The sequence below is a fragment of the Hordeum vulgare genome, chromosome 7H, assembly GCF_904849725.1.
Source record: "Hordeum vulgare subsp. vulgare chromosome 7H, MorexV3_pseudomolecules_assembly, whole genome shotgun sequence".
NCBI classification, from domain to species: Eukaryota; Viridiplantae; Streptophyta; class Magnoliopsida; order Poales; family Poaceae; genus Hordeum; species Hordeum vulgare.
This window is the reverse complement of record NC_058524.1, coordinates 369,780,207-369,852,295: the sequence shown is the minus strand read 5'-3', so window position 1 is coordinate 369,852,295 and position 72,089 is coordinate 369,780,207. Positions and strand designations below refer to the sequence as shown.

Below are 72,089 nucleotides of genomic sequence, written 5' to 3'. Positions count from 1 at the left end.
CATTGCATATTGAACTTCACTTAATGTGCAGTATTTACTGTTGTGATTGCCATGCGTTGCATATTAAACCACACATGGATCATATGTGTTTGTACATCAAGTCATGCATATGTTGTGGTGTTTATCGTGTGTTGATTGTTGTTTCCGGATTGTTTCTTCTCGATAGAGTTCCGAACCGCTTCGGAGTGTGAGTATCCGTTCGACTACGTTGGTTTGTCTACTTCACACATTCGTCCTTCCTCCAAGCAGGATCACAGGCAAGTTAATCATTTCCCTGGATACCACTACGATGATTGATATGATAGTTGTTTCGTTTCTATCGCTATGTCTCCCTACCTACCACATGTTAATGTCAGCCTCCCAACATTGCCATGAAAAGCTTCTAACCCGCCCACATCATAGAAAACCACTGTTTGGCTAAGTTACCGCTTGCTCAACCTTCTTATAGAGTTACTAGTTGTAGGTGTAGTTTCTTCCATGTGAAAACATGGGTTCCTTGGTATATCACCATATTATTGCTATTTAATTTAATGCACCTATATGCTTGGTAACAGATGGATGGCTTAGCGTTCTAGCTTAGTGTTTTATTCCACCTTTGCTGTCCTAGTTACTTGTGTACCCGTGTTATGCTCCATAATTGAGCGCTCTTAACATGCTTGGGGTTGTTATTAGGACCCCCTTGACTTTCGTTTTGGGATAAAACTCTTCTGGCAAGGCCCAACATTGGTAATACATTTGCCTAATAACTAATAAACTTGCATAAGGACCCGTGAACCCCCATGGATAATTAATCAACCCCCCGGGCGAGTGCTCCTCATGATTGTTGGTCCAACCCACAACACCTTATTAACGATACTGGGGGCAACTCGGTGTTTGGCGTGGTAACCATAGCTCATCCGTCGTGTCCTGAGAATGAGATACACGACTCCCATTGAGATCATCGAAACGTCACGCAGCCTTGCTGGATTTGTTATACCTTTCTTTAAGGTATTGTGCGAGGATTCCGAGGATACTTTGGGATATCTCGAGGTTGAGATATTCCATGAGGAATCCGAGGAGATCATGGGTTTGCCGTGGTTGAGGATTTCGATGCAGCTTGTGGTTGTTTGGGATGGACTAGTTGGTGCACCCCTACATTGTTAAATCTTTTTTAGAGCCGTGCCCATGGTTATGTGGAAACTTGGAAACTTTGTTTAACACCGGTCATAGCAAACTTGAAGTAAACTTAATTAAAATATGCCAACTGTGTGCGTAACCATGAGTGTCTCTTCTCGTGAGTTCTGCATTTGAAATAGGACAAAGTGGGGTTACCTCTAACGTAATTAGGTGTTCAGGATCATTCATTTGATCATCATTAGTTCACGCCCGATTATGCGTAGATCACCCCCTTTTATTCTTCTACTCGTAAGTTAGCCACTTAAATAATAGCTTTGCACTTGCTGCAGCCTCACCATCTTAACCATACCTCACCCATTAAGCTTTGCTAGTCTTGTTATCTTTGGAAATGAGATTGCTAAGTACCTGTGGCTCACAGATTACTACAATAATAGTTGCAAGTGCAGGTCAAACGATACTTTGACGTGAGCGCGATGATTTTTCTATTTGGAGTTTCTTCTTCTTATTCATCGATCTAGGATAGGTTCCAGGCCGACACTATGGGATAGCAAGGATGGACGTCATTCTTTTATCCTTTGATTTTGTCCGTAGTCAGATCCTGCTCTTGTACATGATGTTTGGATGTATTGTTGTATTGAGATGCTCATGCTATAGCTGGTGGCGAGTGTAAGCCAATTCCATATACTCATCTCTTCTCTACGTGTACTTGTAACGATATCCATTCTTGCAAAATGAGGATATGCGCTTCTATCCTCGTCGATGCTCTCGAGCCAAAATAAGGATAGGATCGCATCTTTGGTGTTACAATATGATATATTACTTATCTAAAAAATATTTTCCTGCTCATAAAAATAAGCCGCTTTAAAGGAAATATTTAACTTTGTGCAAATTGAAGAAGAGAATCTCCCTCGAGCTTGGGGGAAGCTTCTCCAGCTACTAAGAGCTTTGCTTGGCCATCCTCTTAAGAAAAAGGAAATACTTATTATCTTTTATAATGGACTAACTGATGCTTCTAGGGACTACCTAGATAGTTGTGATGGTTGTGTTTTCAGCGAATGAGCTATTGGACAAGCTAAAGAATTATTGAATAACATATTGCAAAATACTAACAATTGGACACTTCCTGAACCATCGCGAGAACCTGTTCAAAATAAGAGAGGTATTCTATTCCTTAGTCGAGAAAATATGCAAGAAACCAAGCGGACTATGAAAGAAAAAAGTATTAAAGCTGAATATGTCAACAATTTGCCACCTATCAAAGAAATGCATGGATTTAATATCCCTACACGGGTAGTAGAGTTAAATTTTCTCCGTAGATTTGATGCAAGTGATATAGCTTATACCAAAACTCCTAGTCAATGAATGGATGAATTTTAGATTTACATGGTTAAGAAAGATCACTTTAATAGTTATCTTAAAGACCAATTACAACCTAATTCTATGATGATAGATCACTTGAGTGACTTGATGTTTAGAATTGCTAATGATGTTAATGATCTAGGTAAAATGCTTCCATGGTTCATAGTCAACTATATCAGGTTGCTAAGTTACAAAACTATTTGCTTGTTGAACTAAATGAAAACATGAATGGCCATGCTGTTAGAGTAATGACTAGAGACGGAAGAATGACTCAGGAACATTTTTGTCCTGAAGATCCTCATAACAAAATTGAAAAGACCCTCAAAGCATTAACGATGATGCACCTAGCCCTTATAAAAAGATAAGGAAAAGGAAACATGGTAGAACATTGCATGCTTCTAGTGAACCTGTTATACAAAACCTGGTGAGAAACATAATGATGTTTCTATTTCTGATGCTAAGACACAATTTGGTAGTGAACATGCACCTCTCATAATGAGAATGAGAATTATAACGAAGATGTTCAGGTAGATAATAAACCAGATAATAATAAAGAACCTGATAATGATGTGGAAATAGAACCCGATGAAGATATTGATAGCCCAATTCCAAAAAATAAACATTATGAGAAGAAAGAGTTTGTGGCTAGAAAACATGGTGAGGAAAGAGAGCCGTGTGTTCAAAAACCCATGCTATTCTCTCGTAAGACTTCTAAGAGTAAGGACAAGGAGGAGTTTGAACGCTTTGTTGGAATGATTAGGCATGTATTTTTACGCACTCTCTTGACTGATATTTTGAAAATGCATCTGTATGCTAAGTATATGAAGGACATTATCACCAACAAAACAAAGATACCTCAAAATTGAAATGGCAATCATGCTTCCTAATTACTCTTTTGATGGTGGTGTGCCTAAGAAATTGGGATCTCTAGGTATGCCCACAATACCTTGCTCCATTAAAGAAATTATGTTGAAACTGCTTTACGAGATTTAGGAGCTGGTGTTAGTGTTATGCCTTTTTATGTACATGAAAGACTTGATTTGAGTAAGCTTAAATCTACCGAGATATCCTTGCAAATGGATGTTAAACCGACTGCTATACCTATTGGGATTTGTGAGGATGTTCCTGTTATGGTTGCAAATGTTATTATCTTAACATACTTTGTTATTCTTGAGATGCCCAAGGACGACAACAAGTCGATTATCCTTGATAGACCCTTTTTCCATTCTGCATCGGCTCTTATTGATTGCAACAAAAGCAAGCTTACTTTTCATGTCAATGGCAATCAAGGTTGTAAGAAAAGAAATTATGATATACGATTATATGACTTTACGAGCCAAACTAACCCCTCTAATTGCACACTTTTAGTTCCAGAATCTATGTTTCTACGATCCTGATAGTGAAGATTCTACGATTTGTGATCCTACCATCAGAGCTCTGATCTAATTCAAAGTCACAATTTTGACAACCTTGATGGCAAGCACCATAGAATGCATTTTACAAAGAAGAAAGATTAAGCGAATAATATTTACACTACTTCATGATGCTGCTAACATGACAATACAATTAGAGGCCGTTCGATGATGTTGCGTGCAATCTACCAATTGGAAATGGTATAGTTCAAGCTCCGTCGCCAGTGACACGAACTATGTGCGATGGCGGATCCATCAAACATGATCCAGAAAATAGTTACGTGTGCGATGTATGGCAGACAGTTGACCCGCACAAACTGTTTGTGACATACCAAAATAATGCAAACGGTTAAAAAAATACAAGTGTGTGCGATGTACGACATACAGTTCATCCGGACGAACTATTTGCGATGAGGAAAACTAAAACAATCGGTTGGCGTATGAAGTAGTGTGTGATACCATGCAAACAAGTCGCTTGGAGGAACTGTTTGCGATGACAAAGTAACGAAAATGATTCATCATAACAAGATGTGTGTCATACCCGGCAAATAGGTCAATAATTGGAATTGTGTGGGAAGATATATAAAAGGATAGAAGATTCCTGATAATAAGTTGTGTGTGTTGTGGGAAAACACTTGGTCGCACCCAATTGTGTGCGATTGTTGAAACCATCACCGACGTGTTCCTTTGGTTAATCATAAGCAATGTGATTTTCTCGGTCTGCATACCATCTATGCTCTGTCTACAGAACAACAACATGATTGGAAAATAATCTAAATAAACATTGAATTACATTACTGACTGTAAATAGCATTTACACACCTCAATTTACAAGTACATACATACTAAACTAGTAGCAAGAAACATCAAATCATATATACTTATTGTGATGACGGGTGCTGGTCAGCGCAGGACAGAGGCACTTCCTCATGTCAATGATCCACATGCACATATCTTAGCTTACGCGTGTGTCATTGGTTGCGTACTTGACGTGATCTTCATCCAGTCTTCTCACCCAGTCGCGATGCTAGGCAACCTTCTTCTTCTTGCATACATCCTTCATGCCTCTGTAGTAGGGGTCGATAATGGCCATGGCAAGGTGAACCATGGATTCCCTATGCTTCTGGTTGCCGCGCAAGATCTTGTACTGGCATTGGATGCCCAAACGACTCCAACAGGGCAAGCCCATGGTCTTGAGCACCTTTTAATTATTGGTGATGTCCACCATACTAAATATGTAGTCGGGGCAGTTGACAAACCCGGAGTAACGCTTAGAAGGCCTTGTGGCCACGCAGTAGTGGTAGACGATGAAGTAATGGCCCACACATAGCTGGGGCACTAACAACCTTGTAATCATGGCCGACACGACTGCCGATGTACTTGAGTTCAAAGCCAACCACTTTGTACTTGTCATCGGCAAGTAACTGTTCCATGGTGTGGATGGAGTTCTCCACCCAGATCGGGTCATTGGTGTACACCACCGTGAGGTCCTTGAACCTTACGTGGGTGTCCACGTAGGCACGAATGGTGAATTGCCGCTTGTTGTTGGCAGCCGCTGGGAGCGCCACCAGTGAAGCCGAGCATTATATCCTCTCTGTATTTGGAGTCGTGGGTGTGCTTCTTGCATTGTGGGGAAAGCTTGAAGACGGACAAGATGTTAAATGAATGGTGGAGTAAATGGGGGCTAGACGGGCTGTAGTTGACATGTCTTGTCAGCGTGTTCCCGGTGGAGGATTGCTATGCAATCTTGACCATTGCGAAAACACACAGTTCGTTTGGCACGCGGCAGCTCGAAGTGCCACCAACGTATCGCGTTCCCGCGCAACCATGCAGGTTCCCACGTGCAACCGCGCAAAGCTTCCCTGCCCGTCTCGGTTGGGCATGCGTCGGCTAGAAGAATCTCCAAGTATTGTGGGTGTTAGATGGCAAACAGTTTGCAAAAACAAAGTGCTTTCAATGACTTAAACCAGCGCACACGTTCAACACTAAGAAGCGGGTGTGACAATGCTAATGATCATTGCCGGTTTCAAAATATATTTTGTTTCGGATGAGATCGGGAAGGGAAACACAAGCCAGAATGGAGAATGGTAATTAAATCAAGTCGGTTAGATGTTAAGTTGTATATATCAATCATCCATTGCATATTTAAGTAAAAATGGTACTGCCAAAACAATGTTTACAAAACAGTGTGCGGTAAGTGCCACTCTCGTGCAATATGGATTGTTATGATCTTTGTAAATCCTACAGTTGTAGACTTGTGATCGACGGGAATGCGTTCTGAACAATCAGGACACGAATGTCGTGGCACAATGTTAGTCATCACAGATGGTCTCAATCAGGGAAAGTAACCAAATTTGTAAATCAGTTCCAAAATTTATTTTTCATGTGACACCTCGTTTATTTACCATGGTCAACAAGTTTCACGATAAGTCTAGTATTTTTTACCGTCGTATGCATAGCGTTTAAAAAATGCTAACACTGACACGTAGATGTGCGTGTTGTGGGCCAATGGTTGCTAGTATATTAATATGCCATCAACGAAACTAACTGCAACTGAAGACTGCAATTACATTGTCTACTTACTACTAGTTAATAAAACAAAGTCTCACCAACATCTAGTTCAACACACATTAAACATACTGAAGCATACATATAATGCACACAAATCAGATATCTTGGGCAGTGATGAACATGTATATATAACTCAATCCTGATCCTACCCACCAAAAATGTATACTTTCTCCATGTACTCTGCGTATGCAGCATGCGCCACCCTACGAGAATATTTCTGCCTAAATGAGCCAATGCCTCGTCCTCTAGCATGCACCAACACACTTGCAAATGTGGGGTTAAGCCATTAGGCACATAAGGGATTTGAAGCCCCCATTTCGGGTCCTGATATGACGATTATGCTTTCCAACATAGAGCTCCCCGAGCTTTTGTTTCTTGTACCCAAGGATGTCCGAATCTTGACTTTGGATCGAATCGGAGCTCACATGGTACGATCGCAAATCGTAGAATGTTCACTATCTGGAATGTAGAATTATAGATTCTATGAACTAAATTCATAGATTCATATGCGTTAGTTTGATTCGTGAAGTCCTAGAATTCTATAACATAATCACGATTGTGACAGCCTTGCTTATACCTCTTCTAGTTATATTTATCGCTATAAATGTCGTCAGATAGCACCTATACATACAATAAAAATAATCATGACATTGCTAAATTAAATGCACAAAATGATATCACAAAAACTTATAGTGCAACAAAATTATTAACTAATGACTAGAAATGCATGAAGTGATTATTCTCAAATAAACTAGGAGTAGTAACTTTGAAGTACTACTCCCTCTATCACTAAAGTAGTGATCTAAATGCTCTTATACTTATTTGTTTACACAGGGGGTACATGTATACTACCTCCGGTCCGATGTATAGGGCTCACAACCAAAATATAGTTGTTCCAAAAATATTCCATCTTTAGGCTCGGTTAGTAGTTAATGGCTTGATTAATTGGCATTATTGATTAGCATGCTAACAATGCATGTGCTAGTTTCTCGGGTGTGGTTGGGCAGTTCCGTTAACATCTAGATCCATGGAAATGGACCACGATGATTGATGCGAGTGATTGGCTATTGTTTCCAGTCCCAGTAATAACTACAAAAATTATGGATGATTACACGTGATTTTAGGGGCTCTTTGATTTGCAAGATTTTAAAGACGCAGGAATAGAAAAAGTAGAGGGTTGGAGTGGCATGTCCATTTGAACCTTACATGATTAGCAAGGAGTGTTTGATCCCACAGGAAAAACAAAGGAATTGTAAATAGAGGTTGGAGTGGATGTTAGATTACCTATGAAATGTAGTGCAAAATATTCCATAGGAAAAATTCCTATGGGATCCAATCCAATGAATTAAGAAACCAATGTAGGAAAAATTCCTAAGGATTTTAATCCTCCAAAAATCCTATCGAATTCCTTTGAGTCAAAGGAGCCCTTAAGCGGGCGTATTGGCTGGAACAAATCGCTTGATCTTTTCTCTCGCCCTATCATCATATGCCTAGGTCACATTGCTCCTTGTAGCGAACCTAATAGAAGGGACCGAAGGGTGTAATAATCTATGTAGGCTATTCATATCAATTCTAAAATCTGTCTATGAGTAATTAGCGCAATCAGTAATCCTAGAAAGATTATTAGCAACATGATCATTTGTACAGAGAAACTATTAAATCACTATAACCCAAGACAGATTATTAGCATGCTTAACTAGTTCTCTGTAGTTGTCAGAGTTTTCACCGTTGGAGTTGTCGGAGTCATCGTCGTTGGAGTGGTCATCAGAGAGGTCGTAGTAGTCTCTGTGTAGCACCGCCTCCTGCTGGGGAGGCATGACGGGGTTTGCTACATCCTGGCGAGACTTCTTTCCGCCGAGACCTCATCGGCAGGCAGGACAATCTCGTATGAGAACCCCGCGAAATCACTCCCTCTGACGGTGCGCTTGGTCGCCATGTGATACTCTTTCGAGAGTGTTTACGAGTGGGAATGCCGACGAGGATGAAGGCAGTGTGCAAAGAGAGTGGGGAATGCAGCCACTTGTGATAACTAGTGGCACAAGCGCGATTAATATGAAGTGACTAGGAGCTAGGAGAGAGGTGGTTAAACAGCTCGCCTCCCGGTGAGCCTGCGCAGCGGTCTTCTCGCATGCCTCCCGTCAATTTACACATCTTCTCACATGTCTCCAGGTGAGCGTGCAAAGAGGACCTCTTGCACGTGTGCCATCAATTCACACACCTGCTTGCACGTCTCCCGGTGATCCAGTCCAGCGCCCTACACGCACGCGCGCCGTCAATTTACACACTTGCTCGCACGCTTCCCTGTCAGCCTGAGCAGTGGACTGCTTGCATGCGTCCCATCAACTCACGTCCGCTGGCATGGCACGCCGGGCTCGTGGTGGTACATAATAAATTGTTGGGCTAACACACATAGCATGAATACTTTAATCGTTTGCGATCGTAACATGACAACTGTGTGTCACAACCTTTAATAAGGCCACGTTTGTAAGAAAAGTATATGTGAAACTTGTCTCCAATTTGGTCAAACAATATCACAACATATTTGTGCCCAAAAGTGAAAAAATGCTAAGTTTCATGAATTTCAGCTGAGTTTTGGATTTAAATTTATTTAAAAATGAATATTTTGAATGTGTGATCACGAGATGTCTAAAACCTAAGATTTTCAATGTTTTTCGCATAGCCAAGATGTTTGAGATTTCTTACCACTTATTGCACGGGGACTAATCGTGAACCCCATTTATGGCACATATGATTTTCCCTATGAATCCCTAGGTACTCAATTGATGTACAATTTTTTCGAATCATATAGAAACTGTTATAATTTTAGCACAGACTCATACCTCCCGTGGTTACTGCATAAAAATAGTTTGACGCGCCTCAAAGTTGTGGTTTGGGTGGTGGTCGGGTGGGGGGGCGTTATGGCACACTTCATGGCACGAGCCTGTGTGTGTGGGATTGCCAGTTTGGTGAGGCAGTTGCCACACTAAAGTATCAAAGTCATGCATTGAATATTTAAAACAAGACACAACACTAATGGCATATATATTTTTGGGATACATATGCACGTAGTGGTGGTATCCCTCGGACAATCCCTCATGTGTTATTAATGATGCGCACATTGGTGGGCCCATGTGGTGTATCACTTTGAACCTCTCTGGGAGGGGTTTAACGAAGATGGTTTCATTTTGGTCGGTGTTGCGGTGGATTGTGATGAGATTCCACACCAAAGTTTGACGCGCGTGTACTCATGACTCCTCGTGCTGCTCAAAGTTAAGGGTTGGGAGGAGACATGTTGCATGTAGTTAACTTTAGTGTGGGGACTTTCCAATTTGTGAAGCAGGCATCGCACCAAAGTCATGTAGTGAGAATTTTGACACAAAAAAACACACTCATACATATGCTTTGGTCACATATAACTGGTGGTGGTCCTCAGCGGATGCCTCACATGCATGGTCATCGGTGACGTACACGTCCATCTATGTGGCCCATGTAGTCAATCACTTGTGACCTATTATGGTTTTCACCAAAGTGGATCCTGTTTGGTATGCTTTACGATATGCCAAGACAATTGTTTGACCACATGCATACCCATAAACCCATGAACACCCATCCCACCATCTCGAAACGGGGAGGGGGTATATATATACTATATGCGTTGTGTGATCCTTCATAAGCAGGTTACATTTAAGTTGTCAATTGGGTACGAATTAAACAATCACTTAATTACATGTATACATATTTATGTCTTTGGCTCATGCATTCATTGTTTTTTGTCAAATACCCTCTCACGTGGTTATCTGCGTCATTCCCATGCATCCTCAAGTGGGCCGTCACTTTGACCGGCATCAGTAGAGAGATATTAATTTGACCAAGGTGGATACTTCATGTTGGTATGTTAATGTAAGTAGGTGACACACATTGAGATTCCTGAAAAAAAATTGGACGCATACGTACACACTAAATCGCTCCCATTGGCTCGAAGTGTGTGGGTTAGAGCATACTATTGGTCGAGAACCTCTGTACGCTGGATATTCTTGTTTGTAAGACACATGTGACAAAAGTCGTGCGTTTGGTATTTGAAAACATCGCACAATTCTTTCATACATATGCATATGTGTGTTTGGTTCCACATGCATGCGTTGATGTTGTCTCTCCATCGTGTGGTTATAGACGACATGCCATTTTTTTAGCCCGCGTGGTCTGTCACTTAAACCGGCGCATATATATTATGAGTTAATTTAACCAAGGTGGATATAGTCTTCTTAGTATGTGTTACGATATATTCATATGGTTAGATTCTAGACCAAAGTTTGAGTGCAGACACACACATACACAACTACACACACACACACACACAAACACACACACACACACACACACACACACACATATATATACATGTGTGTCACATCAAAGTTGTGTACATTAGGTATTTAAACATCCCACACCACATTCATAAATACGCCCTCTGGATATTTTGAAGTGGAAATGATGTGTTGTTATGGACCACAAACCATTTGTGTACCCACGTGGCATCTAACTTTGGTTGTCATCGAGGGTAGTATACTATATATACATCACATATATGTGGCCTCTCGATCGATGGCTCGAAGTCGGTGGGGAGGGTGCAATTTGATCAAGCTATCTAGGTCTTGGTATGTGCTAGGATATAGCTAGGTCAGGCTGATATATATATATATATATATATATATATATATATATATATATATATATATATATATATAGTTACTCTATTAAACACCCAGGGTGAGGAATAAGTTATTCCTCATCCTGGTGAGGATGTAATTTTTTCACATGCATGAGGTACTTTTATGGCTGTCATTTCCTTCACGGAAGAGAGGATTTCCTTTTTTAAGGCCGTAATCTTACCTTTCCTTTTTATCATGTCGTAATCTTACCTCACTTAGTTTTCTTTCTTACCCTTTGACCGTGGGAGATGCGGTGGGGTGAGGAATAACTATTCCTCACCCAGGGTGACGAATAGCGCGGCCCTATATGCCCTCCCGACGTCTCAAAGTGTGTGTGCATGGGGAGGCAGTGGGGGCCGGATGGGACAAAACCTTCACGAGGTGAGGTGATGTCTGAGTTGTGAGAGAGGCATGTGACACATCAAAAATTTATGCATATGGTATTGAAATATCACACCACATTAATTACTTGGGCCATGCGCATGTGGTTGTAGTACCAACCATCTCGTGAAGTTTTCGAGACGCGCCCATCCATGGACCCACATAGTCTATACCTCCCTCATAAATCATAAGGGGGGTGATAATGATGTATTGCTTCTATTGGTTTTGTGTTACGGTTGGGTGAGATTGGAGACCTATTTTGCATACGTTCTTATATTGTACCTACTATTCCATCCCCAACGACTCGAAGTGGGGGGCGCACAGACCACCAATAGAGTGTGTTCTGCGAGACATGTGTGTCACATGGAAATTGTGCATTCCGTATTTGAACATCACAACAACCTTTCCATACATACATTTGGTCTACATGTAGCTGTGTGTGTGTTCTAACCCTAGCTTTCTAGCGTTTATTTCCCAATTTTGCTATATAAATGGCAGACAAGTCTTTTTTTGAAACTTAAATAGTACACGAGTCGAACGAGACAACTGTCTCGATTGTGCAGCGAGTAGACACGGTTCTTGTGTTCTAACTATGTGCCATACACCAACCCCGCCGAGAGAAATCTTAAAAATAGCTACCCGCCTTAATGAATTTAAAAAGGTTGTTTCGCGGGATTTTCTCTTTAAATTGCACACAAGTATTATGTTTGGGTTGTGTGCGCTGAATGTTCCTCCCAAGCCACTTCAAACCTTTCATATAAATTTTAGTTTTCCTAGCTTTTCACTCCCTCAAAGTAAAATTTACTAGTGGTCACAGCATTTACCCAAACACCACCTAGGCCCCTCCTAAACCCCCACCCCCACACAAGTCCTCCATCACTCGAACCGTAACTAGCTCGCCGCTGCCGCCACGTTTCCATAGGCAACCTCTCCTGCTCTCCTCATGCAGGTTACGAACTCACCTTCGTACGCTCACTGCCCTGAATTTCTTAGATGGCACCCGCTAAACACCCCATTACTCACACATGCCCATCCCCCATTGCAGACCATCGTAGCCTAATCCCAGTTATGCTTCCAGGGGAGCTTGAGCACCGAATGGCCTAAAGGAGGTATATCGCGGCCTGGTCGCCACACGATGACGAGGTGGCCGCCAAGATCACTGGGGAAGCTGACTAAAATGATGAGGTGACCGCCGAGGCTTCTAGGTAAGTTACCTACGGTGAAGAGGTGGCCTCCGACACTAAAAGAAATATGCTCATACATGACGTTTTTTAAGATGTCGTTGATGAATTCGTCATAAATCTATGACGATTTCATCCAAAATCATCATAAACCGTTTCTGGGGATCAAATATAAATATAAATTACGACGATGTGAGTCAAAATCGCCGTAACCGCATAAGATGAGATCGTCATAACTTTTACGACGATTACAAAAATGTCGTAACATATTCTAACCAATCAGAACTCTTCCCATGGATCAATGTGTCACACCCCGAATTTTGGCTTTCCTGACTAAGTAACTTGTTTCAAAATTTAGGACCAATTAAATTTTTTGTGAATGTTTGAGATGCTTGGAGTGACTATTGTCTGTCTATTTGATTTGCATGTGATTGATCCCCATTAATTCTTGCCACTCTCCTAATCATCTTCTCATTCCATGATCTCCTGCCTAATGATCATGCCATGTGTTTAGGAAAGATATCTGTTTTACCAAATACTCTTTTCACCCAAAAGCTTTTCTTTGAATTAAACTTTCAAACCCCTGAGATGAGTTTTGTACTACAAGTCCTCAAATTAGGGAGTTTCTTTTGCACCAATTGTTTTATTCAAAACTCATTATCACAATGACCTTCAAAAACAACCATATTATTATCTTAAAAGTTATTTTATTATTTTATTTAAAAGCCTTTCAGTGAGGCTAGAAATGGTCTCCTATGAAGGAAAGTTATTTTTATTGCTTTCAAAATATTTAAGAAAATTTAGGGAAACTGAGTGGATATATTTGTTCCATATTTATGAGTTTCAACACATGGTCATGTTCAAAATATTGGGCAAACCCCTCCAAAACCATTCCTGCCTATTTCAAGTTTTTGGAATATTTCTATAAGAAATATTCTCAATAAATTGTAGTAAAATTCTAGCAAGTCATCTATGATATTATTGATGATCTTGCTAAGTTTCATTTCAATCCAAGTTGATTTGACTCCCCTAATCACTCTAAAACCCTGATTGTCCAGAATCAAATTTGAGGAACTCTACGTTGTGAAGTGTCTCCAATTGTGCTCAAATTTGGTGGACATGTTCCAGTAGTCCAATGAGGCATCCACACCAAGTGGTACACCAAGGAGAATAGAAGAACTTGTCCTAAAACCCTCCAAACCCTCTTTGTTGATTTATGACTTTGACAAACTTTACATTATAAAGTTTGTCCAATTGACCTCAATCTTTTTGTGCATGCCTTAATGCTCAAATAATGCCCCTACACCAAATATTGGATTTGTGGGAATTTATTTGAATAAGGATCTAAGCAGAAACCCATTTCTGCCCCTTTCTAGGGTTTTTCAAGTCTACATTGGAAAACTTGTCCACCAAATCCCAAATTTGGTGTCCAAGCCTATTTTCATCTATTATTTGATCCTGTTAAGTTTCATACCCATTGGAATCCATCTGATAATCTAACCACAGATCAAACACCTTGTGTGCACTCACTAATTTGACTTGTGTTGCCCCTTCTACTTTATTCCTTGAGCTCAATTTTCTACCACAGCCTCACCTAGTTACATTTCACCTCCAATAACTTTCCCATGGCCACTGGTCAATTATTGGGGAAAGACTCTTTGTAACTTTCTATCATTTTCACCCTTGGCAACACTGTTTTACCCTTCTTCCCAATCTTCTGCTTAGGCCATCACCCCCAATTCTTTCCAGAGCCTCTCTAGTGTCTCAATGCATCATTTCAAATCAATTAATGGCATGCTCATGTAGGAATAATGAGCAGCACCTCCTCAAGTTGATTTCTGGCTTAAACATAGGATTGCACTACAAGTACTAGCTAGGCTCACTCTCCTGAGCTGAAATTTGGCAGGCTAGTAGTCCTTCCTTTAACAAGAGTGCTGGACATGGTTTACCTCCAGTTAACTACCTGGGCAAACTAGTTTCGCTAGCACTAAGTTTGCTGCTGCAAACTAAATCAAAGTCAGTAGCCATTCAAACCACCTTAACTAGTTGCCAAACTTCAGAGTTACCTTCCTGCATGTGTGCCTTGCGTGCTGGACATCTTTTGCTGGTCTTTGCAAACCTGTGGGCGTGAGTGACCCTGGTGACCACCTTCTGGACATGCAGAACTGGTGCTCTGCACCTTGTCTTCCTCCTACAGGCTGTGTGGCCACTACAACATGTCTCAGCACGCCACATACTTCCATTTGACCAGTCCAGCAGCTCCCCGACGCCAGCTAGCCTCCAAGACGTCCCTGGGACACATGTCTACCCCGTGCTCTCAGAGCTCCAGAGAGTCCCGAGCTCTCTCGGCCTCTCCCTTCCTATCTCCCTCCTCCTCTATCATTGCCTCCTCCTCCCCTGGACCATTCAAAGCCTCTCCACCCACGGGCTAGCTTCTAAAGTACCTCTGGGACGAGTGGCACCATGCCCACGGGTGCACCCGAGAGCTTCCAAGCTCTCCTCCCTCCTCCTCATCTCTTATCTCTTCCTTCCATAGCCTCTCGGGCTCCCCAAGACCCTCCTCGTCTCCTCCCAGGGAGCCCCTCGCGCCTCCTCTTCCTCATACCCCGCCATGGCCGAAGCCCACCGGAGGTCGCCGCTCGAGCATGGCCACCCAGGGGATCCCCCCTCGCCTCCTTCCTCCCCAGTGCGCCTCCCCAGGCGGCCGCCGCCCCTCCCAGCGGAGCCGTGCCCTCAAGCCCTCCGGTTCCCTCCCCTCGCTGCTGGTGCCGAGGGCACAGGAGCCGTCGGCCCTCCCACGGCGACCACCGTCGGCCTCCCCTACGGACCTCCCCTGCGGGCACCCTGTTTGGGGATGGGGGCGGCGAGGTGCAACAAGCTCGTCGGCGCTTCACCTCGGGCAAGGAACGGCCGGAGACGCGGCACCGCGCAGCCTCCTCTTCCTCCCGCGGCCGGTCTACCCCTGCCTCCCCTGCATGCGAGCAGGAGAAGACCCGACAGGCGGGGCCCCCTGTCAACGACTAGAGGGATGGGTCCAGCTGCCTTAAGTGGAGGCGGGTTCCCTGGAGCCGTCTCCCTCTGATCGAAGGCGTACTCCAGCAAATACGCCTTCCGCGTAGCACCTCGCTGGTGGCCCGAGCCACTGGGCCGGCCCGAAGGCCTAATCAGCGCCTTGAGCATTAGATAACCTGAGGCTAAGCCTTTCCCTTTTTCTATCTGTTTCAACTTATAAATTCCATCCAAAAATCATACTAACTCCAGTTTGCGTGATTCAAATTCCTGCAGGTTTCTAAATTCAAGCTCTATCCACCCATGTGCTTTGCACATTTTGCCAAGACATTTTTCTGTGGTGTGATAATGAAAATCCACCTCTGGATATTATTAGCCCACCTTTCAAAAATCCTATAGGGTTCATTTCAACTCCAAATGGAGTGATTCAAATTTCCAGAACCTTATTAAATCACTCTCCATTTTTACAACCATGGTCAACATTTTTGTGTGCCTTCTTTCTGTTGCAATAAATAAATAGTTTCTATTGCTATTTAATCCTCATTGTTAAATCCCTAGAATATTCATTTGAACTCCAAATCCAGTGAAACAACTTCCTAAATACTTCTAAAATCCTTCTATGTTAAATAGGTGCCTCCACTCATTTTTGACAGAAAGATTTCTGTTGGCTTATTCAATGGCCACCTATTGCTCCTTTCACCTATTCAAAAATCCTTGATGATTCAAATCTCCTGTGAGGATCTTCGGGTATTTTCCTTATGACCAGCGAGGTCCAAGAAAAATATAACTTCTATTTATAGAACACTTTTATTCTGCTGGATATGTGGCTTACTATGGTTATTTCCGACGTAGTTGACGGTAGACGGAGTACTCGGGAACGGAGCGGAAGACCTCAAAGACCCCGAGGACTTACGTGAGCAAGGCAAGCATGCCCTTTGACCATGACTTGAGCATATGAAATGATGCATGCTAGAGTAGCAAGTACCTTTTCCGTTGCATGTGATCACAGTGCCGGTTCATCATTGATGTGATGGTAGCGAAGGCTTCTTCGAAGCACTTGCATTAATAGTAGTGATATTCACATGGCTCCTCGGAGCACAAATATGATGAGCTGACCCTACCATCTACGAGGATCATGCTACTATCATGTTGACTAGTAAAGTAGAATCACTGCATTGAACTTGACCCTACCCCGTGAGGGTCATGTCATACCATGTTGACAAGTAATAATAGAGCATATTATCACAAGCATGTTGATGAGTTAAATAAAGAGTTTATGAAAACCCCGTCGGGTGCCACTAATGCATGAGGGTGATGATGAGTTGGTGATCACTTTTGGTGAAGTGATGCACCGGTGATTTTGGTGGTGTGAGTATGGTTTTGGAAATGGATTAGATTTATGATTTGTCGACCGTCCCAACCTTACCAGTACGACCACGATACCCCTTTATGGGATGGGGCTTTGTTGATTACTCTGGTCCGTACTAGCAAAGAGCCACATTACTAGTGGCGGGAGTGATCAGTGTCACTCTCGTGATGGGGTCGTGCCAGGTAGGACGACTATGCCATTATTATGAGTTCCATGCACACCGTTTGTCCCAGCATGGTTGATACAGTCCAAAGACGGTGCTCGTAAGACCTACAACATGTGGGCTGGGTACCAATCGAGTGGATCTCTTTGTCTAGTATCGTCAGGGGAAAGATGATGATCGGGTACTTACCTCGGGTATATGTGATATACCGCGAGTCATGGATGACACAAAAGTTTCCCGTTTCTCGTGGGTCCAGCGTACTACCTCTGCAGAGTGAAACTATTCGAATAGCCGTGTCCACGGTCAAGGACAGTTGGGTGGTGGTGCTTAAACTACGTCCTGAGTTTCCACATAAACCAAGTGTGTGTGCGTGGTGTTAAAAGGTGTTATTATAATCATGATAATCACAATAATATGATCAAGTTCGGTTACTTGACATATAGGGTAAACCCGGATGGTTTAGCCCTCATTAATACATTGAGGTTATGACAAGTCCGATGACTTGGCATTTAGGGTGAACCCGGTGTGTTCAACCCTTAGCAGATATGATGATATCTGTAACCTGTTCTTCAAAAGTAATTCTTTAACCTGATGCATATACCTGATCATTCCACTCAGATGAGTTACACTAAAGATGCATGTTACTATTATTCTTCGCTATAAATGTTCATATCAAGGACTATTTGCGAGTACATTCAAAGTACTCACTGGCTTGCCACTGGTTATTTCATTGACCAGGTATGAAAGTCAGGATATGGTGAAGATTAACTCGGTGACGTTCTTACGAGCTAGGATGCTTCCCAGTCAGAATGCCTGTAGGTTAAGGGTGATGGCATGGGTTCATGCTTTCAACCAATAATTCCGCTATTGGTCTTGTTTGGTGCTTTGGCCTTTAAGGCCCTATGTATGTAAGACTCGATCGAAGTGGTCATTTATTGTATCAAACGGTATGTATGGACGTAAGACTCTATTATTCAGTATCTGTGTTCAGTGAGCATTGATCCTTGGGATCACTAGGCACGGTGATCTCGACTTACCCGTCGGGGTCACCACAGAACTGGTATCAGAGCCATCCTGACTATAGGAAGCCCTTAGTTACCATGGACGTTAGTTAGGATAAAACTGCTTTCCAAATCCTTCAAAATACTTACAAAACATATATATTTTCTCAACTCTCCCAAAACTTCAAAGAATTTGAAGGTTATGCTCTAGCCTTCCACTCTTATTTTCTTGACACTCCTCGTCTACCTTTTCAAAACTTGCTAATGGTCGCTAGGACCTTATGCCCTTCTGACCAAGGGATAAGTTGAAATCCTCGTGGGCAGCTCGGAAGGAAGTAACCTTTCCATGCAAACACCTGTGCTGAAGGACAGAGAAGACAACTCTACGACCAGACGACACCAACAGTAATACCTCTAAGAGGAACGAGGACATCGAGGCTTAGAAGATGGTGAAACCCTGGGCACTGTTCCAGAGTGATGCCACTTTCGCCTTCGATAATCTGGACATAATATATGCAAACCTTGATCTGCATCACTAATAGAGCGACCGTGTCAGCTATAAATAATTGTGTCGACCACCACCGGTGGATGAGAATCTTGACATTTGGTCCGCCTCACCTTAGTGAGCAGGAAAACGGTTCTCTTCATCCCCCGCTCTAGGTGTCGATATCGCAATTAGTATGATTGACAGATCACAACTCTATCATGTCTTGCAAATATCGGTGCATGAAGGTGTCCACTTGAGACCCTCGAAGCCTCTGAAGACAAGAAGACGATGATAAGATCACGAAGACAAGGAAGACTCTGTCAGTAACAGCTATGAAGAACCACCTTCGTCAGCAACTTCCGACACGAGAAGACAACCAGAGTTCCTTACCACTCAAGCGAATTGCTTCAGCAAGCAACAAAAAGAGGTGTGACAACACCATGAGAAGGTCCAGAAGACTTAGCGGACTCCTCTCCGGAGCAAGAAGCAAGCACGACTGTCGAGTCCCTGAGCCTAGGATAGGATGAGTCGTGAATCCCCTATGGGAAGTCGAGTCCGTGAAATGGTTCGGATGGACCATGTTGTGTGATGGTTGCTTTCGTTGTTTGTGCTTTGATATAAGTCGCCCTTTTGCTTAGGCAACAAGCATGCGGTTATATCACTTTTTGCACTTGTTTGAGGTGATTTTTCAACGCTTGTTTGATTGCGCTGAGACCCTTACACCCTCCCCTCTGTGCTCTCTCTCTCTTTCTCTCACCCCTCTCGACAACTGAAGACGACAAGAAAGATGCGCCAAGGATCCACTTCGGAGGACGGCTGACGTTGAAGACACTGACTGTGCTACGCTTAACCACACGCAACCCGTAGGAGTGTGTTTTCCCTCGAGCTTGGAAAACCACACTAGACCAGACTAACCTCCACAAGCCTTTTTGGCTCAAATTTTCTGGTCACGTGTCTACTACATGTACTTGCCAGAACACGTGTAGGTCCCCGATAAACCCCGCTGAGCATCGGGTTCTTAATGAAACAAGTGATCACCGTGAACAAGTATCCTTCCATCTCAATATAACACTGTAACCTTGATGCCATAAGAGGACCGATCTCCGATATGAGAGCATTAGACTAAGATTGTTGCGAGGATAATAGTTGTCTTGAGGATATAGCTAGACTATTTTGGTGGATGGCGTGACCCTTATAAAGGCAGGTGAACTTGGTAGAACGAGTTGATACAATAGTATAACCTGCATAATCTGGAGTAAGATTGGATTTAGTAGGATGATTATGATCGTGTACATTATTCTTGGTGGTATGCATGACTTTAGCTAGTAGTTGGCATCATTTGATGCGTTTGCCAAAGTAACTTGGACTATCAAGTAGACTTCTTATTCGATTCTAATAGGTAATCTTAATAGCATATTGAGGATGACAAACACCACATGGTTCGGAGTAAATTGGATTTAGCTCGTTAATCTCGATCATGATACCATGTTTTCTCGGTGGATATAGAGTGTGTATACTTGAAGTTGTGAGTTGAATTACAACCTATGTGGTTTGGCCCTGGAGATTAGATGGCCATGATTATTGAAGTTGGTGGATATACTATGACGTAGCTCTTGTAGAAATATGTGAGTTATGAAGACTCTAAGAGGCTATGTAGAACCTCATCAATGTTGGATTCGTAGGAGTGGTGAGTCTAGTCATGGTTGGTCGGATTGATGGATCACATGATCGGATTCATAGGAAGGAAACACAATATTGGATTGGTCTACTACGTGTTTCCTTAGTATAGTAGTGTAGTACCCTGTCCGTTGGATGACTTAGGTGGACAATTGGATTTGTTGTGCCTCAGATTCAGTCGTGGTAGCTGTATGTCTCCCCAAGGTCCTTGCATAGTGATGTATGTACAGTTGGGGCTACACCATACTTGTAAGTGTTTGGGTTTAGTTCTTCCCTCAACCCGGAGTTGACTAGCATGAGCGGTGTGGAGTTGACCCACGTAGGATGATACCCTTGATGAGATGAGATGATGTCGTCTCAAGTTAGCGGTCGAACTATTGGCATCTAAGGAATGTTCTTAGAGATAAGATGATAACCGTTCGCACACATCCTATGTTCCTTAAGACCCTAAAGCTTCGCTGAGCCACAAGATGGACGGACTACGACCATAGAAGACGACTCTAAGTCATTGAAATGTGGCCAGTACCCGCCCATAGCAAGTCCCGTTCTCCTCACCTGACTTTGAGCTCTATTCTTATGTCGTGTTTGGGAAGGTAGGTTGTCATCCTCACCGATGACATACTTACTCAACCAGTAAGAGGAAGAACACCTTAGTTGTGTTGGGTCGACCCCAGGAACACCGATTGTTATTCCTCTCGAGGGTACAGTGATATCTCGAGATGGTGGACTTCTCGAAGCAATCCCAAGACGACGGAAGACTAACCTACGCAAGTCAAGACGAAGAACCTCCGTGACGAGGAAGCCACGACAACGACAATGAAGCAACAAGAAGTCAACCACCGACCGCACACCGACTACATCAACGACGTCAAGAAGCCTCGACGATTCAAGATGACGAAGACCTTGGACAAGCGATAGAATCCGACGACCTCTCCTTGGTCCAAATCAAGGACGCAAATACTAGTAGGTCGTGGTGGAAACCTGCTAAAGGTGATTTCCACTTGCCGAGTCGCAGACCTTGGGAATGGATGACTGGTCTATACTCTTGGGTAGCCAACTTATCCAGAAACCCTCACAACTCCCAATATGGCAGGACCTGTTCGGGACCTGAGCCTCCGAGCTTAGACTCATAGGTGAGACCCAGCCCGGACCCTTCCACGAGAAGCCTGCGGAGACTATTTGCGACCATAGCTTGACTGCCGAAAGGAAGTCAAGGAGTTCCCCGTAAGCGGGAAGCCATGCGAAGACGTTGGTAGTGCGTTCTAATACGAGACATCTTGATGTCACTAACCGGTATGCGAAACCCCAGGACCAGATCTTAGACACACTATCTTGCCACGTATTCTCACTTGAAATACACTCGCAAGCCAGAACCTTGCACCGACTTAGCTTACCAAGCCCTTGACCTCGGTCAAGCATAACTTATTGCCAGATTCCGCTCACGATCAGTCGAGGACTTGTGAACAATCGAAGTTGTATCATCAAGCACCTCAAGACCACCACAACAACAGGAGGACATGAAGACTACCTCCAACTCAAGATTTTGTATCTCTCCAACCCCTAGCCCGGGTATCTCGGGGACGAGATTCTCTTAAGGGGGTAAGGTCTGTCACACCCCAAATTTTGGCTTTCCGGACTAAGTAACTTGTTTCAAAATTTAGGACCAATTAAAATTTTTGTGAATGTTTGAGATGCTTGGAGTGACTATTGTCTGTTTGTTTGATTTGCATGTGATTGATCCCCATTAATTCTTGCCACTCTCCTAATCATCTTCTCATTCCATGATCTCGTGCCTAATGATCATGCCATGTGTTTAGGAAAGATATCTGTTTTACCAAATACTATTTTCACCCAAAAACTTTTCTTTGAATTAAAGTTTCAAACCCGTGAGATGAGGTTTGTACTACAAGTCCTCAAATTAGGGAGTTTCTTTTGCACCAATTGTTTTATTTAAAACTCATTATCAAAATGACCTTCAAAAACCACCACATTATTATTTTAAAAGTTATTTTATTATTTTATTTAAAAGCCTTTCTGTGAGGCCAGAAATGGTCTCCTATGAAGGAAAGTTATTTTTATTGCTTTCAAAATATTTAAGAAAATTTAGGGAAACTCAGTGGATATATGTATTCCATATTTATGAGTTTCAACACATGGTCATGTTCAAAATATTGGGCAAACCCCTCCAAAACCATTCCTGCCTATTTCAAGCTTTTGGAATATTTCTATAAGAAATATTCTCAATAAATTCCAGTAAAATTCTAGCAAGTAATCTATGATATTATTGCTGATCTTGCTAAGTTTCATTTCAATCCAAGCTGATTTGACTCCCCTAATCACTCGAAAACCCTGACTGTCCAGAATCAAATTTGAGCAACTCTACGTTGTGAAGTGTCTCCAATTGTGCTCAAATTTGGTGGACATGTTCCAGTAGTCCAATGAGGCATCCACACCAAGTGGTACACCAAGGAGAATAAAAGAACTTGTCCCAAAACCCTCAAAACCCTCTCTGTTGATTTCTGACTTTGACAAACTTTACATTATAAAGTTTGTCCAATTGACCTCAAACTTTTTGTGCATGCCTTAATGCTCAAATAATGCCCCTACACCAAATATTGGATTTGTGGGAATTTATTTGAATAGGGATCTAAGCAGAAACCCATTTCTGCCCCTTTCTAGGGTTTTTCAAGTCTACATTGGAAAACTTGTCCAGCAAATCCCAAATTTGGTGTGCAAGCCTATTTTCATCTATTATTTGATCCTGTTAAGTTTCATAGCCATTGGAATCCATCTGATAGCCTAACCACAGATCAAACACCTTGAGTGCACTCACTAATTTGACTTGTGTTGCCCCTTCTACTTTATTCCTTGAGCTCAATTTTCTACCACAGCCTCACCTAGTTACATTTCACCTCCACTAACTTTCCCATGGCCACTGGTCAATTATTGGGGAAGGACCCTTTGTAACTTTCTCTCATTTTCACCCTTGGCAACACTGTTTTACCCTTCTTCCCAATCTTCTGCTTAGGCCATCACCCCCAATTCTTTCCAAAGCCTCTCTAGTGTCTCAATGCATCATTTCAAATCAATTAATGGCATGCTCATGTAGGAAAAATGAACAGCACCTCCTCAAGTTGATTTCTGGCTTAAACATAGGATTGCACTACAAGTACTAGCTAGGCTCACTCTCCTGAGCTGATATTTGGCAGGCTAGTAGTCCTTCCTTAAACAAGAGTGCTAGACATGGTTTACCACCAGTTAACTACCTGGGCAAACTAGTTTTGCTAGCACTAAGTTTGCTGCTACGAACTAAGTCAAAGTCAGCAGCCATTCAAACCACCTTAACTAGTTGCCACACTCCAGAGTTACCTTCCTGCATGTGTGCCTTGCGTGCTGGACATCTTTTGCTAGTCTTTGCAAACCTGTGGGCGTGAGTGACCCTGGTGACCACCTTCTGGACATGCAGAACTGGCGCTCTGCACCTTGTCTTCCTCCTATAGGCTGTGTGTGGCCACTACAACATGTCTCAGCACGCCACATACTTCCATGTGACCAGTCCAGCAGCTCCCCGACGCCAGCAAGCCTCCAAGACGTCCCTGGGACACATGTCTACCCCGTCCTCTCAGAGCTCCAGAGAGTCCCGAGCTCTCTCGGCCTCTCCCTTCCTATCTCCCTCCTCCTTTATCATTGCCTCCTCCTCCCCTTGACCATTCAAAGCCTCTCCACCCATGGGCTAGCTTCTAAAGTCCCTCTGGGACGAGTGGCACCATGCCCACGGGTGCACCCGAGAGCTTCCAAGCTCTCCTCCCTCCTCCTCCTCTCTTATCTCTTCCTTCCAGAGCCTCTCGGGCTCCCCAAGACCCTCCTCGTCTCCTCCCAGGGAGCCCCTCACGCCTCCTCTTCCTCATACCCCGCCATGGCCGAAGCCCACCGGAGGTCGCCGCTCGAGCATGGCCACCCAGGGGATCCCCCCTCGCCTCCTTCCTCCCCAGTGCGCCTCCCCAGGCGGCCGCCGCCCCTCCCAGCGGAGCCGTGCCCTCAAGCCCTCCGGTTCCCTCCCCTCGCTGCTGGTGCCGAGGGCACAGGAGCCGTCGGCCCTCCCACGGCGACCACCGTCGGCCTCCCCTGCGGACCTCCCCTGCGGGCACCCTGTTTGGGGATGGGGGCGGCGAGGTGCAACAAGCTCGTCGGCGCTTCACCTCGGGCAAGGAACGGCCGGAGACGCGGCACCGCGCAGCCTCCTCTTCCTCCCGCGGCCGGTCTACCCCTGCCTCCCCTGCATGCGAGCAGGAGAAGACCCGACAGGCGGGGCCCCCTGTCAACGACTAGAGGGATGGGTCCAGCTGCCTTAAGTGGAGGCGGGTTCCCTGGAGCCGTCTCCCTCTGATCGAAGGCGTACTCCAGCAAATACGCCTTCCGCGTAGCACCTCGCTGGTGGCCCGAGCCACTGGGCCGGCCCGAAGGCCTAATCAGCGCCCTGAGCATTAGATAACCTGAGGCTAAGCCTTTTCCCTTTTTCTATCTGTTTCAACTTATAAATTCCATCCAAAAATCATACTGACTCCAGTTTGCATGATTCAAATTCTTGCAGGTTTCTAAATTCAAGCTCTATCCACTCATGTGTTTTGCACATTTTTCCAAGACATTTTTCTGTGGTGTGATAATTAAAATCCACCTCTGGATATTATAAGCCTACCTTTCAAAAAGCCTATAGGGTTCATTTCAACTCCAAATGGAGTGATTCAAATTTCCAGAACCTTATTAAATCACTCTCCATTTTTAGAACCATGGTCAACATTTTTGTGTGACTTCTTTCTGTTGCAATAAATAAATAGCTTCTATTGCTATTTAATCCTCATTTTTAAATCCCTAGAATATTCATTTGAACTCCAAATCCAGTGAAACAACTTCCTAAATACTTCTAAAATCCTTCTCTGTTAAATGGGTGCCTCCACTCATTTTTGACAGAAAGATTTCTGTTGGCTTATTCAATGGCCACCTATTGCTCCTTTCACCTATTCAAAAATCCTTGATGATTCAAATCTCCTGTGAGGATCTTCGGGTATTTTCCTTATGACCAGCGAGGTCCAAGAAAAATATAACTTCTATTTATAGAACACTTTTATTCTGCTGGATATGTGGCTTACTATGGTTATTTCCGACGAAGTTGACGGTAGACGGAGTACTCGGGGACGGAGCGGAAGACCTCGAAGACCCCGAGGACTTATGTGAGCAAGGCAAGCATTCCCTTTGACCATGACTTGAGCATATGAAATGACGCATGCTAGAATAGCAAGTACCTTTTCCGTTGCATGTGATCACAGTGTCGGTTCATCATTGATGTGATGGTACCGAAGGCTTCTTCGAAGCACTTGCATTAATAGTAGTGATATTCACATGGATCCTCGGGGCACAAACATCATGAGCTGACCCTACCATCTACGAGGATCATGCTACTGTCATGTTGACTAGTAAAGTAGAATCACTGCATTGAACTTGACCCTACCCCGTGAGGGTCATGTCATACCATGTTGACAAGTAATAATAGAGCATATTATCACAAGCATGTTGATGAGTTAAATAAAGAGTTTATGAAAACCCCTTCGGGTGCCACTAATGCCCGAGGGTGATGATGAGTTGGTGATCACTTTTGGTGAAGTGATGCACCGGTGATTTTGGTGTGAGTATGGTTTCGGAAATGGATTAGATTTATGATTTGTCGACCGTCCCAACCTTACCAGTACGACCACGATACCCCTTTATGGGACGGGGCTTTGTTGATTACTCTGATCGGTACTAGCAAAGAGCCACATTACTAGTGGCGGGAGTGATCGGTGTCACTCTCGTGATGGGGTCGTGCCAGGTAGGACGACTGTGCCATTATTATGAGTTCCAGGCACACCGTTGGTCCCTGCATGGTTGATACAGTCTAGAGTCGGTGCTCGTAAGACGTACAACATGTGTGCTGGGTACCAATCGAGTGGATCTCTTTGTCTAGTATCGTCAGGGGAAAGATGATGATCGGGTACTTACCTCGGGTATATGTGATATACCGCGAGTCGTGGGTCCAGCGTACTACCTCTACAGAGTGTAAACTATTCAAATAGCCGTGTCCACGGTCAAGGGCAGTTGGGTGGTGCTGCTTAAACTACGTCCTGAGTTTCCGCATAAACCAAGTGTGTGTGCATGGTGTTAAAAGGTGTAATTATAATCATGATAATCACAATAATATGATCAAGTTCGGTGACTTGATATATAGGGTAAACCCGGATGGTTTAGCCCTCATTAATACATTGAGGTTATGACAAGTCCGATGACTTGGCATTTAGGGTGAACCCGGTGTGTTCAACCCTTAGCAGATATGATGATATTTGTAACCTGTTCTTCAAACTAATTCTTTAACCTGATGCATATACCTGATCATTCCACTCAGATGAGTTACACTAAAGATGCATGTTACTGTTATTCTTCGCTATAAATGTTCATATCATGGACTGTTTGCGAGTACTTTCAAAGTACTCACTGGCTTGCCACTGGTTATTTCATTGACCAGGTATGAAAGTCAGGATATGGTGAAGATTAACTCGGTGACGTTCTTGCGAGCTAGGATGCTTCCCAGTCAGAATGCCTGTAGGTTAAGGCTGATGCCATGGGTTCACGCTTTCAACCAATAATTCCGCTATTGGTCTAGTTTGGTGCTTTGGCCTTTAAGGCCCGATGTATGTAAGACTCGACCGAAGTGGTCATTTATTGTATCAAACGGTATGTATGGATGTAAGACTCTATTATTCAGTATCTGTGTTCAGTGAGCATTGATCCTTCGGATCACTGGCAGGGCGATCTCGACTTACCAGTCGGGGTCACCACACAATGACATGCCACCCATGCACACATCCAGCTATATCACCATCTGACATCCATCCATCCATGTATTTACAGGAAAAAAAAGAAAAGAAAACCCCACCCACAGCCCAAACCCTAGCTCAGACGCCTCCCTCCTCCCCATCTCCTCGCCGCCGCCACCGCCTCCCCGTCCTAGCCCCGTCCCGATCCAGTCCTCCCTCCTCCCCATCTCCTCCCCGCCGCCACCTCCTCCCCGTCCCAGCCCCCTCCCGATCCAGTCCTCCCTCCTCCCCATCTCCTCGCCGCCGCCACCTCTACACCTGAGGATCGCCTCCGGCGGCAGGATGCGGTGGGGCCGCTCCCCGGGGTGCTCGTGGGCATCAGGGACAACCTCTGCACCGCTAGCATACCCTCCACCGGTGGGTCACGGATACTGGACATGTTCCAGCCCACGCACGACACCACGGCCGTGCGGCGGCTGCGCGAGGCGGGCGCCATCATGGTGGGGAAAACTAACCTCGAGGAGTTCGGCATGGGGAGCACCACCGAGGGCTCTGGGTTTCAGGTTTGGAGGCCCACTGACCAGATCCTGTATGTTGTTTTGTCCATGTTCGTTGATGTTTGCATCATCTGAGAAAAGTGCTAAGGATGCGTATTTATGCTGGTTTGTAGGGGTCAATAAAATAAAATTCGGTGACTTACTTTGTATAAGTCTTAACAGGGAACGACATACTTTTTGATTATAATAAATCCCCTCCCATCTTTCCCTTTTCTATGAGGTCCTCACCAGGATGTAAATTTGATGTAGAACTCAGAAAATTTTAGGGCAGTCATACTTTCTGATTATAATAGAAGTATTTTGTATACACCAAAAGATGTTTAAGCTCACTATCTGGTATACTCTGCAAGTTAGAAGCACCCAAAAGGATACCAACTGTCAATCTTCCCCTTCATCAAAGATTAAGATGGTCTAATTTTCATCTGTGTAATCTGTTTCTCTGGTTTTCTGCCATTCGTTCTTTCTGTGAAAGGGGGAATATAATTTCACTTTGTAGGATATTTGGTTCCATGTTTATCAGGCCCACCTGATAGCTGTGAAGTGTTATAGGTTTTAGTACCGGTGATTTACTTTTACAGCTAGAACAATTATCTTTGTTTTCTTTGATTTGGTTGATACTACGCTCACTATTTTCGTATTTTTTTTCTACCGAGTCTACTGTTTGTGCCACTGGTATCCTGACTTGTGTTATCTTCTTGTCTAGTGTGTGATCAGATGTTCTTTATAGAACTCACCAAGGAGGCTTCAGATATAGCTGGCTATTTCAGCACTAGAGTACAGCATCTTCTAAATCTTCATGTTCCTTCAGGATTGCAAAGGTATATATGGCGCGTACGTCAATGCTTCATAGATGATCAACAAATCATGGTTCAAGAAGGCAGACTGCTAATCAGTTATGTGACTATGAATGCTATTGCCATTTGCAAAATTCTCAAAAAATATGACAAAGTAATTTGTTCGTCTCTCAACTGTTATTCTACAAATATCTTCAGGATCTTCCTGCTAATATGCTGTTGATTTGGCAGGTGCATGGTTCTGTTAGCGGTAGAGATTTCAGGAGCAAGATGCAAACTGAGCATACTGAACTGCTGCAATCACCTTGGCTGATTGAGCTGGGTGCTTTCCATATGAACTGTGATAGTTCAGATATTGATGAACCCGCAGGCTTCTTCAAAAACGGATTCTTCAAGAACTTTTCCTCTGACTTGACAGCAACACATCCAGTAATGACAATGGCCATTTCTGAAACTATGAAATATGACTACAACCTAACTTGTCCAATTTGCTTGGTGAGATTTTGTTTTTTCCTATATTTCTTCATCTCCTTATACTTTATTGATCTTGGTCCTAAGTACAAAAACGGCAACAAGAACATCATGTCTTTATTAACGACTTGAAGTAAAAAAAGTGGTAGCACCACATGCACATCGTTTGTACAGCGTGATACTCATACTTATCCCAAATTTGGAAACTCCTGTACATTGTGTTTGCAGGATGATAATATTCTACTCCCTCCATAAACTAACATAAGAGTGTTTAGATCACTATTTTAGTTATCTAAACACTCTTATATTAGTTTACGGAGGTAGTACTTCGCTAGGCCATAGGATATGTTCTTGTTAGGATTTTTCTAACCAATGGTTTTTTGTCGCTTGCGTAGGACACAATATTCAATCCATACGCGCTAAGCTGCCGTCACCTCTTCTGCAAAGGCTGTGCGTGTGGCGCTGCATCCGTGTACATCTTCCAGGGTGTCAGGAGCGCGCCTCCAGAGGCCAAGTGCCCTGTATGCCGAGAGGTATGCGAGCAACCCTATGTGCTCTTATGTACTCGCTCCGTCCCAAAATTATTGTCTTAGATTTGTCTAGTTATGAATGTATCTAGTCATGTTTTAGTATTTAGATACATTCATTTCTAAACAAACCAAAGACAAGAATTTTGGGACGGAGGGAGTATCATTTTGCATCTCCTGTGCATCATCGCAACTGCACCGTAAATAAGAATGCCGTGTTGCTTACATTAATTTCCATGGTAAAGATATATTTGCTCATGCCGCCAGTATGAATGTAGTTGCTACCTGACACTCGAGACTAATTTTGTTCCATATACTTCAGGTTGGTGTGTTTGCTCACGCCGTGCATATGAATGAACTCGACCTGCTCATGAAAACAAGGTAAACTGTTAAGACTTAACCAGCTCTCCCCTTGTACGCAATGTGTGAGATTCCCCCTTGTGGGAGTGGTTGGGGACAGAGTGTGAGACGGCATGTGCACATGTGCAATTCCTGCAAGCCAACAACAGGGTTGCCCACACTCGGTATCGGCCCACCTTGATGGTATATGTTTCGTAATCCTGGTTCACATCAATGGTATTATGCAAATCATGCGTTACTCTTTGATATTGCAATTATAGTGCCAGCGCTTCGTGGGAAGGATTATGGGAAGACAAAAATGAGTTATCTAGATTGGGATGGGTTCACAATTGGATACTACGGTCGCATTTTTGAAGCTCGAAACAAGACCAAAGGTGGTTCTTTCGAGGTACAAATTCTGCGTGAAGATGAAAAAAAAGATTCTCAGCTTCCTTGGCATATATATTCGTTGAAGTATAAAATCCTCTGCTTTTCATTTCCATGTAGGGTGGCGATAAAGAATCTTATATTTCTCTTATATTGTTTCCATATTATGGTGTACTTGTATTTCTCTTATATTGTTTCCATATTATGCACTTATGCTTAGTGAAAACTGACAACAGTCAATAACCACTCAAAGTACCTTACTATATCTTGTCCAATAATAATTACTATAGTATTTGATGCTGCCTTCTTTTTTGAGTTATTCAAGTATGGGTCATTCAACTACATTTTTTGCCTACAGACCGGTATATCTTACTTCAGATTAATCATTTCAGCTTCACACAATTAATTAAGGCTAAAAGGGGTCAATTTTAGGACTCTTCATAATTTAGCTGTCATTTTTTTGTATTGTTATTGTTCATTCCATCTTTATAGGTTACATCATTGGTAGTTGGTTTAATTGGCTAGACTCAAACTTCTCTCATGTGAGTTCAGAAACATTTGTCGCTTCAAGGTTTCCGCCATGGATTGCTTGTTTTTGTGCCTTGTTTCTATTGTTGATCTGTATCTTGTAGCTCTTAAAAATATGGTTGTTTCTTCTACAGGACCTCCAGGCCTAAGAAAGTTGAAGTGTGAAGCCTTGAAGCCAATTGTGTGAAGCTCTACTTATCCAAGAATGCATATTATATATTGTAATAATAGACATATCTGCTTTGTAACAGATTGGAAAAATTGTAATATACTACCTTCGTGTTAATTTGATGAATTTCACATGTTCTTTCCGCTCTATTTGAAATACTCATATCGTATGCGATTTTAAAATGTGTGAAATGAAAACCTGACCAGAACTTCTTGACATATCGGACAAATTATGAGAAGAACGTGACAAGTGGGACCTACACACAAAACTAAAATTCAAAAGGCCAAAACTGAAACTGGACCAAATGTATTTGGGAACTAAAAGGCCAGGGCCCAAATTATAATGATACAAAAAAATTCGAAAAAATACTAAAGTGGTTGTAAATAGGCTAAGGCCCAATAAGAAAAGGCCCAAAAAAATAAACTAGCCCATGTGATCAATTGAAATGGGTTGGGCTGATTTCAACTATGATGTTTTGATTTCGTCGTAATTTTGCCACGTAGGACTGCGTTAGATTGTCAACGATGATTTAGGATCGTTGTAAAGGTTACGACGATCCAGAAATCATCGTAAAAGGTACGATGATTTCGATCAAAACGTCGCTGCTGTTCATTTGTGACACTCTGTTTTCGATGCTTGGTTTTTCGTCGTGAGATGGTCGTAAACTAAAAACCATGACGATGTAGCGACGAAAGTATAGCGTCGTGTATTAGCATATTCCTTGTAGTGTGAGGCCTTCGGGGAATCTGACAATGTTAAGGCTGCCAAACAGTGGGTTCCCGTATGGATGCATATCGATGCAACCAGGTACAACATCGAGATCATCGACAATGATAGCTTGACATGGGCTATCTCAGAAGTTAAGTGGCCCACCCACAACCCCTTGGGTTCAACCCTAGTTTACCTAACGCAAGGCCCAACCACTGATCTCCTCTACTTCGCTCCCTAGAATTTGCCTTCCTTCATCCTCATGGAGCCTCTTTTGTTATTTTTGGAGGATACATTGTATGTCGGTGGCTTGGTATTGTCAGCTGACAAGTTAGTCCTCATCGACTATGCCAACAAGGGCACCCTATCAGTCTCTTCCAAGGGGTAGAGCCCATCCATGACAGGGAGGGAACCCTGCAGCCATGCTCTTCCAAGGTGCAGGAGCCCATCCACGACATCAGGGTGGGCACCTTGTATCCATTCTCTTCCAAGGGGAAGGAGCACATCTGCGACAACGGGGAGCACACCCAAAATCCATGCTCCTCTAATGGGAAGGATCCCATCTGTGACAGGTGAGGAAGCCCTTGTCATATTTAATTAGTTCACTCTTGCTAAGTGTATGGACAGTGTAGTTAAATTACATACTTACCTACTTCAGTTCTATCACATGTGATGTTCAGTTATACAATTTGATGTTTAAGCACGATCTACGTTCTATGCAATTTCAACAATACACTATCAAGGCCTATTTTTGGTTGCTATTAAGCCTTTTGTATTGAACACACACTACAAGAAATAAGGTCAATTATGACTCCCTATATTGGTCATTGATTCATCATTCTTGTTGTTTATTGAACTTTTTTTGACCAAAATTACAAGGTCAACAGTTGGCCGTCAAGAATGAACAAACTTGACCTTTCTAAAATTTTGGTCATAGATCTCTGTTGACTAAAATTTTCATTTGGTCATTACCTATTTGTGTGCGCCACGTAGGATCTGACGTGGCTGTGCTGACATGGCATATTCCACTCAAATTGATGTTTCCAATAGTTACTTTCTGCTTCTTAGAATGCAAACATAAACTATAGATATGCGTATTGGTAGATAGTGCATGTTCTATATATATATGCTCTGCCCCTTCGCCATAATCAAGTCCATGTATAACTTCTATAGTTTAACCTGCATGTATATGCTCTGCCCCTTTGCCATAACCAAGTCATCTAGTTCAGCTCTTAGCATAAAATAAATATAACCGAGCAAAGCAAAGACATGTGAACTATTGGAAGTTAAGTCGGTTTTCTATTGGTCTTTTTGTGGTTGGCCTATAAAGGATCAAATAAGGAGATGAAAATTAAAATTAAAACAGGGAGAAAGAACAAAAGAATTTGAGAAAACTTATGGTACATAGATACATTTCTTTGAGATATTCAGATGTGTCAAGTGAGAAAACTTATGGTGCATAAATACCTTATGAACATACAAAACGCACCTGAAGCTCCTCAGGATTTTTCTCCTCAAATACAATACCAATTAGTTGGCAAGTGACCTGCATGAACAATATTTATGAATTTATGTGAAACTATTAAGAAACCATATATGTATTTTATTCATTTCAAGCATCACCAGTATTAGAAATATTCTTAAAGTGTGTCAGCCTATATCATTATGGGTGTGAATGGTTGCCAGAGCCAGCCAGCATGAGGGCTACAGCAAGGTTGAGCAAGGGAAGGCCTCTTAGGATGCAAGAGTGGTTGCCTAGTTTACACTCTACATTTCCCATTAAAAGCTTTGTGCTCAACCTGGTCGTGAGGAGAAGTTGTTTGATTGGCTGGATATGGGTTGGTTATCACCCCTGGAGTTGAGAAAGAATATTACGCCAAACTTTAGTATGGTATATATTTTTTGCCTTCACAGCCTTCATTTTTTTTCTTAGTAGCCATTATCAAACCTCACTCTACGCTCACCAAGACTGTCCCTCTATGTCGGGTCCTGGAACTACTCACACTCTGAGGTATTCTCCGCATTTTGTTGTGTGGCCTTTTATGGTTAGTTATTATTGAAATCATTTAACTATTGACATGGTTGAAATGGAAGATTTCATTGTCCTCTCAATTAGGTACCAAAACAAGAGAAATTTTCATATGGGATGTATGTAAATACATAACATTAATGTGCCAACCATGAGTTCGGCAATTTACCCTATGTACAGAAATGTAACCATCACAATATGTCAATAGAGGTTCTATTCCATGATTACAGCAAGTGGTCACTAGGTAAGGCCAATGCATTTGAAGTGTATGCTCACAGATCCTAGACATTTCATTCAGTAAGCTATTTAAGGTGAACTCCAACCACCAACACCACTGGAGAAAGATATTAGCGTTATTTATGTTATAAATACAATATCCTATAGGCACAAATCTCCCTTTTCGTGCATCATCAACCATCAGCATTGCAATTGCACCATGTAAGTTTCAATACATATCTGATCTCCATACAAACCAGCACTGGAGAGCACTGAATCAGAGGAAGAGAACATACCCTTCTGCAGTCGCCTCGCCACAATCTGCCGGGTCGTCAGCAGGGCTAGCACATCGAGCCATAGAGCTAGCTAGCATGAGATTCAAGGTAGGGTCGGGCCGGCAAAATCCCCAATTCGGCAACCAAGCAAAATTACCTGTAAACTAGCAGAATATCTTACGTGCCAGTTTGGAGCAGGGCCAAGTGCAGGAATAAAGTGGGCGTGTATCTGGCTGTTGTCTAGGGCTAATAGCATTAAACCACTATTCGAGAAGATGCAAACATCATTGATAGAGCCATTATCACGTTCAATGCTACTCACGTTGTTTCCCTAAATATGAAATAGTGAGATGAGGTCATCGTCATCTAACAAAGAAATCAACGTCACTCATGAAAAAATGAGGTTTAGCACTTTCAGAGAAGGATGTAACTCACTGTATTAGGATCCCAAACTCTCACTATATGCTTATCAGCAGTTATCAGTTTAGGTTCGGTAGAATTAAGTGTCTGGTGCCACTTGATATTCAAAATTGGACTGCCATACCTGCGATAAATAAAGAACACCCATTACATACTTACATGCACATGCTTAGTGGAAAGTACAATATCTAACACAAGAATGGTCAGCCATTTTTTTATGATTTAGTCAAGCTTCATATCCCTATGTATAAAGCTTATTCTGATCTGGAGTTGCAAGATTCCAATGAATACATAATACACTTTTAGAACAGCTCCAATTGGTACTGTTCTGTATGACCGGGATAACATGCTATGAGAAATATAAGGTCCCATTTGGAATGAAGGATCCGATGGGAATCTCGTCAGAAACCAAACATGTAGTGAGAATGGATCTTTTGTTTCCTTAAATTCGATATACATTCCTAATGGAATATAAAGAAAATAATGGTTAAAATGTTTCATGCATAACAAGCGAAAAATCTCTTCCCGTAATAAAAAGATACAGATCTTACATGTGATCCTTGACTCGCAGAGGCGAATACATGCGTATGTCATATATCGATACTTGTAGAAAATCCAAACACAGCTGAAGTATATGAATAATAAGCTTAAAACAAATTAAATATCATAATTTGTAGAAATTAGATTATCAACATTATCAGTTTGTTAGACAGGATGATCCTTTCATCCAGCCAATGAATACACAACAAAATCAGCAATCATCACATGACTTCAGGACGAAAAAAGAGGCTACCAAGCAAAATTACGTGCAAACTAGCAGTAAGATAATCAATGGTAGTAAACTAGCAGGTAAAATTCGGCAACCAAGCAAAATTTCCTGTAGGCTACCAAGAAAAATTACCTGTAAACTAGCAGTAAGATATTCTTTGAGACATCCAAAAAACCTAGCGCGATCTTCTCCACTGGATGATCCCAATTTGGCAAACCAATCCAATCCACTAAGAACAAAATATGCAGCGGCTGAAGCTGGAACCGCTTTCCTACTGCCTAGGATGCAGGTTAACTGACAGTTAGAGTAGATGAGAAATAAAATAAACCACAGTACCAGCAATATAGCAAGTTTACTCTGCACTAGAATGACCAAAGTAACTAAATGAAACTACAGATGTGGCCACTCAGGAGATCTAATCAAAATAAAACATGATTCAAAGTGTTCATGCAAGCAAGGGGTGTCTTGGCCGTGCAGGGAGGCCCTGTTTCCGCACCGTTGGCAGAGGGAGGGGGCGCAACATACTCCCTCGTATATATCCTAACCCTCGCCGCCGGTGTGCCATCTCCGCCGTTGGATACCTGGATGAGCTTGAGGCCGCCGTCCTTGACGGTGACGGAGATGGTGGACGAGTCGGCTTCGATGTTGTTCTCGACGAGCTCCTTCACCGCCGACGAGGGCCGCTGCATCACCTCCCCCGTGGTGATGCGGTTCACCACCGACTCCTCCAGACGCCGGATGCGGGGCTGCTCCCTTCCCTCGCCCCGTCGCGCGGCGCCGTGTCGTCGACCTCCATGCCCGTACAGAAGTTAGCTCATGAGGCTATCATCACCAAGGTAACATCAAGTGAGCCTCATGTGGACAACGGCACTACTTCTAGTCAAAGTACTATATTTCCATGTGCTAGTCCTCGTAATTCGTCTACTCATAATGTTGCTACCTCGTGTGATGAATTACTTTCCTTGCCTTGTTGCTCTAACATTGAAGCTTACACTTCCTCTAGTACTTGCATTGTCACTAACCGTGCAGAGGAAATCGAAGAGCTCAAGGCCCAAGTCACTTCCTTGAAGAAAGACTTGGAACAGTGTCATGAAGGGATGTCCACACTCAACAACGTCCTGTGTGAGCAAACATCTCCGAATGACAAAAATGATGTTGGAGTAAACTCGAACAAGAACAAGAGTGGCCTAGAACAAGTTAAGAATTCGGCCAAAATCATTTGCTTCAAGTGCAAAGTTAAAGGGCACCATGTTAGATCTTGTCCTCTGAAGACGAAGTCTCAAAGTCACAAGCAACAAGGGAAGCGGCCACAAACTCAATCACACACTCAGCTACAAGTTGAAGGAAGGCCTCTTCCCAATAAGACCCAAGCCAACACTCCCCGAGGTGAGAAATCAACTGGGAAGAAAACAAAGGGTAGATGTTGCTACTTATGTCGTGAGAAGGGTCACGTCGCTTCGTCTTGCATGAAAGGTAACTTATCCAACCCAATCACTATTGATGATAGCTATTCCCTTGGGAAGGATAAAGTTGGCAATGGGTTTGCCAAGTTTGTTGGTACTCAAAATGGTGTCAAGAAAAGAACCATTTGGGTTGCCAAGCGTATTGTGACTAACCTCTTAGGACCCAACGTAGTTGGGGACCAACAAGCTCAAACTTGATCAACAGGTGGAATTGGAGGACATTGGAGACTTGGATACACAATAAAGATTTAAGGACTCTTCATCATTCATATTATCTCAAGCCAAGTCATTTGGATTATTGAGCCCATATCCCTTATCCAATGTGCCTCTTTGGGGCAACTTGTACTTAAATTGTTTACATTGAAAGTTGCCTGCCCCACTCCTCATGTGTAGGTTTGGTACCTAGCATGTACTTTGACATGTTGCGCCTACTAGTATGATTGTTATGTGTTATCTATCATGTGTAGGTTGTTATGTATGTCATATAGTTGTGTGTAGTCCTGATCATTACTTGCACCCTAGCTGCACCGATGTGTGGGTCTTTTGAGACGTTAATAGCTCATCACATTAAGGGGGAGTGTTCTGCTCTACGCACGTCACTAACCCAAATGTGTATATATGTATTGGACTCCATCTGGTATTCACGGTGCAAGATTAGCCAATCAATTCGTTTGATGTCAATGCCATCCGAAGGTCAAATTGGCATCCACTTATCAGCTTAGTTGGATGCTTGATTGCATTGTATGATAAATACATGGATTATCACATTATGGGAGTGTGATATGCTTTGTGCACGTCACATCCCCTGGTAAGATAAAACATCCGTTGTATGCCACTCAGAGTCTACCACATGGGGTTATTCTATAACTGTGTGGCATGTCATGCTCCACATGTCTTAATTCACATTATAACCCTGTTGGTGTCTAAATCCCTTAGATGTGCGTGAGTATAACGTCCTACTACACCAACACTCATGGCTTAGCCGATAGATCGTATCTAAAAGAAGGGCATAGTTGATGCATGCCTTTCGAATTATTTCTCCACACTATGATCTAACTAATCGGGATGTTAACGTATGACATCTAAACATTATGCTTATGATTGAACTCCCATATCACACTTGTGTGAGTATAAAATGATCTTTGTGCTCGTTTGGCACCTACCACCACTGATAACTCTAAATGCCCTTGTGTTCTCTCTCACTTGGTATCTCTGGCTTGGTAGTGTTTTTCATGGTCATTTTATTTCTCTTTTGTCCTCATTTGACCTACTTAACTTGCCGAGAAATTCATGTCTCTCCCGGTAATCTCCCAAGATAAATATGCCATTTCAAATAATATTTGAATTTGGATTTCAAACCAGGTGCAAACTAATGTTTTACCAACCACACTAGATCATATCACTCTTCATTTCATGCCATGATCATGCAACATGATTGTTGCATATGATTGTTATTAATTGTATGTTGTTATTTCGGTAGGCCCCGCCCCTCCGGATACGTCCGAATATCCGACTGACGGATATTACCCCTCTGCTGAGCAACAAGGCAAGCACCCTTTTGATCCTCCCGATATCATCCCATGTTCTTGCTCCTACTTCCACTTATAGCATTAGGACAAAATATTTCAAATGCTTTACTTCGGTAGCTGAACCTATTCCTTTGCATGACATGTCATTGTCACAGTAAATAGCCAAACCATGCAACCTAGCATACCTGGTAGATGCTTGAGTTGTGATGTGTTTATACCAGCTATGCTTGCTATGCCTAGAAGTTGTGTCGGGTCTGTTTCATCTGGGTGATGAACATGAATGGAAGATTGTGTTCTATGACAAAGAATAAGTGTGTAACCTGATTTGGTAAAGGTACCGATGAAAGGCTATGTAGGAGTACATGGCAGGTTGTTTCATTGGGACCATCCTTAGGAACTGAGTTCCGTGTATGTAATCCAAGACGAGATACTACCACATGCTGGGCCCTGAAATATGACCCCGCTCGACTTATTAATCGCCTAGTACTCGATCCAGGAGTCGCAAGTAGTTTTTGGTGTTTATAGTCATGCTGAAGGCCGTGCATAGTGCTGACCTTAGAGGTGGGCTATGATGCGGTAGGCAATGGCATGGTGTACCAAGTGGCACCCGGATGGTGGGCTTGGAACCCTACGCACATCGTTTGGGGCCGTGGCGGAAACCTCGGCCGGACTTCCGTGCGGGTTACCCTCAAATAGGCGATAAACCTGGACTAGGTACTAATGTGGTTAACGGTCGTGGCCGACTCCCTCGCTGGGCTTCTGGTTGAAGGTTGCCGAGGTGCATGACGTGCACATAGCGATAAGTGGCAAGAGCGTGTGTGAAGAAGTACACCCCTGCAGGGTTATGATCTATTCGAATAGCCGTGTCCACGGATATGGACTACTTGGAGACATATGTTGTTCATAGATAACTTTAATGGCTACTCATAAAAGTATCAAGATAAGTGTGTGTATCATGGATGGCATTTCCGTAGGAAGACGGGAATGATTCCATGATGGTGTATTATTGTGGAGTTAGTGGACTCGTGTGTGAGAAAACAAAGTTGTTAAAACTATTTAAAATTGTAGTTAGCCTAGCTAAGAGTCAAAGCTGGCTTGCTGCATGAAACACCACAAACCCCCTTTATTGATACCTGAGCATGAGTAGATAGATCTGTTCTAAAGTCTTGCTGAGTACTTTTGTACTCATGTTTGCTTAATAATTGTTGCAGAGGATACCCACAAGCCAACAGGTGGGTTCTTTCTAGACATCGATGATGACGAGTAGCTGGTGTCCCAGCTACGACCTCGCCCCTTTCAGAAGGGATATGTAGATAGTCAGGCTTTATGCCTTATCCTTTCATCTGTCTATACTCAGACAGATTTTATGCTTCCGTTAGTTTGTATTACTTGTTTGTATGACTTTGAGTGTCGGGTCGTGTGACCCCTGCTTGTATGAACATGTTACGCAAGACTCTTCCGAGTCTTCTAAATAAATGTCGTGATGTTGTATGGTTATGTTGTGATGCCATTGTTGTATCTATGCATATCTAGTATGTCATGCATACGTGTGATTCACTGTGATATGTATGGGATTATCCACTTAGTCGTATGCCTTAGTAGCTCTCTATACAAAGAAATGCCCCTTTGTGATTCCGCCGAGCCTTGGTAGTTCGCTAATGCTCCGGATACATTGGTTGACCGGCATGTATCCTTCTTAGCTGTTGTGTCTGTCCCTATGGGGAAATGTCATGCGGTGTAATGGATTCCTTGTAGCTTGCTATGACTCGTCTACACTCGCTGATGACCGGTACGTGCTTTGTTGGGTTATGTATGCATGTCTCTGTACACACGAGCCACTTGAGTTTATGACTAGATATGTTGACCCGGGTTCTTTGACATTGGAATGCTAGCGACACTAATGCATACGTGAGTCAAAAGGAGCAAACGGTCCCGGCTAAGGTAAGATGGCAGCAGTGGGGATAACCGTGCGTGAGACCGCAAAGGGATGCAATGTGTTACAGTCTAGATTCCTATGGCTTAGGATCGGGGTCCCGACAGCATTGGTATCAGAGCCTGACTACCTGTAGGATTACCAAGCCAAACTGGTCGAAGTTGAGTCTAGAATTGCTTTAGTTATATATAAGGGAATTGTTTGTGGAAGGGAACGTAAGATTCTTGCTTCTCTTCTCAAGTCATTCTATTCTGGTCATCCTCGTCTTTCTCTCAGCATCGTGTATTGCTAATCGGTAGAATGTAGGGAAACGAGTCGAGAGTTACTTCGAGTTTCTTTTGTTTCAAGGAAAAGAAAATAAGTTTTAATGACCATGGAATTGAACTTGATAGAGGAGTGGTTATGCTATCCTATCTTTTGTGGGTTGTCTCAAAATTGTTTTGAGCATTTACCGCCGTTATGCTGCCCAATTTTGTCTCCAGAGCTCTAATGCCTTTTGCATTACTATCTATTTTCAGATGCATGGCCGTCCTTCTCGTCAGGTGGTTCGTCTGACCAGGTGCATGGATGTGTCGGGTCACACGGCCATGCTGGTCAGGATGATGTGAGTAGCTGGTTACCGCTGGTACCCAGAGTATACAGTGGAGGAGCAGTACCGGGATTTCAACCAGAGTTAGTACATGTGCATTGTTAGGGTATTCCCAGATTACCCTGGAGCCGAGGAGTCGATCCATTGGTCTTATGGATTGGGGGTTACCGTTGACATGGCGGTACAAGATGCTGCCTATTCAATGCTGACCATCATGAGAGCCAGACATGCACTGCAGCAGAATTCAGAATTCTGCTATGTTCCCGCCTCTCAGCGAGGAGAAGAAGGATACCTCAGTCGGGTCTACTTTAATTCCTCTATGGAGGATCTGCTGCTGTAGTCCACCGCTGATATGTTAGAGAATTGAGACAGAGATGCTCGTGCCTTTCGTATGGAGCTCTATGCTATAAGTGCCCGTCTGTGGACGGCTTTGACACAGCTCGCACCTGTAGTCCAGACAGGGTCTGGAGATATAGAGATGTTGAACCCTGTTAGGACCCATCTTCCAGCTCATGTTGACTGGCGTGCTATAGGAGGAGTCACCCCTCTTCGGGGGCCTCTACTACCACTAGTGAGGGGACCAAGGCCACACCCGTGTCCCTACGGTTCCCAGGGGTCTCACACTCGAGTTTTTCCTGATCAGCAGGTTGAGCTCCCAGGCCATGGAAGCAACCTTTATGAGATGTTTTATGTGCATGCCTGAATTGTGAGTGGAAGAATAGTATGGTAGTAGTTGTACTTCCACAGTCCTGTGTGTCTTGTGGAGTATGCTTGTGTCGTGAGATGAGTTCCGGAGGCATAGATAAATAATGTATAGGAAGCTCGGAAAGCCTCTGATGAGTAGTATCATCTTTTCAGTAGTTTGATCTTCGGTTGAGGTTGTACTCAACTATCTAATGGTGTGTATGAACCATGGTGTATATATAGCAGTTGCTTGTTACCATGTTGTTCGGATATTCATTTACGCATTCCATGTGTTGAGTGCATTCTTAATCCATAGCTAGTATTGATGTTGATATTAGTCTAAGCTGTGAGTTTGTTTGCCAAGATGGTGTTCACCAGGCTGAACCGTGCCCCTGCCCATGAGCAAGGAGAAGGTAGTAAGGCATCGCAGGAGGAATTGCCTCACCCGACTTCGCTGGCGGAAGTTATGCTTGAGGCGGAAAGAAACAAAAGAGAGACCAATCGACTGCTAGAGCGTATTGAGCAAAATACGGCTCGTCAGCCTCGGAATGATGCAGTGTCCCTCAATGACTTCGCGAAGCTGAATCCCCCGAAGTTCCATCACTCCGTCGATCCTCTCGACGCTGATGACTGGTTGTGCAGTATATCGCGCAAGATTCGCTCTGCCAATGTTTCAGAGGCCGACAATGTGACCTTTGTGGCATACTTTCTGGAAGGACTCGCCAATCTATGGTGGGAGAATTTTGAAGCTATGCGTCCTGCCGTACCAGCAGCCACATGGGCAGACTTTAGTGCGGCCTTCCGCCTGCACCACATTCCAGAGGGTCTGATGGACCGTAAGAGAGAGGAATTATGTGACTTTACTCAGGGAAAGCTGACCGTGGATGCTTATAGCCGCGAGTTTGGTAATCTCGCTCGCTATGCAACTGAAGAGGTGTCAACTGATGCCAAGAAGCAAGCAAGATTCCGCAAGGGTCTGAGCCCTGAACTTCGTCGTGACCTGCGCCTCCACGAATGTACAAGCTTTCAAGCTCTTTTCAACAAGGTGATCAGTGCCGAGACTGGTCATACCGACTATGAAGCCACGAAGAAGCACTCTTGCAACTCTGGCTCCTCATCTGGTTCCGCGTTTCCAAAATGGAGGCTGTGGGTCATAGCTCTCTGCCGCCAAGATATACCCCAAGGCCATCCTATGTGGCGCCTCAGGCGGATCATACCAACCCTCCAGCAAAGACCTATGGTGGTCCAGCTAGCAATGATGCACCACGTGCCAATCAGGTGATCTGTTACAAGTGTGGAGAACTAGGGAACTACTTGATAACCCACAAGTATAGGGGATCGCAACAGTTTTCGAGGGTAGAGTATTCAACCCAAATTTGTTGATGCAACACAAGGGGAAGCCAAAGAATATTCTCGAGTATTAGCAGTTGAGTTGTCAATTCAACCACACCTGAAAGAGTTAGTATCTGCAGCAAAGTAGTGTGATAGCAACAGTAGCAATGGTAACAGTAGCAGTAGTGACAACAATATTGATAGAGTAACAGTAGCAGCAACGACAGCAACAACGACAAAATAACGTAGCAGGGACCATTAGGAAAAACTCGTAGGCATTGGATCGCTGATGGAATATTTTTCCGGATGATATTTATCATGCAACACTTATAACACGGAGAGATATGTAACTAGCTCCAGTTCGTCAATGTAATGTAGGCATCTATTCCGTATGTAGTCATACGTGCTTAGGGAAAAGATCTTGCATGACATCTATTGTCCATCCCTCCCATGGCTGCGGGGTCCTAATGGAAACTATGGGATATTAAGGTTCTCCTTTTAATAGAGAACTGGAACAAAGCATTAGCACTTAGTGAATACATGAACTCCTCATACTATGGTCATCTCCGGGAGTGGTTCTGGCTATTATCACTCTGGGGTTGTTGGGTCATAACACATAGTAGGTGACTACAACTTGCAAGATAGGATCAAGAACACACATATATTGACGAGAACATAATAGGTTCGGATCTGAAATCATGGCACTCGGGCCCTAATGACAAGCATTAAGCATGGCACAGTAGTAGCAACATCAATCTTAGAACATAGTGGATACTAGGGATCAATCCCCACCAAACTAACTCGATTACATGATAGATCTTAGCCAACCCATCACCATCCACCAAGCCTACGATGAGATTACTCACGAACGGTGAAGAGCGTCATGGAATTGGTGATGAAGGAAGGTTGGTGATGACGATGGCGACGATCTCCCCTCTCCGGAGCCCAGAACGGACTCCTGATCTGCCCTCCAGAGCAAGAACGGGTGGTGGCGGCACCTCCGTATCGTAAAACGTGATGAACTCTTCTCCTGGATTTATTTCCGACGAAAGGGACTAAATAGAGCTAGAGTTGGAGGCGGTGGAGCTCTGAGGGCCCCACAAGCCTGCTAGGCGCGGCCAGGGGGCGCACCTGGTGGGCTTGTGGGCTCCTCCCTCCACACCTCCGGTTGATTCTCGCGCAAGTATTTTTTATATATTCCACAAAAAATCCTCGTAAATTTCCAGGTCATTCCGAGAACTTTTATTTCTGTGCAAAAACAACACCATGGCAATTCTGCTGAAAACAGCGTTGGTCCGGGTTAGTTCCATTCAAATCATGCAAATTAGAGTCCAAAACAAGGGCAAAAGAGTTTGGAAAAGTAGATACGACGGAAGCGTATCAACTCGCCCAAGCTTAAAGCCTTGCTTGTCCTCAAGCAATTCAGTTGACAAACTGAAAGAGACAAAAGAAAAACTTTTACGAACTCTGTTTGATCTTGTTGTTGTCATTATGTCTAACTCATATTCAGATTTTCAGCAAGATCATAAGCTAACCACATATGCAATGACATTTAGGTCTCATGGCAAACTCATATCAATGGCATAATCAACTAGCGAGCAATAATAATAAGTTTCAAACGTCAACACTTTGGTCAAAACAATCATGAAGCAATATGAACAGACGGTATCTCACTAGCTCTTTCTGAGACCGCAAAACATAAATGCAGAGCACCTTCAAAGACCAAGGGCTTACTGAACATTGTAATTCATGGCAAAGAAGATCCAGTCACAGTCATACTCAATAACAATTAAAAGCAAAGCATAGAAATGACAAAGGTGCTCTCTAATTGGTGCTTTTATAAGGAGAGGATGACTCAACATAAACATAAATAGACAGGCCCTTCGCAGAGGGAAGCATTGATTTGCAGAGGGGCCAGAGCTCAAGCTTTTAAAACAAAGATAAATAATTTTGGGTGGCATGCTTTCATTGTCAACGCAATGACCAAGAGTTTTCACCATCTTCCATGCTACACATACTATAGGCGGTTCCCAAACAGAAAAGTAAAGTTTTGACTCCCCCACCACCGATCAATCACACTCCACGACTAGCCAAATACTCGGGTGCCGTCTATACCAACAACAATCCAGAGGGAGTTTTGTTTGTAATTATCTTGTCGATTTGAGCATGGAACAGGGCATTCCAATTACCGGCCCCTTTCTCATAAATGATAGTGAATAAACAAATATCGAGGATAACACGCCTAGCATGGAAGATACTGATCGCCCCTTGTCACCACATGAGCGGTTCGGGCATGCAAAATAGATTATTACTTGAAGGTTTAGAGAGTGGCACATGCAAATTTACTTGGAACGGCAGGTAGATACCGCATATAGGTAGGTATGGTGGACTCATATGGAACAACTTTGGGTTTATGGAAGTGGATGCACAAGCAGTATTCCCGCTTAGTACAAGTGAAGGCTAGCAAAAGGCTGGGAAGCGACCAACTAGAGAGCAACAACAGTCATCAAAACGCATTGAAATTAACCAACATTGAGTGCAAGCATGAGTAGGACATAAATCACCATGAAAATGAATATCATAGAGGCTATGTTGATTTTGTTTCAATGACATGCGTAAACATGCGCCAAGTCAAGCCACTTGAATCATTCGAAGGAGGATACCATCCTATCATACTACATCATAATCATCTAGAAATTCATGTTGGCATCCAAGACAAACAATTATAAGCTCCTAGCTAATTAAGCATGCATCAGAAACTATGATCTCTAAGTTGTCATTGCAAACATGTTTCTCTCACAACAAAGCTGAATTAGGAACGATGAGCTAGTCATATTTACAAAAACAAAATAGATCGAGTTCATACCAACTTTTGCAGGCTCAGTCACTTCATGATATATCATCATTATTGCCTTTCACTTGCACGACCGAATGATGTGAACAATAATAAGAGTGCTCGTAAATTGGACTAAGCTCGAATCTGCAAGCAAACACAAAGGAGAAGACAAAGTAATATGGCTCTTTGACAGACAAACAAATATGCATGCGAGAGCCACTAAACATTGTAACCATGATCTTCTACCTTGACCCAAAGAAAAAGAAACCTATTTACACAGGAAAGCTCCCAACAAGCAAAAGAAGAACGAGAAATGTTTTTGGGTTTTCTCAAAACTAGACAAACACACGAGAAGAAAGCAAGAAAAAGAAATAAACTAGCATGGATGATACAGTGGCAAAGTGTGAACACCGACTATCACAGTGAAAGTGTGAGCATGAATATAAAGTCGATGAGAAACACGTACTCCCGCACGCTTAGGCTTTTGGCCTAAGTTGGTCTACTCCCATGGATGGTCTGGGCAATACCCAAAATCATAATGGGGGTTGTACGGGAGCGCTGCAGCTACCGCCTGAATAGCTGCCTCACGGAGGCGAGCGGCCTTTGCCTCCCTCTCATACTCCTCTTCCTCTCCTCTTGTTATGTAATATCTTTGTTTTACCTGAAAGTCAAAGAAGGCAGGAGCAGGAAGGGTAATATGGATAACACGTTGTCGGTTAAATATTAACCGGTATAGGAGGGATTCATTATCCCTCTTCAGGAACTGATAGCTTGTCAGAGCGGCGCGATCAAGGAAAGATGTATGGAGCGGGGGATCTCCTTCGCGGATGGGTACTCCAAGAAAATTTTCTATGCGAGTGGCATAGATCCCACCAAAGAAATCCCCTTCATTAGCATTATTATTCAGCCTCCTTGCTATTATAGCTCCCATGTTGAAACTTCTATCACCCATTACTGCGCTCTTAAGAATACTAAGGTCTGGTGCGCAGAGGTGACAATGCTCGATCTTTCCGTTAATGCATCTACCGATGAAGAGGGCAAAGTAATGCAAGGCAGGAAAATGAATGCTCCCCATGGCAGCCTACGTAATATCTCTAGTTTCTCCAACAGTTCTACTAGAGAAAAAATCCCTAACCGAAGATTTAGGAGGATCATTGAGACTAGCCCAATCAGGTATCTTGCAAATTCTGTTGAAATCCTCTAAATCCATGGTATACGATTTGTCATAGAGATCAAAGAGTACATATGTGTCACGGCCAGCTGAAAATTTGAATCTACGAACAAAAGAGGCGGTGAGAGTAGTGTACTGTTCACATTTATCGGAGATGAATTCTTCAAGTCCAACAATGTGAACAAGTGTATCAAACTCGTCTTTGAAACATGCATTAATCATAAATTCATCAGAAGTCCATTCACATGGTTGTACCTGTGCGTTCCTCGGTTGGTAAGGATCGGGCTCCCGAATCGCGAGACGGGGACCCCTCTTGCTTGAGGAACCACCATGATAGTTTCTCCTGAACATCTTCCTTTTCTGAAATTTTCAGTGACTCAAAGCAAAAGTGAACAAGGCTCAACTAAACTCATAGCAACTACTCCTACAAGTGCCTAGAGGCCATATCATGCATCAAAACTACTTGGGACCAGCTAAAATTAGCATGCAAAGCTCAAGAACAGGGTCACCAAGGCAGCAAAAATACACAACGAATAAGGCACTAGAGCAAAAACTAATTGGACCAATGGAGGAGTCACATACCAAGGAGCAATTTCCCCAAAACAGTTTGGTGAATGGGGCTTTGTACAAGGAGATCGAAAATCGTAGCAAGAAGAGCAAGAACACGGGTTTGAGTTGTAGAATGAATTTTTTTGGAAGTAGGAGAAGGAGATGGGAGCTGGAATAAGTGGAGGGGGGACACGTGGGCCCCACAAGCCTGGTAGGCGCGGCCAGGGGATTCCCGCGCCTCCAGGGCTTGTGGCCCACTGGTGCACTCCCCTCACTAGCTCTCCGTCTCAAAAAAATTCAAAAATTCCAGAAAAAATCATACTTGATTTTCACGTCTTTCGGAGAACTTTTATTTTCGGGACACTTTTCTACGGGATGCAAAAAACAGAAAACAAGAGACACTAAAGCTAAGTCTTTCATTTTTCTTATAAGCTACCGAAGGTAAAGGTTTGGAACAGAGGGTTGTGACTCTCAGATTCATCCATCTCATGGTCATCAAAAAGAAATCCGTCAATGAGGTTGATCAAGTCTCGTTGACAAACTTTTTTCGAATCGCGAAAAAAACCGGAGAATTTTCAAATAGTCACTAGGTTACCTCAATGGGGATGTGCATATCCCCAACAAGCAAATCATACTTCATCTTAACAGTAGGTATAGGGCATTCAAAGCTCCCAATAAGAATCGATGAAGTTTTTTCAATAGCATTGATGCAATGTACCCGATATTGTTTCTTTGGAAAATGCATCGTATGACCATTACCATTGACATGGAAAGTGACATTGCCTTTGTTGCAATCAATAACAGCCCCTACAGTGTTTAAAAAGGGTCTTCCAAGGATGACCGCCATGGCATCATCCTCGGGAATATCTAGGATAACAAAGTTCGTTAAGATAGTAACGTTAGCAAACACAACAGGAACATCCTCGCAAATGCCGATAGGAAAAGCAGTTGATTTGTTGGCCATTTGCAGAGAGATTTCAGTGGGTGTCAACTTATCCAGTTCAAGTCTACGATAAAGAGAGAGAGGCATAACACTAACACCGGCTCCAAGGTCGCATAAAGCAGTTCTAACGTAGTTTCCTTTAATGGAGCAAGGTATAGTGGGCACTCCGGGATCACCTAGTTTCTTAGGAGTTCCACCCTTGAAGGTATAATTAGCGAGCATGGTGGAAATCTCAACCTCGGGTGTCCTCCTCTTATTACTCACAATATCTTTCATGTACTAGCCATAGGAAGACATTTTGAGCATATCTGTCAAACGCATTTGCAGAAAGACAGGTCTAATCATTTCAACAAATCGCTCAAAATCCTCATCATCCTTTTTCTTGGATGGTTTGGGAGGAAAGGGCATGGGTGTCTGAACCCATGGTTCCCTTCCTTTACCATGCTTCCTAGGAATGAAGTCGTTCTTATCGTATCTCCTATTCTTAGGATGTGGGTTATCAAGATCAACAGGTTCAATCTCCACATCCTTATCATTGCTAGGTTGAGCATCAACATGAACATTACTATCGATATTATCATTAGGCTCATGTTCATCACCAGATTGTGTATCGTCATCAGAAACAGAGACATCGTTTGGATTCTTGGGTGTAACTGCAATAGGGTTGCTAGCATGCAAGTTCATATCATATTTCTTCTTCTTCCTAGGATGACTAGGTGCATCAGTGCTAACTCCCTGAGAATCTTGTTCAATTCTCTTAGGATGACCCGCAGGATACAAAGGTTCCTGGGTCATTCTACCGCTTCTAGTGACGACTCTGACAGAATTGTCATTCAACTCATTGAGCAAGTCATTTTGAGCCTTAAGTACTTGTTCTACTTGAGTAGTAACCATAGATGCATGTTTACTCAACAGCTTAAGATCATTGACGTTTCTGTCCACACAAGCACTTAAATGACTAAGCATACGAGCATTCTGTTCCAATTGTCTGCTAACATAATCATTGAAACTTTGTTGTTTGGCAACAAAGTTATCAAATTCATCCAGGCATAAGCTAGCAGGTTTATCAAAAGGAATGTCACTCTCATTGGATCTATGAAGAGAATTTACCTCTACTACCTGTATCAGGATATCAAGACCATGGATATCTTCGATAGGTGGTAGATTTTTGACATCTTCAGATTTAATGCCTTTCTCTTTCAGATTTCTTAGCTTCTTGCATATCTTCAGTACTGAGGAATATAATACCTCTTTTCTTCAGAGTTGGCTTCAGAGGTGGTTCAGGAATAGTCCAAGCATTCTCATTGCACAAGATAATATTCAATAGGATCTCAGCTTGTTCCACAGTTCATTCCCTAAAAACACAACCCGCACAACTATCTAGGTGGTCCTTAGAAGCATCTCTTAGTCCATTATAGAAGATATCAAGTATTCCATTCTTCTCAAGAGGGTGATCAGGCAAAGCATTTAGTAGCTGGACAAGCCTCCCCCAAGCTTGTGGAAGACGCTCTTCTTCAACTTGCGCAAAGTTGTATATTTCGTGCAAGGCAGCTTGCTTCTTATGGACAGGGAAATATTTTTCAGAGAAGTAGTAGATCATATCCTGGGGACTACGCACACAACCAGGATCAAGAGAAGTGAACCAAGTCTTAGCATCATCCTTTAGCAATAAAGGAAACAGCTTAAGGATATAGTAGTGGCGGATCTTTTCCTCACTCGTGAATAGGGTGGCTATATTGTGCAGCTTAGTAATATGTGCTACAACCGTTTTAGACTCATAATTGTGAAAAGGATCAGATTCGACCAGAGTGATTAACTCAGGTTCGACAGAGAATTCATAATCCTTATCGGTCACAAAGATAGGCGAAGTAGGAAACTTCGGGTCGTATTTCATCCTAGCGTTCAAAGATTTTTCTTTCCACTCGCGCAGTAATTTCTCAAGATCATAGCTATCCTTACAAGAAAGAAAGTCCTCAGCTATCTCTCCCTCCATAACATAACCCTCAGGCATATCAGGCAATTCATATCTAGGAGAGATAGTTCTAACAGGCGAAATAGCAGGTTCTACTTCAAAAATCTCAGCAGTTTCAGAAGTATCATTGATACGTCCATTTTGCATCATGCTTTCATGTTGATATTTATCGCTTCTTGGGCTGTTATTTCACTTCACGGTACAATCCTTATGCCTTTTCTCTCTTATTTTGCAAGGTTTACATGAAGAGGGAGAATGCCGACAGCTGGAATTCTCGCATGAAAAAGGAGCAAGTTTGAGATGCCTATTCAGCACAACTCCAAAAGCCGTGAAAATCAACGTGGATTTTTTTGGGATTTATAAAAAATACTGGGCCGAAGAAGTGTCGGAGGGGCGCTAGCAGGGGGGCACAAGCCTGCTAGGCGTGGCCACCCCCTGGCCGCGCCTAGGGGGCTTGTGGGCTCCCAACTGGCCCTCTGGCTCCCCCCTTTTGCTACAAGAAGGGTTTCGGTCTGGAAAAAAAATCAAGAGGAGGCTTTACGGAGGATTCGCCGCCGCCACGAGGCGGAACTTGAGCAGAACCAATCTAGGGCTCCGGCAGGATGATCCTGCCGAGGAAACTTCCCTCCCAGAGGGGGAAATCGTTACCATTGTCATCACGAACACACCTCTCATCGGAGGGGACTCATCACCATCAACACCATCTCATCTCCAAACCCTATTTCATCACTTGTAACTAATCTTCGTCTCGCGACTCCGATTGGTACTTGTAAGGTTGCTAGTAGTGTTAGTTACTCTTTGTAGTTGATGCAAGTTGGATTACTTGGTGGAAGAGATTATGTTCAGATCCTTGATGCTCCTCATTACCTCTCTGGTCATGAATATGATTATTCTTTGTGAGTAGTTACTTTTGTTCCTGAGGACATGGGATAAGTCATGCTAATAGTAGTCATGTGAATTTGGTATTCGTTCGATATTTTGATGTGTTGTATGTTGTTTTTCCTCTAGTGGTGTTATGTGAACGTCGACTTCATAAAACTTCACCATTATTTGGGCCTAGAGGAAGGCATTGGAAGTAGTAAGTAGATGATGGGTTGCTAGAGTAACAGAAGGGGCTAATTTGGATCCACTAGTTTAATGCTATGGTTAGACTTTGTCTTAATTCTTCTTTCGTAGTTGCGGATGCTTGCGAGAGGGGTTAATCATAAGTGGGATGCTTGTCCAAGTAAGGGCGGTACCCAAGCGCCGGTCCACCCACATATCAAACTATCAAAGTAACAAACGTGAATCATATGAACATGATGAAAACTAGCATGACAGAAATTCCGGTGTGTCCTCGGGAGCGTTTTACCTCCTATAAGACTTTGTACAGGCTTGTCCCTTACTACAAAAGGGATTGGTCCACTTTCCTGCACCGTTGCTACTTTTGTTACTTGCTACTTGCTACGAATCATCTCACAACACAACTACTTGTTACCGATAATTTTAGTGGTTGCAGATTTTACCTTGCTGAAAACCACTTGTCAGATCCTTCTGCTCCTCATTGGGTTCGACACTCTTACTTATCGAAAGTACTACGATAGATCCCCTATACTTGTGGGTCATCAAGACTCTTTTCTGGCACCGTTGCCGGGGAGTGAAGCGCCTTTGGTAGGTGGAACTTGGTAAGCAAACATTCATATAGTGTGCTGAAATTTATTGTCACTTGTCACTATGGAAACTAATCCTTTGACACTACTGGAATCAGAGAATTTGCCATCTGCCGGGTCTTTGCCGTCTGCTGGCTGATGGCAAAGAAGTTCTTTGCCGTCAGCTACCAAAAAATTGATGGCAAAGATCTGACATATGGCAAAGAAGTGCTTTGCCATGAGTCGCTTCTTTGCCGTCAGCTAGCGGACGGCAAAGACGGACCAAGCTGATGGCAAAGACATGGCTGGCGGCAAAGATGACCCATGCAGACGGCAAAGAAAAATCGCCGTTGTAGCCATTACGTTTGCCATCTGCCGGCTCTTTGCTGTCCGCCAAAAGCTCTTTTGCCGTCTGCCTGGGAGCACAGCGGACGGCAAAGACATCAACCCACTAACGGCTGCCCATTGTAACGCTCCAACCCCACCTCGTTGTTTCAAAAAAAAACCCCACCTCGTCGCCCTCCTCCCGCACGCTCCCTCCCCCATCCAGCTTGCGCCCACCGGCCGGCGCCTCCCCGCCCTCCCCACCGGCCGGCACCTCCCCGACCTCCCCGCCCTCCCCACCGTCGCCACCTTCTCCCCCACCGTCTGGCGCCTCCCCGCCCTCCCCATCGTCGCCAGCCCCCTCCCCATCGGCTCCCCCTGCAGGCCGCACCTCTCCTCCGATCCGGCCACGCCGTCAGGAGCACGAGCAGCCCCCCTGACGCTCCTCCTCGCCCCGGATGCCCTGGAGCCTCGTCGCCACCCCCCTCCGTCGCCCGCACCCTCCTCCGCCGCCCCATCCCGCCGGCGACTTTGCCACCTAGCCGGTAATCACGTGCTCCTGCCACATGTATTTACAGTGTTCCTCTGTTGCTGATTTCATTTCCAGCTGCTTCAACAAACTATGCACAACATCAGATACATATGCACATCTTCTTTACATGAAAAGGTAGGTTGGTAGCGGTAATACAATATAGTATACACCCTGCACACCAAAATGGAAACTTGGCAGGGAGAGAAACTTTCACATCGGTGATTCACCCATGAAACCCAGATCCGCAACTTCCTGGGTTCATGGTACTCAAGCAGTCTAAACCTCCAAATGGGAGCACCGGACATGCCAAAACTCACATAAGTCAATCATTTAGCATGAAGAAGGTCACCAGCATTCTTGTAGATCCTCCCCATTATGCTTCTTTACTGTACCAGTTCCTGATTATCACAAAATCCTATCATCACTTCTGTTTCGTACAAACAAACCCTATACATCACTTTGATTGCTCCGAGGGCTGCCGTCATGTTCAATTGCACTGCTTGTACCATTATCCACATGTCAGGTTCCTTCATTTGCTCTTCTGTATGATATATATCAGGCACCAGAATTAGAAAACAACAGGTATGATTGTTTCTTTAAAATCAAACAAACAGAAGCTAGCCTTGATGGATGAAGAATTAAAGATATCCAGAAAACTAATTTCCATTTAAGAAAAATACTGAAGCAGGAATGCTCTAGCCAAACCATCGTAGATCACGATGATAAACCAAAAGTTGAATGTGTTAATGCCAGTAAGAACTACTCCCTCCATTCCTAAATATAAGTCTTTTAGAGATTCTAATATGGACTACATACAGAGCAAAATGAGTGAAACTACACTCTAAAATACATCTATATTCATCTGTATGTAGTTCATATTTAAATCTCTAAAAGGACACATATATAGGAACGGAGGGAGTACAATGTTGATGTCCCATTAAAGATAATACTAACATATGTGCAGAATTTTGCAGATGAAAATATATGAAACGTTCTTCAACTTACTCTACTTTTCCTTTTTATCTAAAAAATGTTACCCCTAAGAGTGTTTTTGATATACACTAGTGTCAAAAATATTCTTATATTATGGGACAGAGGGAGTAGTTAGTAGGATGTGCTTGCCAGATGTTCATACTGACTGTTATTAACTTGCCGTATAGCTTAAGTTCATTCAGAAATATCAAAGAAAATGCAAGCCTTTATAATAACAAGACTGAACTAAAATAGAGAACTGCTCTAATCTGACATATTAGTCAATCTAAACTAACATTAAACATTATTAAAAGAAAGCATCAGCCTGTATAAGAATCAATGTTCAGTTTTCGACAGATAAAACTTAGAAAACACTAACAAGAGCAAAAACACCCAGAATATGACAAGAAACCCAGTAATATGTACCATCATAGGGTCTGAAAGTATAGCATATGCTTTCCCAATAATTTTGAACAAATAATCAGCGTCTCTGCGGATCGCATGCACAATTTCGCTCCATACTGTGTCATAACTAATGTTAGTGAACAGAAGGAAATAGAAGGAAAATTACCTCGTCGCCCTCCTCCCGCACGCTCCCTCCCCCATCCAGCTTGCGCCCACCGGCCGGCGCCTCCCCGCCCTCCCCACCGGCCGCCGCCTCCCCGCCCTCCCCACCGGCCGGCACCTCCCCGCCCTCCCCGCCCTCCCCACCGTCGCCACCTCCTCCCCCACCGGCCGGCGCCTCCCCACCCTCCCCCACCGGTCGGTGCCTCCCCGCCCTCCCCATCGTCGCCACCCCCCCTCCCCATCGGCTCCCCCCTGCAGGCCGCACCTCTCCTCCGATCCGGCCATGCCGTCAGGAGCACGAGCAGCCCCCCTGACGCTCCTCCTCGCCCCGGACGCCCTGGAGCCTCGCCCGCACCCTCCTCCGTCGCCCGCACCCTCCTCCGCCGCCCCATCCCGCCGGCGACTTCGCCACCTAGCCGGAGCAGCCACCTCCCCGGAGGAACTCCTCTCCCCTGCCAGCAAAAACCGTGAGATTCATCTGTATATGCTACAGATCAATTGAGAAATATGTATTCTCTTCCTAGAATGAGTATATGCTACAGATCAATTTAAGTATCAAGCATAGTATATATGTTTGTTCAGTTTTCTAGAATGAGTATATGTTTGTTCAGTTTTTTCTAGAAAATAGAGAGCGAGAGTCTTGAAGAAAAGAAAAGAACGCTCGCTGCGTTCACGACATTGAGTCGCTAGGCACTTCTCTGTTTTAGAACAACTAGGCACCTCCTAATCTGTATGAAAGAGCAAGTCTAATTCCTATGTTGCCCAGATTATTTAGTTATACGTGCTAAAAGGATGTAGTGTTTTCTTTTGGAAAAAGAAGACGGAAGACGCGTACAAGCATGTACGTATAGACAATGATACAGAGACTTTAGATTACGCTTTTAGTGTGTGTGAGTTCAGATTAGCTAGAGTTGCACGACTAAGACGTGTAAAAAGAATACAACATTTTGGAAAGATAAGACCAAAGACGTGTACTGGGGTATCTAGGAGATTGTATTTTGCGGGTGAGTATATTGGAGACTTATGAGAAGACCAAAGACATTTAGTTTACTAGAGTACGTATCTAGGAGCAGGATAGTTGCATCCATGAATGGAAGTGGCCCCTCTCCCATGTTATGTAAACATGCATGAAACGAGCTCAGATGACTAGGCTGTACGAAGTTAAAAAAATCTAGCAGTATGCAGTATGCATGATAGAGATTTTGAGCAACACAAAGGAAGAAAAGAAAGAAAAAAACTAATCAACGTGGACAATGTATATTTATTTTTGTTGACAAAAGGCAATACAAGATCTTTTCCAAACTATTTATTGTAACAACATGCATAGAAAAGCTTAGATATATATATCAACATGTGCAAGTATGGCAATTGAAAGTAAATGGCAAACCTCAGGTTAATTGGAGCTATAGTACATTCGAAAGAATAAGAAAACGGTGTATAAGACATGCATATCATCATGCAAGAAAAATTGGTGTTCGATGCCTACCTGCTACACATGTAAAATCGCTTATATCATGTGAATTAAGGAAGCAAAACTCCATTTTGGTTGCAAAGAGCAGAAGTTGGAAGCAAAATATCATGTGAACTATGTAGCCAGTTCTTTCAGTTATGTTAAAAATATCTAAACCAATCCCACAAAACATGGATGGTAATAAAGGGAAAATCAAGAGGTTACTAAGTGTGAGTAAATGTTTCTTGCAAGTTATCTATGAACTTTATCTGATAATTACATTCTCGGGTATGAAACGAACAGTGAAGATTTGTCACTCTATAGTTAAAGATGTTTCAATGGCAGAGATTGATTACCATATTGTTTTATATCTATTATACATTACTATAAGGTAGAAGGAAAATATACGGCCAGATACATCTATCCTTTTTTTTGCAAGGGCCATGTGTCTAGACATAGAATAAGGAACGGTAGATATTAATCAACATGGTTGCACATGCAAGGTAGACACGATGAAGTACGCTGCAAGACTAGAGTAATTTAGTTAGAGTCCTACACGCACAGTCAACTAATCCTATTCTAACAAAAGATTTATTTTAAGAGATAAACTAATACGTAATCGGTGTCACAGCAAGCCAAATTAATTAGGAGTCGTTTCGTTTAACTAGAGTCATATAAGATATCGAAAAATCAACTGGAGCCCAACATGCATATACAAATCGAATCGAACTCAGCTTCAGTTAAAACTAATTCCTGAGCAGTATCACGGCAAGCCTAGACTATTTTTGTTTTTAAATGGAGTAATATATTTGGAGTCTTAGATGCATACACACAATACTCTATTTTGTGAGAGAGAAAAGTAATAATACCTTACCGGTGTCGGTCATTAATACATGTGACTGCTGAACATGCTACATTATTAAAAATTATTATATACATCTCCTCTTCCCCCACAAACAAAAAATTATACATCTCCTTTTCAGATGTTTATCCATGATGTAGGAAAAAAAGGTTCGAAGCTATAGATTTTCTATCCCGTTTGATCATGGTCATGTTACATGATTATGGTGCAGTCCATCCACCGTAGACATGTATCATCATCGTCACGTAAAAGACTTGGACGCAGCAGGCAACAAATCATCGTGACGTACATATATGTAGTAGTACATGTCTAGGAGTTACAAAAACGGAGAGTGAAGTCCCAGGTCCTTCTATTTATTTATTTTGCGGGAAGTTGAATCCAAGTTCGAGAGGTATATGGAGTAGTGCTAAAAAAAGGAAAACATCCACACCAGATGCACAGCCCAACCCACCATCGAGGATTCACGATTTACGGAAGTCAACCCAAAGCATTGTATGCAGCTATATTTCTGTCCTTTTGGAGTCCGCCAAACAAACATGCACCCTACCAAAGATTTGGGGAATGGAAAATTATAGCGAAATACACAGTGCCACAAAGTTAACTTTACATAAGAACATGAGGACACATAAACGGTAGTCAAGGGGTCCCATAGCGGAATGTTTTATAGGTAACCTCGACCCCGACCCCCGACCCCTGACAACACTCACCCTCGACCCCCGACCCCCGACGCCACTGACCCCCGACCCCCGACGCCCGCCCGCACTGACCCTCGACCCCCGACCCCCGACCCCCGATAACACTCACCCTCGACCCCCGACCCCCTACCCCGACCCCCGACGCCACTGACCCCCAACCCCCGAGCCCCGACACCTCTTTGGCATCTTGTTGACCGAAAATACCCTAATCCCCGACGCCAGTGACCTTCGACCCCCGATTACACTCACCCACATAGTTATGAGTTAGGTCATATAGTTATGTTAATTATAAAAACATCATATTTGTGTTGATCGGGTGAATTTCAATGTGCAGTTGTTCGACGACCTTCACGTGCGTTGGACAAGCTCCGCCCTTGCGTTTGTTGGTGAGCACAAATGACTTCTCCTCCTACCCCCTTAATTTGCTCTGTCCCGGTCTTCGTGCCGATGAAACTTGCTAGCTATAGGTTTCTTCAATCATGAGTATGCGTGACCTGTATGCGTCTCCCATTCGAAAGGGCGACATCTATAAATATGCATTTATTTGCATATTTATAACCGCCATCCTTTCGAATTGTCCAACATTATCCATGGACAGCCCGAGTATGTGTAGATTGGGTTTGTTTTCCCGTATGCTGTGCTCCGGATCCAATGCGGAATTTCGTCAGTGCCTCCCCTGTTGTTCTCCGGGTACACATCCTCTCCGCTTATTGCCGAGACGTGTATCAGGAGAACAGCGGGGAGGTGCTGTCGAAATTTTGCGTCGCCTCTGGAGCAGAGCATGGGAAAACGAACCCAGTCTACACATACTCGGGTGGGATTAGGACCTATTAGCGTGTAGGTTGCATGGACGTAATAAAACTGACAAACTTGATTAGCGTATGAATATAGATGATGAATTATATATTTATTCCTTGTGCCCCCATAGGTAGCTAGGCAACATGAGTGATCGTGCTTGGATGTACACTGGTCAGCCTAGTCAGAAAGACATGACCCATGAATGGTTAACAAAAACCAGGGGGTTTGTGAGAGCCGCATTTGCAAATGGCCAGCATAAAACATGGTGCCCCTGTCCCAACTGTGACAACTGGAAAAAGCAGACATAGTTTGAAATGGGTAAACACCTGCAGAAGTGGGGTTTTACGCCTAATTATACGGTGTGGACTTTTCATGGTGAGTCTGACCAACGTGCCAGATCTGAGGTGATTCATCGTCGCACCGACGAGCATGGTACCGGGATTGAAGACATGGTGCAAGACTTTGATGATGCTCGTGATTCGGACGATGAGATGGAGGAATCTGCAAAGGCCTTCTATGAAATGCTGGAGTCTTCAAAACGTCCTCTCCATGAGCAGACTGAGCTTTGTCAGCTGGATGCCATCGCGCAAGTAATGGCTCTGAAGGCTCAATTCAACCTAGGCAGAGAATGCTACGATGCGATGATGACGATATTTGGACGCTTTCTACCCAAAGGCCATGTACTGCCTGCAAACCTGTACCAGTCAGAGAAAATCCTCCGTGTACTTAAGATGCCCTATGAGAAGATACATGCCTGTGAGAATGGATGTGTCTTATTTAGGCTTGAGTATGCGGCCTTGAACTATTGCCCCATTTGCAATTCTTCCAGGTATATTGTGGTAGACAACGGCATGGGTGAGAAGAATCAGACCAAAATCCCCATTAGTGTTCTTCGATATGTGCCAATCGTACCAAGACTTCAACGTCTTTTCATGGTCGAAGAGACGGCCAGACAGATGACATGGCACAAATTGGGCAAAAGAACCGAACTAGATGCGGATGGGAACAAGATGCTTGTACACACTTCAGATGGTTTTGCGTGGAGGCACTTTGATGCATTACATAAGGATAAATCAGAAGATCCAAGGCAACCTAGAGTTGACATCAGCACGGATGGGTTCAATGTGTATGGTATGACGGCAGCACAATACAGTTGTTGGCCTGTATTTGTCATTCGACTAAATTTGCCACCCGGAGAGATTATGAAAAGAAAGAACATTTTCCTGACGTTGATAATTCCAGGGCCCAACTATCCGGGGAAGAATATGAATGTGTACATGCAGCCGCTTAAGGATGAGTTGCAAGAAGCCTGGGATAATGGGATCAAGACCTACGACGCGGCTACCAATTTTTTTTTCAAAATGCATGTGTGGTACATGTACTCAGCGCATGATTATCCGGCGTTTGCGCTATTCGCTGGCTGGTGTGTGCATGGAAGGTTCCCGTGCACCACATGCAAGGCAGCTCTTCAGTTCCGTTGGATGCAGGCTGGTCGCAAGTATTCTTGCTTCGACATGCATAGACAATTCCTGGATCCTGACCATAAGTTCAGAAAAGACAAGAAGAATTTCATCAAAGGTAGAGTTTTCAAAAACACTGCACCACCTGCGTTGACAGGCCAACAGACCCTTGATCAGTCAAACGCTCTCGAGCCTGATCCTTTGCGTCCAGGATACTTCAAAGGGTATAATACGGAACACGCCTGGACTCACAACTCAGGTTTATGGGATCTCCCTTACTTCAAAGACCTCCTTTGCCCACACAACATTGACGTGATGCACACTGAAAAGAATATTGCAGAGGCCATTTTTGGTACATTGTTCGGCATAGAGGGGAAGTCAAAAGATAATCCTAAGGCTAGAATCGACCTGGAGGCTCTATGTGATAGACCGTTGCAAAACTTGCGACAACGGAAAGGAAAGCAAAGCATAGCGAAGCCAAAGGCATGGTTCAATCTTGAAAGGCCAGCTATGAGGGAAATGCTATTGTGGGTGAAAATGCGGTTGATGTTCCCCGATGGGTATGCTGCGAATCTAAAGAGGGGAGCGAGTCTTGAGAAATTGAAAATATTTGGGCTCAAGAGTCATGATTGGCCCATATGGATTGAGCGGGTAATGCCGGTGATGTTGCGTGGCTTTATCCCTGAGGATGAATGGCTAGTACTGGCAGAGCTGAGCTATTTCTTCTGTTCTCTTTGTGCGAAGGAACTATCGCCTGGCGTGCTAGATGAAATGGAAGAGTTGGCGCCGGAGTTGGTCTGCAAATTAGAAAAGATCTTTCCACCGGGCTTCTTTAATCCAATGCAACATTTGATTTTGCATCTCCCGACCGAGGCAAGAATGGGGGGGCCCGTTCAAAATCGATGGTGCTACTCAACTGAGAGGATGCAGAAGACGCTTCGAGCTAAGTGTAAAAATAAACGTAGAATTGAAGCATCGATGGCCGAGGCATTCATTACTGAGGAGGCGGCAAACTTCGTGACAGGACACTACGAAGCCAAAAATCATCATTTGCATAACCCGAAGCCTCGGTACAATGATGGCGACCGAGAAAAAGTTCGATCCAACTTCAGCCTATTCAAAGTTAAACTCACACAATCCGGTGCTTCGAAAGGGAAATCGTTGGATGTCGAAGAATGGCGGACCATTTCATTGTATATCTTCACCAACCTAACAGAAGTGCGGCCGTACATCGAGTAAGTTCTCGGTAATTTATTGTTCCGCAACTTCTAATTGCTTTGAACTACTCTTATTCCCGGATATTTGATATAGTCGATACGTTGCCGAATTCTCGGATGGAGCGGTCATCGAAAAGGATTCCGTCGAAGAGTATGAGCTTCTCGCAAAGCATGAAGGCGACTATCCTGGTTTCATCTCTTGGTTCAAACAAAGGGTAATTAATTACCATTAAGGGCCCATTTGATTTATTGGTCTAATTTGCGGCTAATGCATCCATTCTTTCGTATTTAACTTGTAGGATGATGCAGAGTCTATGGACGCCGAGTTGAGACAAGTTGCTAATGGTTTTGACTATAAGGTCCGTTCATTTGACAAATACAACATCAACGGGTATCACTTTCGTACCTTTGGCAAAGAGCTATCTATGCCCGACCTAAAGACTACAAATTGTTCTGTCTCTGCTATCGGCGAAGGAGGCACCGAGTATTATGGAAGAGTTGAAGCAATTTATGAACTTCTATTCTATGGTGAAAACCCACCGACCGTCGTAGTCTTCAAATGTTATTGGTTTGAGCCGAGGGAGACTAGAAGGACTCATGAACATATAGGACTAGTCGAAATCAACCAAAACACCCACTTAGATGTTCCCGATGTCTATATTACAGCTCAATAGGCAACACAAGTTTTCTATCTACCGTGGGCCTGCCAAACTGATCCAAATCTCAAAGGTCGGGATGTCGTTGATGAAGTGCCACCACATTTTAGACCACCTACCCTCAATGAAGAGGATTACGAACCTCACATTAACCCAGACACATATGAAGGAGAATTCTTCCAAGAAACACGTATGTCCAAGAAACGTTTCAAGAACCGCTCTACTTCACCCCAGAACATTGAAGTAGACAGCGACAGTGAATCCGTCTTAACCCCTGAGCCCGAACAGGAAGAGCTGGAAGAAGAAGAGGTTACTGCTGCGGATGACCTGTCACTTCTTGACCTATTACATAATGGTGGCCTTCCACATGTTCTTCTAGATAGTGATGATGATGATGCATTTATTGATGATAGTGATGATCATGATGCATTTATTGACCCCGAAGCATATATAGACGAGGACGATTGATATTAGTTCATGTCAGGTATGCAACTATTATACTATATATAAATTTTGAGTTCATGTTAGGTATTCAATTTTTATTAGTCATGTTGGTATTTATGTTGTACTAATTTGATTTACTCTTTGTCATGACAGGTGTTGAAAGATGGTGGGAAAGGGTCGAAAGCACGCCCTGACTGCTTCTTCGTCGGCGGGTGATGGGCTGGGTACTTCCATTCCTGCCTCGCCTCTTCGGAGAGTGTTGCTCTCTACTATGCAAGGAGCGCCCCCCGTGAGAGGAGGTCGACCACCCGCGAAGCCGAGAGGCACTAAAGGTACACGTTGTATTCATGTTGGTATTTATGTTGTATTCATGTTGTCTGCATATTGGTATTTATATACATTTTATTACTCATGTTGGTATTTATGTTGTACTAAAGGTACACGTGGCCGCGGGAGAGGTAGGGCTACACGGTCTCCGCCACAACCCCAAGCTGATTCACCTGAGCACAGGAGGACTTCTAGGGTGGATTCGTATGAGGTGGAGGCTACACGGTCTCCGGTTCACGAGCCTCGGGTCGACGAGCCTCAGGTCGACGAGCCTTCGACCCACGAGACTCGTGTCCCAGAGGCTTCCTTCCAGACGAGCACAGCAGGGATGAGGGTACGTCCCAAGAGACCCAGTGGGATACCTGGCCTGAGCCAACTGGCCATGCTGGTAGCGACGAGGAGTTGGGTGAGGGGGATACCGTCTACCAGCATTGTAGTTCGGGGCTCCCGCTCGTGCCAGCGACTCCTGAGCAGAGGTGGTCGATTAGGCCAAATGGGGACAAGTAAGTTAATTTACTCTTATTTAACCTTTTGCCTTCGCGTTTTCTCAAATATCTAATGTTTTGGCTTTAATTTGTCATACTCTAGGGGTTGGATTGTTGCCAATGGTGTCCGCAAGCCCAACAGCATCTTTGGTGTTCTTTGCCGTCAAAACTTCCCAGGGTTTGTTACGTTGCCCGGTCGGGAACGAGAGGTAGGGATGACCTGGGAGCACTACTTGGGTGCCCCGGCCCCGCCGGAGGTGGAGATCGACGGTGTTTTGTGTGACACGAGGGCGGACATGGTGATCCGAATGTTCTGGGTAATTTCTCTTTCACACAATTATAAATTAACCATAGCTATTTATTGTACTAATAGATGTTGTCTCGTTTGCAGACCTTCTATAGGTGTGAGGAGGGATACGAGGACGACGCGACAAAGGTTATCGAAACCGAATGTCGCGCCTACTTTAAAACTTTCGGCATGAGGCTCGGGTGCAGGCTGTTCGAGACTACTATTCCACCCGGCGTATTAGGATTGATAAGGCGAAGTGCTGTAATGCTAATATGGAGAAGGAGCATTACATGAAGGTAATTACATATTATTAAGGCTTTGTAGTTAGTTTCCTTGATTTGGTTCTTACGCACTCAAATTTCTTTTTATTAACTTAGGTGCCCCCGAGATGGTGTGTGGATAAGATGGATTGTTGGGAGGCCTTGGTGGATCAGTGGTGCTCCGAAACGTGGGAGACCAGCCGCAACAACGCCAAGGAGAGGCGTGGCAAAACGGTTGGCGTGCCACACCATCAAGGGAGCGTCAACTTAATCCAATTTGGCGAGAACTGGGTATGTGGTTTGCTTCATGCCTCATGCAATTCATTCTTAATGCTATCTTGAGCCCTTTACCAATACAATTTTCCGCTCTCTCTCTTTTAGGCGCGTCACAATAAGACGGAGGCGCCACAGATGTACGACCTGTATGCGATGGCCCATACTGCCTCGTACAAGAAGGTCAAGGCATTCTCTGAGTCTGACCTCGAGCATCCAGAAAACTTCACCAACATCTCCTCCCACGACAAGCTCGTGAAGTACACAGATCACGGGAAGGCAAGGAAAGGGGAGGACTTTAACCCGAGCGAGGGGCCTATTGATCCAGAGCTGGTGATGATAGCTGGCAACGGAGGCCCCATGGCTCGATCGCCATTGGAGACGGCCTTATACGTTGTCCTAGCACTCTCCGGCAGATAAAGGCACGCCAAACGAGCTCTTGTCCGGAGATAACACGTCGTCCACGGCTAGTCGAGCTCGCCATCGAGGTTAGTTTAATGGACTCAACTATCTTTCCGCATTATGTTGTGTGTTGGAACCAATATGATTACATTGCTAACAATGAGTTGTGTTGCAGGCTGCTATTTAGAAAGAGAGAGAGAGGCAATGCAGGCGGCTATGGCGGAGAAGGATAAGGAAATTAGGGAGCTGGAGGAGAGGATGACTGCATTGGTTGAGGCGGAGAGGGCACGGAATGATGCGTCTACCAGGGCCATATACGAGCTCTTCGTGGTAAGTTTCTTCTTCATGTCATTTCAAATCTTACATTTGAATGTCCATTTCATTAATAAATAAAAAGTTTGACTTGTCGAAACCAAATGTACAGTCTATGTGCGAGAAGAACGGCCAAGTCCCTCCGCCGATGCCAGTCATTAATGTGGCGGGGACGGTGAGTTTCATTTCAGTGGAGTGATCTTAAGAGTGTCCTCATGCTAACTACACATTGCCAACGATGTTTGGTGCAGAATATGTCCCGAAACGCATCGCACGACCCTTCTACAGTCGAGCCTTCTCCAGGGCAGCCTTCTCCACGTGAAACAAGCCAGAGCCACCGTGCTTCACCCTAACTTAGGTATGTTATTTCTAGTGTTTTAATAAAAAATAGCTAGACTTCCATCTAATGACATAATTAGCTTAGTTAGCTCCAAAATAGCTAGACTTCCATCTAATGACATAATTAGCTTAGTTAGCTCAAAAATAGCTAGACTTCCATCTAATGACATAATTAGCTTAGTTAGCTCCAAAATAGCTAGACTTCCATCTAATGACATAATTAGCTTACTTAGCTCAAAAATAGCTAGACTTCCATCTAATGACATAATTAGCTTAGTTAGCTCCAAAATAGCTAGGCTTCCATCTAATGACATAATTAGCTTAGTTAGCTCAAAAATAGCTAGACTTCCATCTAATGACATAATTATCTTAGTTAGCTCCAAAATAGCTAGACTTCCTTCTTCTTCCTCCTTCTTCCTCCTTCTCCTTCTCCTTCTTCTTTTCTTCTTCTTCTCCTCTTCCTTCTCCTTCTCCTCCTCCTCCTCCTCCTCCTCCTCCTCCTTCTTTTACTTATTCTTCTCTTTCTCTTCTTCTACATAGTTTAGACTCATCCAAGAAAGGCTAAATTGGCTAATTATCCTACGAAATGACATAATTAGCTTAGTTAGCTCCAAAATGGCCTATTTAATAAAAAATGACCTATACTTAGCTAATTATCCTCGAAATGACATAATTAGCTCCAAAAAGGCATTCTTAGCCAATTTAGCCCGAAGAAGGGGACAAGAGGAGAAGAAAGAGGAAAAATGAAAGGAAGGAAGAAGAAGAAGAGGAGAAGAAGACGGAGGAGAGGGAGGAGGAGAAGAAGAAGGAGAAGAAGGAGGAGAAGGAGAAGGAGCTCCTCCTTCTCCTTCTCCTTCTTCTTTTCTTCTTCTTCTCGTCTTCCTTCTCCTTCTCTTCCTCCTCCTCCTCCTCTTCCTCCTCCTTCTTTTACTTCTTCCTTTTCCTTCTTCTTCCTCCTTCTTCCTCCTTCTCCTTCTCCTTCTTATTTTCTTCTTATTCTCCTCTTCCTTCTCCTTCTCCTCCTCCTCCTCCTCCTCCTCCTTCTTTTACTTCTTCTTCTCTTTCTCTTCTTCTACGTAGCATAGACTCATCCAAGAAAGGCTAAATTGGCTAATTATCCTACGAAATGACATAATTAGCTTAGTTAGCTCCAAAATGGCCTATTTAATAAAAAATGACCTATACTTAGCTAATTATCCTCGAAATGACATAATTAGCTCCAAAAAGGCATTCTTAGCCAATTTAGCCCGAAGAAAGGGACAAGAGGAGAAGAAAGAGGAAAAATGAAAGGAAGGAAGAAGAAGAAGAGGAGAAGAAGAAGGAGGAGAGGGAGGAGGAGAAGAAGAAGGAGAAGAAGGAGGAGAAGGAGAAGGAGCTCCTCCTTCTCCTTCTCCTTCTCCTTCTTCTTTTCTTCTTCTTCTCCGCTTCCTTCTCCTTCTCCTTCTCCTCCTCCTCCTCCTCCTCCTCTTCCTCCTCCTTCTTTTACTTCTTCCTTCTCCTTCTTCTTCCTCCTTCTTCCTCCTTCTCCTTCTCCTTCTTATTTTCTTCTTATTCTCCTCTTCCTTCTCCTTCTCCTCCTCCTCCTCCTCCTCCTCCTCCTTCTTTTACTTCTTCTTCTCTTTCTCTTCTTCTACGTAGCATAGACTCATCCAAGAAAGGCTAAATAGGCTAATTATCCTACGAAATGACATAATTAGCTTAGTTAGCTCCAAAATGACCTATTTAATAAAAAATGACCTATACTTAGCTAATTATCCTCGAAATGACATAATTAGCTCCAAAAAGGCATTCTTAGCCAATTTAGCCCGAAGAAGGGGACAAGAGGAGAATAAAGAGGAAAAATGAAAGGAAGGAAGAAGAAGAAGAGGAGAAGAAGAAGGAGGAGAGGGAGCAGGAGAAGAAGAAGGAGGAGAAGGAGAAGGAGCTCCTCCTTCTCCTTCTTCTTCCTCCTTCTTCCTCCTTCTCCTTCTCCTTCTTATTCTCCTTCTCCTTCTTCTTTTCTTCTTCTTCTCCTCTTCCTTCTCCTCCTCCTCCTCCTTCTTTTACTTCTTCTTCTCTATCTCTTCTTCTACGTAGCTTAGACTCATCCAAGAAAGGCTAAATTGGCTAATTATCCTACGAAATGACATAATTAGCTTAGTTAGCTCCAAAATGGCCTATTTAATAAAAAATGACCTATACTTAGCTAATTATCCTCGAAATGATAAGAAGAAGAAGGAGAAGAAGGAGAAGAAGAAGAAGAAGGAGAAGGAGAAGAAGGAGAAGAAGAAGGAGAAGGAGCTCCCGCTCCTTCTCAGTCTTCTTCTCCTTCTTCTCCTTCTTCTTCTCCTTCTTCTCCTCCTTCTTCTTCTCCTCTTCCTTCTCCTTCTCCTCCTCCTCCTCCTCCTCCTCCTTTTTCTTCTTCTTCTCCTCTTTCTTCTCCTTCTCCTCCTCCTCCTCCTCCTCCTCCTTCTTTTACTTCTTCTTCACTTTCTCTTCTCCTATAGTTAGCTAGGGTTCCACCTAAATGACATAATTAGCTTAGTTAGCTCCTAAATGGTCTATACTTAGCTAATTTCTCTCCGAAATAACCTATATATACACTACTTCATCTAGTATTATTTTTCTAACTTTCTTATTTGTCATTTTGCAGATTACCTTCACTTCACGGGAAGCTTGGTTGACGGAATGCTTGAAGATGATTTCTTGTACCATGGGTTGTATTGAAACTATTGTATTATATGAATATATGAAACTTTGTATGCACGTGGATGAAACTGGTGTAATATATGGTTTGGTACGGATGTAACATGCATAATATGTATGCACTATGGATGAGAGTTATTTTAATATGGTTATGAGTACGGAAAGAAATTTATTTATGTCAAATATATATATATATATATATCCTGATTATTGTTAAAAATGTTGGATATAACAAAAAAAAATAAGGGGCTGGTTCCCCGCTTTGCCGTCTGCCAACACACGGCAAACGGGGGGAGGCACATGGCAAAGGGGGAATCTGCCCCCTGTGTCTCCCCTCTTTGCCGTCTGCCAACACATGGCAAAGGGGGGAGCCACATGGCAAAGGGGGAATCTGCCCCCTCTCTCTCCCCTCTTTGCCGTCTGCCAACACATGGCAAAGAGGGGAAGGCACATGGCAAAGGGGGAATCTGCCCCCTCTCTCTCCCATCTTTGTCGTCTGCCAACACATGGCAAAGGGGGGAAGGCACATGGCAAAGGGGGAATCTGCCCCCTCTCTCTCCCCTCTTTGCCGTCTGCCCCCACATGGCAAAGGGGGAGGCACATGGCAAAGGGGGAATCTGCGCCCTCTCTCTCCCCCCTTTCCCGTCTGCCCCCACATGGCAAAGGGGGTAAGGCAGACGACAAAGAGAGGAGGCCTGCTGTTAATAGTTAACGGGGACGTTGCAATATATGTCATCCCATTTATTTTGTCGTCTGCCCCCTCATGGCAAAGATTCTTTGCCGTCCGCTTTGTGAAAGCAGACGGCAAAGAGCCTCTTCACCGGATTTTTTTTTGCCGTCTACTTTGCCATGAGGGGGTAGACGGCAAAGCCTTTGCCGTCCGTGGTTGCCCCCTTTGCCGTCCGCCTTGGAAGATGGCAAATTTCTGAATTTCAGTAGTGTGAGGGGCTTGTTCGAGGTATCTTCACCTAGAACGGAAGCACAAAGAGTTTCTCCTCAACCTGCTGCACCTACTGAAAATATTTGCTTTGAATTTCCTTCGGGTATGCTTGAGAAAGTGTTGGCTAATCCTTTTACAGGAGATGGAACATCACATCCACACTTGCATCTAATCTATGTAGATGATGTTTGTGGTTTATTTAAGCTTGCAGGTTTGCCCGAGGATGAGGTCAAGAAGAAGGTATTTCCCTTATCTTTGAGGGATAAGGCGTTGACATGGTATAGGCTATGTGATGATACTAGATCATGGAACTACAATCGGTTGAAATTGGAATTTCATCAAAAGTTTTATCCTATGTATTTAGTACATCGTGATCGGAATTATATTTATAATTTTTGGCCTCGTGACAGAGAAAGCATCACTCAAGCTTGGGGGAGGCTTAAATCAATGTTATATTGATGCCCCAACCATGAGCTCTCGAGAGAAATTATCATTCAGAACTTCTATGCCCGTCTTTCTCATGATGATCGCACCATGCTTGACACTTCTTGTACCGGTTCTTTTATGAAGAGAGATATTGACTTCAGATGGAATTTATTGGAGATAATTAAACGCAACTCTGAAGATTGGGAGGTTGATGAAGGTAAGGAGTCAGGTATGAATTTCAAGTTCGATTGCGTTAAATCCTTTGTTGAAACAAATACTTTTCGTGATTTTAGCGCTAAGTATGGACTTGACTCTGAGATAGTAGCTTCATTGTGTGAATCATTTGCTCCTCATATTGATCTCCCTAAAGAGAAGTGGTTTAAATATCATCCTCCCTTAGAAGTCAATGTAGTTAAACCCAATCCAGTTGAAGAGAAATTCATTGCCTATAATGATCCTATTGTTCCTAGTGCTTACATTGAGAACCCACCTTTCCCTGTTAGGATAAAGGATCATTCTAAAGCTTCAATTGTGATACGTAGAGGCTACATTAGAACACCTACACCCCCTGAGCAAATTAGAGTTGAACCTAGCATTGCTATTATCAAAGATCTCCTCTCCGACAATATTCACTTCTGTGAAGATGCTGCTACAATTGCTAGACCACATGCTAGAGACAAACATAGGCATGTTGTTGGCACGCCTGTTGTTTCTGTTAAGATAGGAGATCATTGTTATCATGGTTTATGTGACGTGGGTGCTAGTGTTAGTGCAATACCTCAATCCTTATATGATGAAATCAAAGACGAGATTGCACCTATTGAGATAGAACCTATTGATGTCACTATTCAGCTTGCCAATAGAGATACTATGTGCCCTGCGGGAATTGTTAGGGATATTGAAGTCTTCTGTGGTAAAACAAAGTATCCTGCTGATTTCCTGGTTCTCGCTACCACCCAAGATAGCTTTTGTCCCATCATATTTGGCAGACCTTTTCTCAATACTGTCAGTGCTCATATTGACTATGAGAAGCAAATTGTCACTGTTGGCTTTGAAGGTGCGTCGCATGAGTTCAATTTCTCCAAGTTTGGTAGACAACCTTATGATAAAGAGTTGCCCAGTAAGGATGAAACTATTGCCCTAGCTTCTATTGTCGTTCCCCCTATTGATCCCTTAGACCAATACTTGCTTGAGCATGAAAATGATATGCATACGGATGAAAGGGATGAGATAGATAGAGTTGTCTTAGAACAATATCCTATCCTTAAGAATAATTTGCCTGTTGAACTGCTTGGGGATCCGCCCCCACCAAAGGGTGATCATGTGTTAAAGCTTAAATAATTGCCAGATACTCTTAAGTATGCTTATCTTGATGAAAAAGACATATATCATGTTATTATTAGTGCTAGCCTCGCAGAGCATGAAGAAAAGAAGTTACTAAAAACTCTGAGGAAGCACCGTGCTACTATTGGATACACTCTTGATGATCTTAAGGGCATTAGTCCCACTCTATGCCAGCACAAGATTAAAACTGATCCTGATTCCAAGCCACTTGCTGATCATCAATGGAGATTAAATCCTAAGATGAAAGAGGTAGTAAGAAAAGAAATACTAAAGCTCCTGGAAGCACCTATTATCTATCATGTTGGTCCTAGTGATTGGGTGAGTCCGGTACATTGTGTCCCTAAGAAGGGAGGCATTACCGTTGTCCCTAATGATAAGGATGAATTGATCCCACAGAGGATTATTACTAGCTATAGGATGGTGAACAATTTTAGGAAATTGAATAAAGCCACTAGGAAAAATCATTACCCTTTGCCTTTTATCGACCAAATGCTAGAAAGACTGTCTAAACACACACACTTCTGCTTTCTAGACGGTTATTCTGGTTTCTCCCAAATACCTGTTGCACAAGCTGATCAGGAGAAACCACTTTCACCTGCCCTTTCGGTACCTTTGCTTATAGACGTATGCCTTTTGGCTTATGTAATGCACCTGCCACCTATCAAAGATGTATGATGGCTATATTCTCTAACTTTTGTGAAAACATTGTTGAGGTTTTCACGGATGACTTCTCCGCTTACGGGTCTTCTTTTGATGATTGCCTAGCAACCTTGATCGGGTCTTGCAGAGATGTAAAGACACTAATCTTGTCTTGAATTGGGAGAAGTGCCACTTTATGGTTAATGAAGGCATCGTCTTAGGACATAAAATTTCTGAAAGAGGTATTGAAGTCGATAAGGCAAAGGTTGATGCAATCGAAAAAATGCCATACCCCACAGATATCAAAGGTATAAGAAGTTTCCTTGGTCATGCTGGTTTCTATAGAAGGTTCACTAAAGACTTCTCTAAGATTTCTAGGCCTCTTACCAATCTCTTGCAAAAGGATATTCCTTTTGTTTTTGACGATGATTGTGAGGAAGCCTTCGAAATACTTAAGAAGGCTTTGATAACTGCACCTATTATTCAACCACCTGATTGGAACCTACCTTTTGAAATCATGTGTGATGCCAGTGATTATGCTGTTGGTGTTGTTCTAGGACAAAGAGTTGACAAGAAGTTGAATGTTATTCACTATGCTAGTAAAACGCTAGACAGTGCCCAAAGAAACTATGCTAATACAGAAAAGGAATTTTTAGCAGTCGTGTTTGCATGTCAAAAGTTCAGGTCTTACATAGTTGATTCCAAAGTCACTATTCACACTGATCACGCTGCTATTAAGTACCTCATGGAGAAGAAAGACGCTAAACCTAGACTTATCAGATGGGTTCTCCTGCTACAAGAATTTGATTTGCACGTTGTCGACAGGAAGGGTGCTGATAACCCCATAGCAGATAACTTGTCTAGGTTGGAGAATGTTCTTGATGACCCACAACCTATTTATGATAGCTTTCCTGATGAGCAATTGAATGTCATCCATACTTCATGTAGTGCACCATGGTATGCTGATTATGCAAACTATATCGTTGCCAAATATATACCACCTAGTTTAACATACCATCAAAAGAAATAATTCTTCTTTGACTTGAGACATTACTTCTGGGATGATCCTCACCTTTATAAGGAAGGAGTAGATGGTGTTATTAGACGTTGTGTACTTGAACATGAACAGGGACAGATCCTACAGAAGTGTCACTCTGAGGCCTACAGAGGACACCATGCGGGAGATAGAACTGCACACAAGGTATTGCAATCAGGTTTCTATTGGCCCACTCTCTTCAAGGATGCCCGTAAGTTTGTCTTGTCTTGTGACGAATGTCAAAGAATAGGTAATAT

At 43.4% G+C, this 72,089-nt stretch overlaps 1 protein-coding gene and 1 long non-coding RNA gene across 2 annotated transcripts; one reads left to right on the top strand and one right to left on the bottom strand.

Annotated features, from left to right (window-relative positions):
- The first annotated feature begins 27,717 nt into the window (after positions 1-27,717).
- LOC123408912 (probable E3 ubiquitin-protein ligase BAH1-like 1) lies at positions 27,718-30,014 on the top strand. The gene is made up of 5 exons (XM_045101936.1): positions 27,718-27,843; positions 28,534-28,785; positions 28,863-29,126; positions 29,498-29,635; positions 29,952-30,014. The coding sequence occupies exons 1-5, from the start codon at positions 27,718-27,720 to the stop codon at positions 30,012-30,014; spliced, it is 843 nt and encodes a 280-aa protein (XP_044957871.1).
- A 4,547-nt stretch (positions 30,015-34,561) lies between these two features.
- LOC123412486 lies at positions 34,562-35,303 on the bottom strand. Its single transcript, XR_006613521.1, has 3 exons — positions 35,252-35,303; positions 34,716-34,824; positions 34,562-34,611 (listed from the first exon to the last, which is right to left on the bottom strand). It is a non-coding gene; the product is annotated as an uncharacterized LOC123412486 (long non-coding RNA).
- Between the last annotated feature and the right edge of the window lie 36,786 nt (positions 35,304-72,089).

Coding starts and splice junctions, on each gene's coding strand:
- LOC123408912 (XM_045101936.1), top strand. CDS start 27,718: ATGTTCCAGCCCACGCACGACACCACGGCCGTGCGGCGGCTGCGCGAG. Junction 28,786..28,862: donor TTCTCAAAAAATATGACAAA/GTAATTTGTTCG, acceptor TTGATTTGGCAG/GTGCATGGTTCTGTTAGCGG. Junction 29,127..29,497: donor TAACTTGTCCAATTTGCTTG/GTGAGATTTTGT, acceptor TCGCTTGCGTAG/GACACAATATTCAATCCATA.